At 33.6% G+C, this 72089-nt stretch overlaps 1 pseudogene; it reads right to left on the bottom strand.

Annotated features, from left to right (window-relative positions):
- Positions 1 to 41816: 41816 nt before the first annotated feature.
- On the bottom strand, positions 41817 to 41905 carry LOC124527465 (uncharacterized; annotated as a pseudogene).
- Between the last annotated feature and the right edge of the window lie 30184 nt (positions 41906 to 72089).

Raw genomic sequence — 72089 nt, 5'->3', positions numbered from 1 at the left:
ACTGATGGTCTGGAGACCATGCATTGAGAATTACTGTTCTAGAGTCATACTATAGGCATACTATGTCAGCACTATAAGAAAAATTATATATTTGGTATCATACCAAGCTGCATTTATTTATCTAGATCAATCATAATTTCATGGAAATGCTAAGAACTTCCTTGCATGTTTATTGTCCATATGATATATCTTTATTTTAGGATTGATTTTCTAGAACTTGCAGCAGCTACTCCTAATTTTCCAACTATCTGGCCTATTCACTATCCTTTCATTTTCCCAAATGCCTGTCTCCAATTTCCTTTTAGAAGAATTTTTTGGATCAGATCTTGGAACCAAAAATTAGGGACAGAATGAAAAAGAATATATGATTTGTGGAATATACTGTGTTGGGCCCCAGATGAGTGTATTTTCTCTAGTCAGTTAATTTTTTTTCTGTTTTATGATTTAAATTCTCTTGAAGTACATCAGGACGGAAATGTCCAATAATTTTTTCTACAATAGAGTACATAATACCCCTTGCCCCCTAGATTGGAGAATATTCATCTCTGTATGGATGTTTGTATTATTATGTAAAACTATAGGAAGGGAACATCAATAGATAAGATAGAAAGAGAAAAAGTAAACAGTCCTGAGAATGACACCAGTTTCAAGTGAGAAAACAATTTCAAACCAATCTGGTAAAATTATTTTCTCAAGCTTTTAGGTGGTTTCCAATTTTCCTAGCCACACATTATGAAGGATTGTGTCTTCTTCCGCACTGAAATCTAGGAAGCCAGAAGAATAAAATAATCTGACTAAATTAATTTTAGAAACCATCTAATGGAGAGCCAATAAATTATTAAGTTCTGTTATTTGTACTTCCTAATCATGTTTAGAATCTGTATCATTCTCTTCCTACACACCCCTGCTATCTTTATTATCTTTTCCTTGGACATTTGCCATGTCTTCCCTATGGCTTCCCTAAGTATTTCTTTCAGAAGTCCAACATTCATACTTTTCTCAATTTATTTCTCATAACTGAATATACTGTCAATTTATTGTTTAATTGGAATCTTAAGCAGCTCCTTAAAACATATCAGATAAAGTCCAAAGTCATCATGCAATGTGCTTGAAATCTGTCTACTTCTTCAGTTTCAGTCTTGTTTTTCTCTTCTTCAAACAAAAGTATTCAGTCTATCTGAACTAGTTCTGTATTCCTGAATATATCATACATACACTGTTTAATGCTTCAGGCCCTTTGTACAGTTATTACTCTCCCTAGAGCACTCTTCCTCTTTATGTCTTTATGGTAAACCCTTATCCATTCTTCAGTTGATAACTGGCACATGTGGAAATGTTTCTTGTGCCACATTCTGTAGGTCAAAGCTAGTCACAATGTCAACTAAGACTCCAGGGGCTGCAGAAATAGATCTCCATACTCCGGATGTAGGAAGCGTTGCGATCATGAAGGGGACTATGATTCTGTATTCTAAATGGAATACATTTTAATATTATAAGTGGTCACTAACTTTAATACAATTTCTTCGACACAAATACATGATTAATGGGGGTGGGGTTGGCAAAGAAACCACTGATGTTCAAAGATCATTTCAAAATAAATGTTATATATCTTCTTACACATTCAATCCATTTTTATAACAAGTAAAATTCTAATTATAAGTTGTCTCCTTTAAACTGTGCTATTTATGGAATCCTCAACAACTGTCTTTGATGTTAAAAAACCACAGAAGCATCTTGTATATAAAACCTCCTTTCACGTCAACTTCTTCCAGAATATATACTGTGATTTTATAGGTAGAATTACTCCTGATGAACTGAATTATGACACTGCATCTTCAGTATAGAAGATATTTTAGCTTCTTTGGCAATATCCATTTCATAGAAATAGAAAGATATATTATTAATTAAATTAATCTTTAATATTCTCTTCCTAATACAAAAAAAAATTCCATACTACCCATTCCCCCCATCTTTGAGGGCTAGGCTAAAGATTTCCATTTTGGTTGCAATAATTGAAATGTGCTGTCTCAATCTTTTAATTTGGTGTGTGAATTATTCATCTTCTAAAATGCACAGACATTCTTCTCTTCAGATTTTCATATCAATAATACAAGAGCTTCCCATGGGAGTATGTTTTGATCCAAACTGAATCAAGTAAGTTAAATGCCAGAGTGTATCTGTATGCTGTATACCCAATTTGCTTAGATAGATTTTGATTCTACTTCCAAAATCAAAGTCATAAATAGCTCTTAATGGAAAAATTCAGGTGATTAAGCCTTGTCAAATATTTAGCCAATAGGATGTTGATGAACTGCATGCTTCTAAAGAGTTGTTTAAACCAAAGATTAAAATTTGATTTTGCTGTGATAAGAAGAAATCTTACAAAATTCAATATTGAGACTACATCATCAATTTGAGCAATATTTAGTGGAAGTGATTTTGCATATCATTTTGAAAATAGATTAGAACAGAAATATGCAGTCTGTCTTTGCATTTGCTGCTACTCAGCATTTCCTAAGCACCCACTGTGGGCTAAGAGATGTGCCAAAGTGTATAATAAGATGAGCATCCACTGTTGTTGCTACATATGAATGGAGACTTCAGTGAGGTATATAAAGCTTAAAAAATATTATTTATGTTGGTTTTTACATATAATGCCATTGCACTGACATTTATTTTGTTTAAATATTTACCAACTGATAATTATTTTTTTGTGTGTTTTGTACCCTCTATTCAACTCATGAATATATGGGTCTGGAACTCAGGAAAAGATAATATATGAAACTAAAGATGAGAATAAAGATAAAAGATACGCATTTAGGTATAGACCAAGATATATAATTAAGAGCAGATATGAACAAAAATTTTGATGCATCAAATATTAATAATAGTTAAAGGCACAGGAGTAAATTTGATAAACATGAAACAGTATGTACAGTAAGAGAAGAAAACCAAAAAAATGTCTCTGGTGAACACCAACAACCAACACATAAGAGACCATGAAAAAGAGGACCATACAAAGAACACTACAATGCAGAACAGCCAGAGAAGAACAGAAATCAAGTAGACATGGTGTCAGCAAAGGAAGGGCAAGAGACAGCTTCAAGGTGGATGAAAGAGTCAACAGTGGACCACACTAGGTCAAGTAGAAAGTTGACATGGTTTCCGCGGAATCTTTGCCTATGGCATGTCGTTGGTCAGTGTGGGTGGAGTGGATGAAGCTTGGGGATGAGGAGTCAGAGAGAAATAAATTATGTCAGAAAAAAATACTTGGAGGGAGACTACACAGTGAAATTATACTGAGAAATTACTACTATTGGAATGCCATTGAGAGATTTTAAATATGTATGGGGTGGCATAATCAGAAGAGTATGATGGACTCTAGCAGGGAAGGGTGGAAGTCAAGATAAGAGGAAATTGGTAGTGGTGGTGCTGAGGAGTGGTTAGATTCAGTTATTATTTTGTAGGTGGAACAGACTTACTAATAGACTGTATGTAGAATATGACAGAAAGAGAAGAGAGTCACGAGGGACTCCAAGGTTTAAGGACAGGAAGGTGGGCAAATGAACATGAATGAAGAACCCGCAAAAGGAAGAGGTACGTGGGAATAGTTACGATTTTAATTTTGGACAGGGTTGAGTAAACCTCAGCCAGCTGAGTGGAGGTATTCAGTAGGTAGCTGGCTTATATGAGAGGAATGACATTTTGGAGCTCTTGGCATATAAGATGTTATAGCAAAATTGCTGGTTGCTTATGTGATACCCATTTCTAATTCTACCTTACTAATAGAGTCCCATTATTACCAGGAATAACAAGATGTTTTTCTCACCTCTTTTGCAGACTGGGATATTCATTGAGATGTTCCTGTAAATTGTTAAGTCAGGCTTCCAGGGAAACCCATCATGAGCACTAATTTAGGCAGGACACTTTTGTTTGGTGCTTTTCTCTTCCACGTATCTTCTCCTCAACTGAACATGAGGAGATCCAGCAGCTTAACTGTGACTGTGAGGATGGCTGATAGCACTGCTATTAGAGGCCAGATCACAGCTAAGTGTGAAACTTCCATGCTGCTCTAAACTGGCCACTTTGGGACTTTTTTTTTTTTTTTGGTAATTGGAGAGAAAAATATTAATCCTGCTTAAGCCATATTTTACGGTGATTTTTGTTTGTTTGTTTGTAAGAGGTCAAATCTAGTTTAAACCAGACACAATGAATTAAAGTCACATGACTGCATGAGATGACCAAGGGAGCAAATGCAAGTAAGAGCGAAAATAGAGGATGAGCCCTGAGGCAAACCAACATTAGAAGTGGTAACATTCTATCACTAGACACTGGGATGGAACAGGGAAGCACTAAACAAACAAACAAACAAACAAACAAATAAACCTGAGAATTGACCATTTGATTTAGAATTAGTGACACTGATCACTGGGCACTCAGTGGAGTGGCAGGGAAGCAGAATTGTTTAAAGATCAGGTACAACAGTATATATAGGAAAATATAAATTGATCTGTTTTAAGATCATTGTTTTAAAAACTGAACAGGTCTCATAAGTAGTAAAGTAGCCTGAATGGGAATTTATTCTGATGGGCTTATTGTCTCCCATACTATCCACTATGCTACTTTTATCCTGCTACATAACCTTGTTTACAATTTCTGAGTATTGTTTGGTTTTGTGTCTTTGTCACAGTCTCAAGAAACCTGTAAGTGTCCAAGAAGGAATATTCCAGTTAAAAAAAAAAGAAAAAAAAAACAGAAAAAGGTAAAGTGGAGATCCTAGTATATATACCAATATCACTCTTCATAAATATCAAAATTAGAGAGTAGACATTTTCTACGACATTAAATGTTTTATTAAACATACTTTTAATGGATACACAGATTTTCAAGATGTCATCATATAGATGTATAATAAATTACAATTACCTTAAAATTATAATATTTGCAAGAGAGGAAGTGAAGTGAAAGAGTAAAGATGAAAAATATTTGAAATATTGGCCATTCTAAGATCAATGTGTTGTATAATTCTCTGTCTAGAATTCCACATGTCCTATAACACAGTTTATTGAGTTCAGGAAAGCTCTGAAACTACAGAGTTTTGCTAAACAATTTCAGAAGTTAGAGTAATTTTCCCTAGGTTCACATATATATTTTCCCCCTAGTTTAGTGGAATTCGGTATAATGTAAAGGCTCTTAGAAAAGTCAAATTGCCTCTTGTTCTGCCAAGGACTTTCAATACAGCAGCTTTAGAATCCTATTCCTCATCTAATTCTTCTGAATTATCAGAGAAGGCAGATAATTCATCATTTAGAAACCAAAAACATTACGGGAGTCCTATTCAGGTGAGGAAATAATGTTATGTAGTCAATGTTTGAAAGTTATTTCCTATACACATAGGTCATCTCTGAAAATTAATCCTCATTGCTTTACCTTCCCCAAATCTGCTCTAACACAAACTCCAACTCTTTCCTTATATCTCTTTCGTTAACAAGTCAACATTTATCACTCTATTTTCTGACCTATTGTCATAGCACATAGTATCACAACTTTTGGTGTACATTTTATTTTTTCATACTTTATCTTTAGATTGTTACGCTTGTGTAAGTCATGGAACCACAATGAAGTTCCCTTAGTAAAGCATGGGAAGGCCTCATCATTATTCATGGACATGAAAATGGTATTTTATTTTTTTTTTCTGTTATTTTTCAAGTATTGACAGAAAAAATCTCATGAAATAATATTTCATTGAGAATCTATTCATTATTCCTTTCAAGTTAAAGAAAAAGAATTAGCAATTTCTCAAGGATTTTGTTTCTCAAACCTTTGATCACTATGTGGAAGAGAGAAACAGAGTCAGAGACAGAAGAGAGAGAAAAAGATGGCAGAGGTTGACTCCATGTTTTGCTAAATTTTTCTCCATGCAAAGTGTCTGATCATCATCATTATGTAATTTGTTTTTGCAAGCTACCCATATTTATGCCTAAACATGCTAGCGTATTATTGGGAATGCTAAACATTAAATCTCTTTGTCCCTTTTTCTTAACAGTTTGATAGCCAATAATATTGTTTGGAAGTACAAGAATATCTGTTCTCAATTTCTCTATCATCAATTATATTAACAGAATAATATTCACTATTGGTTCTTTTTGATGGTTTATATTATTTTTTCTAGGTTCCATCCTCTCTCTATTAAGAATAACCTACTAAAAATAGTGTTAAAATATCTATACTACCAAAAGTAACCTACACATTTAATGAAATTCCTTTCAAAATACCAAAAGCATTTTTCACAGAACTAGAAGAACAATCCTAAAATTTGTATGGAACCACAAAAGACCCCGAATAGCCAAGGCAATCTTGAGAAAGAAAAGCAAAGCTGAAGGTATCACAAGTCTGGGCTTAAAGTTAAATTACAAAGCTGCAGTAATCAAGACAATATGGTACTGGCACAAAAACAGACACATAGATCAATGGAACAGAAAACACAGAAATTGACCTACAACTAATCTTCGACAAATCAGGAGAGAATACCCAATGTAAAAAAGACAGTCTCTTCAACAAACAGTGCTGGGAAAAATGGACAGACCCATGCAAAAGAATGAAACTGGAACATGTTCGTACACCAGACACAAAAATAAATTCAAAATGGATTAAAGACCTAAATGTGAGACCTGAAACCATAAAAATCCTAGAAGAGACCACAGGCAGTAAGTTCTTTGACACTGGTCATAGCAACTTTATTCTAGATATGCCTCTGGAGGCAAGGGAAACAAAAGCAAAAATAAGCTATCAGAACTACATCAAAATAAAAAGCTTCTGCACGGCGAAAGGAATAATCAAAAAACTAAAAGGCAACCTATGGCATGGGAGAAGATATTTTCAAACAACATATCTGATAAAGGGTTAGTGTTCAAAATATATAAAGAACTTATACAACTCAACACCCAGAAAACAATTAATCTGAATAAAACTTGGCACAAGATACGAACAGACATTTTTCCAAAGAAGACATACGGATGGCCAACAGACACATGAAAATATGCTCATCATCACTTATCATCAGGGAAATGAAAATCAAAACTACAATGAGATATCACATCATACCAGTCAGAATGGCTAAAATCAACAAAACAAGAAATAACAGGTGTTGAAGAGGATGTGGAGAAAAAGAAACCTTCTTGCACTCTTGGTGGGAATGCAAACTGGTGAGGCCACTGTGGACAACAGTATGGAGGTGTCTCAAAAAGTGAAAAATAGAACTACCCAATGATCCAGTAATTGCACTACTATTTACCCCCCAAATATAAAAAACACTAAATCAAAGGTTTACATGCACCCCTATGTTTATGACAGCATTATTTACAGTAGCCAAGATACAGAAGCAGCCCAAGTGTCCCATTGATTTATAATGGATACAGAAGATGTGGCATATACATACAATGGAATATTATTCAGTCATAAAAAAGAATGAAGTCTTGCCATTTGCATTGACATGGACAGAGTATAATGTTAATGAATATAATGCTAAGAGAACCAAGAGAGAGACAAATACCATATTCTTTCACTCATATGTGTAATTTAACAAAACAAACAGGCAAAGGGAAAAGGGAAAAAAATAAAAGAGAGAGACAGACAACTCAATAAACAGACTCTTCACTATAGAGAACAGATAGTTACCAGGATGGAGGTGGGGCAGGGGGAATGGATTAAATAGGTTAAATAGGGATTAAGGAGTGCACTTGTAATGAAGACAGGGTGTGTAGAAAGTATTAAATTACTCTATTGTACACTTGAAACTAATATCATACGTTAATCAACTGGAATTAAAATAAAAACTAAACACACACACATACACCACCTTTTAACCCAATATATTGTTTCTTCTTAATTGTCTGATAAATAAGCAATAATATGCTTAAGCAATGTCAGAATTATGGTTGAGACTGTTGTGTGTGGTTTTCAAAATAGCTGAGAATTACATTTAATAGAAAAGAGATTATTTTTCTTAAGAAAAGGATAACAAAGTAGGATAACACCTTTTATTTTGGACAATTACTTTTCTTTTAAAATAAGGGAGCCTTTTTCCTTTGCTTTGCTTTGGGTAACAGAGGCTCGTTAACACAGGGTTTTGGTAAAATGCTATGAATAATAGATCCATGTGATAAAATTTTGAAATCTCTATGTACTTATTAAAAGCAAGTTTTAGTAAACCATTTAACATCATGGAGATGTATTATCCTTTTTTATGATATGATAAAAAGGGGGGGTACAAATGGTATACTAATAGATTCCAAATTTGTAAATAAAGTGTAGATTTAAAAATCTAGAAGGGAATAATGTTCACCTTTTTTTCAAAATTTTTAAAGTTTGCACATTATATAAGCACAACTTTTATATTTCAAGAAAATCTTATTTAAAAGACATATACTTAAAATAATTCAAAGGACTAACCACTTCTGGATCATTTGATTTTGGAAAGAACAGTTTTTATTATCTCTGAATCTGATTGTCTGTGTTTGATTTTTAAGCACAGAGCAGAATGTTGAATTATCAGAGATTGAAGTGGGAATGCATGTGCAGATGGCATAACCCCCTGAGACACTTGTTCCCTCAGGCACTACTGTGTCTACTGCCAAGATAGTGTTAACCCACAGTTTTGGAGTAAATTTTGGAGTAAATCCATACATCACTTTCAAATGATGATGTCACATGTACATTTGGTCTCACTAATACTGACTCTAATTGCAGCATGCTTCAGTGAACCACGGGAATGTTATACGTGTGTGCACATAGATGCACACACAGATGTGCATTGACTTAACATCAGCCATTGACAAATAAGGCCCCAGTCTCAAGGCACCACATAAAGTTGTGAAATGTTACTTGGGATTTAGTGAAGCAAAAGCTGCATTAGGCATTCCATGAAGCATGACTGATTCATCCACGTAGAGACTAATCTTATTTTGATCCTATATTTTACTTTTCCCTGAGTGTCTGAAAATCAGAGAGTGTGAAAAAATGCTCCTGAGAGTTGAAATTCAATGTAGAAAATGGTACAATAAATAAAATCCCATGTAAGCCATGGACAGTTTTGATCATCCAGAGCACTCTTGCTAATGGTTCCAAGATTTAAGACCTGAATCATGAAAAGCATTTTCTAGAAAGGGCCCTTGGCTTTGATATTTCCTTTCCATCCCAGGCTGACACAATCCTAATTTACTGATGGCCAGGGATTCATGATATATAGTTCCATTTCATGCATCAGTTTCTAATTGGCAGGGGGAATTTTCTAGGATAAAGTATCCCGTAAACCTAAAGGTTTTTTTTCTTCCTCTTCTTCTTCTAGACAGGAAGTCTAAGATATGTATTTATTGAGAGCTTTATGAAACAAATTAACATAATAAATATTTTGGAAAACCTGTTTTCAAGATAAGTTAATATCATTTTAAGAGATACAATAATGACTAGCTTTGTAAGTCTGTTCATTTTATTTTAAATTTAGTAAGATTTCTATCCTTAGATGAGGTTGTAAAACGTTATCATTCTTTATAAAGAACTTTTACAGAAATAAAATACCTGTACTCAAAAACCTGTCATGTTTAGCCTGCCAACCATCCTGCAAAAACACAGGCATTTACCTATGGGAACACCCGACTGGGGAATAAATAATCGCTTGTCCAAAAAGTTTACATCGCTGGTATATTCAGGATATTAAGAAAATTGACAAATAGACCAGATAGTGCCATCACATGGAGATGATCCATTCTGATTAGAATCTTCCATCTACATGTTACAAAATGTAAATCTCAGAATATTCCCCCAGACTGTGATTTTCTGAATGCCTAATAGTCCATACAGTGAGCAGGCACTTTATATATATAGGTGTTATTTCTGTTAATACAAATCTTCAAAGGGAGGTAGTTTTTTTGTGTTTATATTTTTGCTAGTATTAATTGAGCATTTAAGAGTTTTGTAACCATTAATAATTTCAAATTACAACAAAGTACTACTTTACAGATACGAAAATTATAAACCAGAGAAATTAAGCAGGTTTTCCAGGCACACAGTTAGTAAGAGGTAGAGACACAGTCAAGCCAAATTTCCTATGACTCTAATTCATGTTTTTTTTCTGCAATGGTGGCTTCCTTTTATAGATTTCCTTCTTCAATATTATTAACAGTATCCTAGAAGAGTGTATGGACATGTAAAGAGACCATGCTCCATTCATGTTTATGTTGACACAATACCAAGAAGAGTACCTTATACACAGGAAGCCTTCAGTGGAAGTTAATTAAATATAAATTAGAACTATGAATCAGGAGCTGAATATGATTAGTCATCACCAAACATACTGAGTATTAATCACTTAATAACCACCCATAGTTCATTTCATTGCTAAGAGTCATTTAGTTGGGCCAACACAGTCTCTGTGTGAGGGGCCCGTGCATGTGTATTCAACTGGAGTGAATTCTAAAGCAATGTCACACAAACACATGCAAACATTCTGGATTTCCAGTATTTCTTTGATAACACTCAGCCTCTCTCTCCTCATGACAAATATCTGCTACAGATAAGCAGCTGACGCATTTAGGGAGAACATGTACCCTCCAGTTGACCACAGTCCCCACTCCCTGCTGTGCCCTGGAGCCAGCTTCCATCAAATTGCAGAATTCAGGTTACCTTTCCTGTCCTGTGGGTGGCTGCATTAGAGATCTCCTGTTGTGTGATGGCAGAGAACAGGTACTTCCCAAACTGACAAAATTCAGCAGATATTTAAAAAGCAAAGGCCCACATTCACGCCACTTCAATATCATGCTTTGATATTTAATACTTATATCTAAGGGGCACAATTTCATTTTATACTTGACATTATCAAAGAACATTTAAAAATTAATATTAAAGCTGATATTTCTAACAGGATACTGTGTCCAGATTTCCAAAATAGCTAGGAGAAAAAAAATGCCAGTAACAAGTCACTTAAAAATATTAAATAAATTCAGACGCAGCTTCTACATGTGGTTATGATGAAGTAACAGATTAAAGGTGCTATAGGAGGGAATTTCTCACCATGAGTAGGGCACATGGGATGGCAAAGGGACATCACAAGGACACATATGGTCACTGAATGGCAGTAACTGCTCTCCCTTTCCCTAAACCACAGAGCAAACCAGATATTTTTGTAATATATTTTGATAATGATGGACCTCTGCATTCTCAGACTCCTGGTTAGTACCATGTCTTCGGCTTGAAGATTCCCTTTTGTTATCTAAGTAAAGACAAGTTGTTTTCTAAACCAGAAATTTAACATTGAATAACCTTGCTTCAACTTTCACTTTAAGAGATGACTAAAACACTGCTTTAGTTTTCGAATGAACTTTACCGTTTAAATATTCTAGACATAGAAGATTATTCAAATGTTAACTTAGATATATATAAAGTTTGAATGACACATTTTAATAACTGAAATGTTCCAAAATCTCAAATCTTGAGCAAAGATTAGAAGGATTAGCGAGGATTTTTTTTCCTCTGTTGCACCGTCATCACCCAGATAAAGCACTAAGATATTGTGCATGTAAAAACGCAAGAAAGCTTCATATGAAAGAGAAGGATGTTTTATGCGGCTCTGTAAAGCAGCTACGTAAGATAGTAATTACTTAGGCTTGTTAAACAACATACATTGCAGATTGCAAGTTCAGGTTTTATGTGAAGTTGTTTCTCAGTGTAGATCTACCTTCACTAGAGGCAGTGGGATGCTTAATCAATTGGAATTGATAAAGGTAGTGGTGATGATATGATGTAGGAATAATCTTTCTTTAAAAAAAACACTAGAACAAAACCCTCATGTTTGCTACTCAGGTAGCAAACAAGTTTAATCAAGTTTAGTATTGTTCTAAGAAAAGTTATCCTTTTAAGTACTGCACATTCTTTTTCTGTCCTTTGGAACCACTCTTACTGTGGTTGACAAAGCTATGTTAATGCACTAGCCAAGCTACTTCAGCTTTCTGGGTTTCATTTGCCTCATAAAGAAATGGTAATAAACACACATTCCTGGTCTAAAGCAGTGGGATGGATTCATAAAGCTGGCAAGATCCTTTAGAAGTATAGGCTTATCCAAAGCATATTTTCAGTAATCAACCCATGTAGCCAGTTTCAATAATATGTTTTTATGCTGAACCTAGTGATGGATTCACACACACTTAAGATCACAGTGTGAGCTGGTCTAAAAATTATAATTTGCTTTTTTTTTCAGTAACCCCTTTGCTTTTTTTCTACTAGTTCCCAGTCTTCTTGTACCCAGAAATCATAACTATACAGATCCCATATCTTCCCTGCAATGTTTATTCATTCTTTTTGTAGCAATTAGAAACCTACAGTAAATGCAATATGAAGAGAGAGAGAGAGAGAGAGAGAGAGAGAGATATGCAGAAACAAAGCAATATTCCTAACAGAGAACTAAAAGTAATAATAAATCAAACTACTTAAACTTTAAAATTCTGATTAACTTGAGAATATAGGATAGGCTAGACTGAACTATTATTCCTAAGAATCCCATACTCTACCATATTACATCTTATATCAATTTACAATATACTTTTAAAATACTTTTAATAGTCACTTAAGGGTATAATGTTTGATTTCCCCCTTATAAACTGCATAGCTCAAAATATGGTCAAAATAATTTGATTAAAGCAGATATTATCACAATAGAAAGGTTAAAACAATCCACTTAACAAAGAGAAATGTAATTTTCAAACCCACACTCATTCTTATAAAACAGAACAAGAAATGAGTATTTTATCTGACTAATCATTTTTCCAATCTAGTATTCACATGGGTTATCAACTTCATCTGTACAAAATACACATTATAATAATAAAAAACATGATTTTAAGTGCACAATATGTGCCAGACATCTTACTACATAATTTACATATCAATCTATTCTATCTTCATCACGAATATGTTTTATTATGGTAATTTGGAAGATGAGGAAACTGAAGCTCAAACAAGTTTCAGTAAATTTGCCAGTTATCCAGCTGTAAAATTGTACAAGTGAAATTCAAACCCAGTCATATCTGATTCCACAGTTTATGCTCTCTGCATCAATCTCAAAGGATAAATAAATATTTGTGAAAAGGAAGTTATCTCAAAAATAGTAATTTCAAAATAGTAGAATAGGTGGAAAAATGAGATATTGTAGTGCAATATATGTGTGCATGTATATTCATATGCATACTTTTATTAATACAAGCAATAGAATGATAATTTGAATTTTGCTATGCTTTCCAACTTTTTTACTAGTTGTATTTTAACCATGTAATTATTATGCTGCAGCTAGAATGAATTAGTTTCTTCAATTATGGAAAATATCCTAATGTGATGGTATATCTTTCCTAAAGGGAATTTGTCACTGATTCAACTCTTTGTGTTTTAGAAATAAACATGTTTATTTCAGAAAACAATAAAAATATTGCTTATTTCAAAATGCCACCAAGTATTCTCACATGACGATTGCTTTGTTGATTTTATTAAACAGTGTTTGTATCTAGTTTTGTTTAGCTTTCCCAATAAATGTGAAGGACAAACTTAGTTTTAGAGGGAAAAGTCAACATATTAAAAGGAAAACATGTCTAGAAATATAATAAAAGGAAACTTTTCTAGAAACCAATCCTCATTTTTGCTAGGCTGAATATGGAAATCAGTATGCTCAGTATCTTCTGTAGTTTGATCCTCTGATCTTCCAGAGCAACAGCTACTGAATGTATAAGGACGTAGTCCTTGTGAGCCTGGCTTGTGTGCAGCAGGTCAAAGGGGCCACTCCCTAATGTCCTGATGCACTGAGAGTAGAATTAGTGCCATTTCAGTGTTCGTGTACCCAGAGCCCTGCACCTCATAGGTGCTTGGTAAATATTGATAGAATGAATGAACACATAAAACCAAAACTTTTTTATTTCTCCAAAGATGGAACTACACCACAGAGTAGGTTTCATAGAATTAAAAACAACACACATCTAAGGGAAAATAAAGTGTGATTTTTGTCCACAAAAATATCACACAGAGAGATATTATGACTTAAATATTTGCAAACCTGAATAGTCCACCCAAAATGATCTACATAGAAAGTTTTGAAAAATAATTGTAAATAAAAATTACTTGGCGGTATATAATTTATTGCCAATGACTGAAATTTGCTGTGATATAAAAGCTCAGAAGTCTGCGTAATCAATTTAGGCTGGATTGACCATGGAAAGCTTTTATTTATTTATTTATTCATTCATTCATTCATTTGTTCATTCGTTCATTCACTTTTTACTTATTTAAGTTTTTATTAATTTATTTTGTGAGAGAGAGGGAGCAGAGGAAGGGCAGAGAGAGATGTGGGGCTTAACTTACAAACCGTGAGATCATGACCTGAGCCAAAACCAAGAGTCTGTTGCCCAATTAACAAAGCCATCCAAGCGCCCCGGCCATGGGAACCTTTTAAACAATCAGTAATCAACTAGTAGTTTTAAGGAATGGATATAGTGAGTCTAAAAGAAGAGAACAGAGGATGTCATTCTGGATGACAGAATGGTAATCAAAAATGCAATGTTAAAAAAAAAACAATAAAAATACCAGTTCTGTTTTGGAGAACCTCAATAAATCAGTTTTGGGAATAGAGCACTAGTTGATAAGGATAAAGACAAGAATATAAAAAAAAGTTATGTTGAACCCTAAATAAAAGATTATAAAAACAGGCATTTCTTATATTCAGTTTGGATTTGAAAACAAAATATATTGAAATGCTATTATAATAACCAGGCTTTGTGTTGCTCTGTTCCTTCCTCTTTTCTTTGCTGTTTTATAAAACAGTCTATGCTTAATTAAGGTTGACCCAGTAGGCTAGTATTAGTTTTTAGGAAAAATAAGAAGATTCCATTATGGAGAAGTGAGGTCTCTAAGAAGTACATGACATACATGTGAAAAATGGCACTTCCAACATATTCAGTAGAAGAAGCTCAACATATGTAAGACAACAGCATTAATACTGCTAAGGTCATGGGAAAAAATGAAAGGAAGGGAAAATAAGAAAATAAATCCCATTAAAATTGAAATTTGGAGAACAAAATGAACCTTTTGAAATCACATAACTATGAGCATATCAGTTTTATATTCATTGCTTTAACTGTCAGTAATAAACCTGAAAGAAAAGAAATAGAAAATTGATGACAGCATATCAACAAGGGACTGAATGTCTAGGGTGTTTCACTTGTAAATAACTAGCTAATATAATTCAGTCACCTTGGGCAAACTTATTAATATTCCCAGCTATCCCAAAAGGAAATGTCATGTACACCAATTTGTTCTCATGTCCTTTCCATTAAACAGTGGTAATAAAAAAGACTATCAGAATTTTATTCTGATTGCTCCTTCTTTGTGAGCATCATGTCTAAGATTCAATTGTATTTCAGGAAAGATTTAAACTATTTTCCAACATTTACACTCTTCTATTTCTATTAAAACGGGTCCAGAAAATTCTAGTACCTTTGAATATTTGTCATGGATCTTTCTAAAAATCCTAGCATAGCTGATTGTGAGTTAACATAAAGAATTTGTCCTTGTGTATATATTGCCATTGTAAAAATATAATACTTTAACTTTTTATATTTTTTGTTTAAATGGCTTTCCCATTTCTTAGATAAGCTCTATGAGGTCAGATCATGTTGCCTTTTCGCCTTTAAATCTTGTAAAGCACATCTGCATTATGGCACAGGACCTCATAAACTGTTGACTGAATTCAAATAAACAAATGTGAAAATCAGAGATAGACTCAAGTTTATGAGGGAGTGAGGGGGATTAATAAATAACCAGATGATTGTGGCAAGTGTCATAATAGAAGTTCCAGGGCCCACCACAGTACAATTTTTGGCACATAGTCCCATTCTTAATTATGTATGAGAAGGAAGTAAGAAAATAAGTAAAGAAGTAAAGGAGAAAAGGAGGGGGGCCTTTCCTTATCCTGGCATTCATAAACCACAGAAATTTAAATTTACTAACTGTGTCTTACTAAGTTACCAGTCACTCTTAGGTGTGACTCCCCCACCCCCCAAAATCTGATATATCTATATACACATAAAGTTTGCACAACACTTGAGGAATTATGGAATTCCTAGCATGGCTACCCCAAATCATAATATCCAAGTCAAGCAAAACTTTTTTAGTATTATTACAATTAACGTTTTCTCTTACTCAACAGATAGTAGCCTTTACTTAAAAATATTTCATGGTGAAAAAATAAAGAAAATATTTCAGGGTGATTTTCACCTCAAATTACCTTAAAAATATATATCCTTTGTTTTCATTTTTTTCTCTGTAAAATACACAGACAGATGAAAAACTGGCGAAGACAAGGTTTACATCAGTAATTCTTTTGTCACTCTGTCAAATTAGGTTAGTTTAACAAGAATATATTGTTCACCTACACTGTACTTGGCACTGCCCAAGTTTACAGAGATTCAAAGAAATGAAGGCAAGAAGGACAGTTCTCAAGGACTTCGGGGTCTACTTAGGTTGCTGTTACATGTAGTTGCAGATTTCTTTCATCTTCTTTATCACCCTTCCTTTTTTCCCTCCTCTCCTCCCTCTCCTCCTTTTCACCCACTATCTCCTCCTGCTTTCTTCTCTGTGTATGTTTGGGTAAAACTCATAGCTGGTAAAACTCTACCAAACATAACTAGTTTAAGTCTGATCGTTACATTTGCAGTGAAAAACCTGTAAAGTTATAGAAGACTGCAAATTACTCTACCCAAGAAATTAAAGCTTTATTTAGCTATCTAAAAGTTTTCAAGTGCTACATGTTCTAAAATATTAATGTATTTAAATTGTAAGTGACATAAGACAGGCCCTGGTTGCCATCATTTTAAAATGTGATAAGAGTAAATATATATATACATATACATATATAATATATGTATATATACACATATATAATATATGTATATATATATTTACATAGATAATATATATATTTACATAGATATATAAGTATATATACACACATACATACATAGAAAAATAAATATTACTATATATATCAGATTCATGCAAAGTTGTGATTAACATTAATGGAAGTTATATATGTACATAAACGTTCATTCTCTACTATTTACTTTGGGCCACATCCTTAGTGTTTTCAAGGCTTTCGATCATCACTAATGTTCAGTAGAGGCTTTTAAGCTGTGTCTCCACAACCAAAGGAATCCAAAAAGCTTACTAGCATTCAAATATGTTTGTCTATGCTTCAACTATCCAAGGCCATCTATATCACATTTTAATTTTCTCATTTGCTTCACAATTTTGTTGTCTGGGCTAGTTTTCTTCTTGTTTCCTTTCAATATGTATATCATTTGTTTTGATATATGAATTTAGATGTTAATGGCAGCTCAGCTTGTCATTTGTATATCCATGAAAAAACTATGAGTTTTCCATTCCCTATTCCTTGAGGTTTCATTGCTCTTCTTTTCCTATCCTTTGTAGTTAATACAAGGAAAGGTCCTGCTATGTATAGTCTGAATGTGTTCACCTAAAATGCATATGTTGAAATCTCAACTCCCAAAGATGTTAGTTTTAGGATATGGAGCTTTGTAAGGTGCTTAACTCATGGGGTAGAGAACCTGATGAATGGGTTAGTGCCATATAAAAGAGGCTCCAGGGCATTTTCTAGCCCTTTCTGTCATGTGAGGACACAGTGAGCAGTCTACCACCTGGAAGAGGGCCTTCAGCACAGTCCTACAAAGTTGGTACCCTGGTCTGGACTTCCAGTCTCCAGAGCTGTGAGAAATACATTTCTACTGTTTATACACCACTCAACCTGTGCTATTTTTTTATAGTGGCCCAAACATACTGAGGCAGGGTCTCCCATACCACCTGTAAGGTATAATCGCACTGCCTGAGGTATAGTATTTGGGGTTTTCTAACACTAAAAGTCAAAACCAGAGTGTAATGTAGGCAGCCACCCAGGCAACTGCACTGGTACCTCTCGTAAATACTGCCTACATGTTTCCATTGAGCCAAATGTGAAAAGGTACCATAAATAAATTAAAAAAATAGTATTCTCAAGTTGACATAGAATATAAATCTTATCATTTTTGAGTCCATGAAAGAGAGATGTTAACATGCTGACCAAAACTAAAAATATATAGTAAGTAGTTTTAACTAGAATAGATTTTTATTAAAGTCATTTAAATTGCTTCCCAAAGTGTTCTCTGAACTGCACTAAAGCAAATTGATTTACTTCATGTATTTTGAGTTCCTGTTTTACCTGCTGCCTCCTTTGCTTTGTGAATCCAGAGGAACTCTTCATTTATCCCTCTCTCATCAGTGTCACGTGAAGCAGAGAAGGTTTAAGTGCACTGACAGAGAAGTAGTAGACAAGTTGTAATTTTTCAGTGCTCTTTCCAATAGCTTTTCCTATAGCTTTATCCACTGTACCCATTATTTGAAGTTTCTGACATACATCAGTAATTAGAAAATCCACAATAGGTTGGAGAGACAAAATAAATACTCTAGTATTCCCTCTTGCTTTTATATACTTGTGTATACCATATTACCTTTCCATTACAACTTATCCTTATCCAAAGTCCTACAACATATGAATTCACTTTACCATAGTTTGTCAAATACATGTCCATTCTAAATTCTTATATAGGCAATTAATGTTTGATCTAATATTGAGACTAATAAATAATGTACCTTGCAATGTATATTATCAAAAGTAAAGAAAAAATATAACATTCCTAAACTGTGAGAAATGGCAATCATGAGATAGCAAATGGAAATAAAATTTTCAATAACCATTAACCAATCACTAATGTAATAGTATAAAATGATATTTGTAATCCATTAGTTTAGTATGCAATCTATATTTCTAATCTCTTTAAGCATATATGTAATTATATACCTAAAGAACCTTCATAGTTTTACTCTCTGTTCTCCAACAGTTCATTTTATATGATAATAGTAACATACAAGATAGAAGACCTTTAATGTGTTGGATACTATTTTAAATACATTAAAACATATTGAATTGTTTCATATTCACAAGGGTTTCATAATATAGACACTATTTTTATCTTGTTTTTTTTTTCCTGTTCTGGAAACTTAAGCACAAAGAATTGAGGATTTTCCCCAAATCACACGGCAAATAAGTGGCAGACTTACAATGAAGACAAGATGTACTAGCTCCAAAGTCGTTGCTCATAAAAGGTCAGCAAAACCAACTATTCATCTACCACAGAGAAGTTTTAGAAAAAGTACTAAAAAGAATGTGGTACAGCAATAGTAGGAAATGCTGAATTAGACACACACACACACACACACACACACACACACACACAAAACAAAAAGGGTTTAATAAATGTACGGTTATCGCTGTGAAAGCTAATTCAAAGAGACTTCATGTTATTTCAGAAGAAAATCTGCATTTCCTTCACATATACCTTGTTTTGACCACTAATATAATTACAAAATGGCAAACATTTTTGAAACCTCGGATGTAAGGAAGGCATGCTGGTAGACCGTCTATTTGATGTGCTTTGCTTTGTTGAAGCATCACCTCAATCTTCCAAGGTATTTATTAACAACCATATTTTATGGATAAATAAAGTAACATTTGCAGAGCTTATTCAAGAGTTTTTCCCAAAAGTCTGCTAGAACTGATACATGAATTCAGCAAAGTTGCAGGATACAAAATCAATGTACAGAAATCAGTTGCATTCTTATACACTAACAATGAAGCAACAGAAAGACAAATAAAGAAACTGATCCCATTCACAATTGCACCAAAAAGCATAAAATACCTAGGAATAAATCTAACCAAAGATGTAAAGGATCTGTATGCTGAAAATTATAGAAAGCTTATGAAGGTAATTGAAGAAGATTTAAAGAAATGGAAAGACATTCCCTGCTCATGGATTGGAAAAATAAATATTGTCAAAATGTCAATACTACCCAAAGCTATCTACACATTCAATGCAATCCCAATCAAAATTGCACCAGCATTCTTCTCGAAACTAGAACAAGCAATCCTAAAATTCATATGGAACCACAAAAGGCCCCGAATAGCCAAAGGAATTTTGAAGAAGAAGACCAAAGCAGGAGGCATCACAATCCCAGACTTCAGCCTCTACTACAAAGCTGTCATCATCAAGACAGCATGGTATTGGCACAAAAACAGACACACAGACCAATGGAATAGAATAGAAACCCCAGAACTAGACCCACAAACATATGGCCAACTCATCTTTGACAAAGCAGGAAAGAACATCCAATGGAAAAAAGACAGCCTCTTTAACAAATGGTGCTGGGAGAACTGGACAGCAACATGCAGAAGGTTGAAACTAGACCACTTTCTCACACCATTTACAAAAATAAACTCAAAATGGATAAAGGACCTAAATGTGAGACAGGAAACCATCAGAACCTTAGAGGAGAAAGCAGGAAAAGACCTCTCTGACCTCAGCCGTAGCAATCTCTTACTCGACACATCCCCAAAGGCAAGGGAATTAAAAGCAAAAGTGAATTACTGGGACCTTATGAAGATAAAAAGCTTCTGCACAGCAAAGGAAACAACCAACAAAACTAAAAGACAACCAACGGAATGGGAAAAGATATTTGCAAATGACATATCGGACAAAGGGCTAGTATCTAAAATCTATAAAGAGCTCACCAAACTCCACACCCGAAAAACAAATAACCCAGTGAAGAAATGGGCAGAAAACATGAATAGACACTTCTCTAAAGAAGACATCCAGATGGCCAACAGGCACATGAAAAGATGTTCAGCGTCGCTCCTTATCAGGGAAATACAAATCAAAACCACACTCAGGTATCACCTCACGCCAGTCAGAGTGGCCAAAATGAACAAATCAGGAGACTATAGATGCTGGAGAGGATGTGGAGAAACGGGAACCCTCTTGCACTGTTGGTGGGAATGCAAATTGGTGCAGCCGCTCTGGAAAACAGTGTGGAGGTTCCTCAGAAAATTAAAAATAGACCTACCCTATGACCCAGCAATAGCACTGCTAGGAATCTACCCAAGGGATACAGGAGTACTGATGCATAGGGGCACTTGTACCCCAATGTTCATAGCAGCACTCTCAACAATAGCCAAATTATGGAAAGAGCCTAAATGTCCATCAACTGATGAATGGATAAAGAAATTGTGGTTTATATACACAATGGAATACTACGTGGCAATGAGAAAAAATGAAATATGGCCTTTTGTAGCAACGTGGATGGAACTGGAGAGTGTGATGCTAAGTGAAATAAGCCATACAGAGAAAGACAGATACCATATGGTTTCACTCTTATGTGGATCCTGAGAAACTCAACAGGAACCCATGGGGGAGGGGAAGGGAGAAAAAAAAAAAAAAGACGTTAGAGTGGGAGAGAGCCAAAGCATAAGAGACTGTTAAAAACTGAGAACAAACTGAGGGTTGATGGGGGGTGGGAGGGAGGGGCGGGTGGGTGATGGGTATTGAGGAGGGCACCTTTTGGGATGAGCACTGGGTGTTGTATGGAAACCAATTTGTCAATAAACTTCATAAAAAAAAAAAAAAAAAAAAAAAAAAAAAAAAGAGTTTTTCATGATGCACTCAGTAAACTGTGGTATTGGGATCCAAATCTAGATGCTTCTAACTCCACAGACACCTAAGAACTGCTATAACATCAACGGATAGACTTGGAGGTCTTATAGTTCTCTCACTAACCCCACTTCTTATCACAGCAGCCAACTTAAGACAAAATGAGATTTCTGTCTTTTCCCTAATAAAATTTTATTTCTTTTTATGGAAATTATAACTATTTGATAGTATATTTTTATTGCCATTTTTCTCTATTACAATTCAAGCTGTGAAAAGGTGCAAAGTTTATTTTGTTCAAGGGAGATATACCTGAATAGGAACTCAAGGAAATTGTATTTAGGCAAGAAATACATCAGTGCTAATTATGCAGATAGAAGTGACTTAAAAAGGTTTAACACTTGGTTTCCATTTCAAAAATAACCTTAGTGCTGTGGCTGATGTCTGCTTGGGAAAGTACTGCTTTACCTATCAGATAATCAAAAGTTTTCTTAAAAATTATTTTGAATGTTTTACATTAAAATGATTGTGTTACAATTAATTAATTAAATGTCATTCAATAGAATAAGTGAAGACATTCTCAGTAAATACAAATACCAGATTCACAGGAAGATAATGATACACTTTGCTTTTCTTATCTTGCAAGTCATAGAAAATTATCAAAAAGAGCACATAATAGGACAATAATTTCCCAGCATTGCATATGTTAATTAAAAGCACAGGATTTGGAGATGGATGTTGCCAGTTTGGAGGTTTATACAAAGATGAGGGAGTTTTCAAGGAATACAGATGGAGAGAAATGAATAGGTTCATCATAGCCATATTAATTTTTAATGAATTCTTTCTTGGTCAACACAAGAAACAATCTATTTCCCTACTCTTTGAATCTGAGCTAATCTATGACTTGCAGCAAAAGTGATGGTATATGAGTAACGAACTGAGAACTTCAAGAGGCCTTCTGCACTTTCATTTACTCTTCTATAGTGTTGCTTCCACTAGGTGAACAAGCCTGGACAATCTTGCTGAAGAAGGAAATTACCTGAGTCAAAGTCACCCTGGATAGCCCATCCACACCCAAGAGATATAAGAGACCTCAGCCCAAATCATTAAAGCCTCAGCAAACTCACTGGTTAACCACAAGTGACTGAGCAAGCATAACTAAGAGCAGTCAAGCCAAGGTCCAAATAGAAAAAATGGCCCAGCTGACCTGCAGACTAATAAGCAAATCAATGTTATTATTTTAATTCACTGAGTTTTGGAGGATGGTTTGTTACAAAACATTATTATTGCAATTGATAACTTATTAACTAATGTAATAGCACTGCAAGTTGTATCTTAATGTTCTAGCTTTGTCATTAAAAGGGTAAATATACATAAATGAGTCAGCTTCTATTTCTTCATTTTCATAATGTCAAAAAATAAAAGAGAAAATTTATTCAGATGGTTTCTAAAACATCACTTTACATATTCTAGGGTTCTAGGAAATTGAGGAAATGGAATTCTATAATATAATTCATAAGTGTAGCTTTTTAAATAAAACCATACTTTTGTCTCTTAAAAATATTGATTAGAGAGACTTCAGTCCCAATATATCATGTATCATATATATTTATAGTGTTTACAAATAAAAGCAATGAAAAAATAGAACTTGTCACTGGAAGATATTTGTCAGCAAAAACATTAAAGACTCTAAAAGCAAATGAGCTGTTTGCTCAGCCATGGGGAAAACAAAATCAAACTAAAACATTGGAAGTACATTAATGCCTATGAATGAAAAAATAAGTATTATTCAAAGGTTATCAAAGCTCCCAAAAATAATATGAGTATATTTGGATCGCACAGACAGTAAACAAATACATAGAATCTTACATGCACACACACACACACACACACACACACACACACACACACACAGGAGATAACATCTTAACATAATGTCCTTCTGGCTCCTGGATGTAAGAGATCTGTATCTCTAAAAGTAAGTGAATTATACTGCATATTTACCTCAGTCATTTATATTTTCAAAACTAAATCCAAAATACTGCCTAAGAATTGACACTACATAAAAGGGATAGACTTAGAACAAATTGTGGCAAAAGCAATGTTTATTTCCTCTTGTGGCCTTTCATTAAAGCTAAATAGCTGACTAGACTATTTAATTGATAAAATTATTCAAGGTCAGAGATTACTGAATTCTATCTCTCTCTGATAATGATTTTACATGTTTACAAGACTTTTGAATATCTCAACAAAAAGAAATAAACACTCATGGTATAAATCAGTGAGAATAAAATTTGGGGGTAGTTGTGTTGCCTTCTCATACCACACCGTGATGAACCTCACTATGGAGAAACACCTCTACCTGTATGCAGAAAATAACATCAACAGAAACAAATGACATTGTTTGAAACAAATGAAAAAGCTTTTACACTTTAATTATTATATTGACTGATTAAATAACTTATGTGCCTTTTTTCTTTTTTTTCCTGATTATTTGTACTTTTTGAGGTCTTGAAGTAACTAAACCTTTAATAAGTCATTTGATTCTGTATGTTGTTTCCTGAAGCATACAAACATCACTAATCTACTTTATTCTTTCTTCCAAATTAAACTCTGTTCCTTTACCTCTTTTGCAGAAGAGTCAAACAGTCTCTTTATTCATGAGTGTGGATACATATATACACATATACATATATATACACACACATACACACACATTATATATATGTATATATTTATGCTATATATATACACATATAAATATAAATATATATGTGTATAAATATATATGTACATATACATATACATACATATATATATAATGTACATATACATATATATAAATATAAATATATATGTGTATAAATATATATGTACATATATATGGGGAAGAAAATTTCAAACTGCCTTAAACAGCAAGCACATCTAATTAGAGATAGAACAGACCTTTCAATCTTTAAGGCAGTCAGTGGTTCAACCATGTTATTATGGTCTTAGCTTCATTCTCTTGGGATCGTTAGCTGACAAGGCTGGTTCCTTTTCTGCTCATAAATTGTTGGAATGGCAAATGCCACGAGATGCTTTCTTATTGGTTTCTCTGTGATGGGACTTAGTTCAGGAGTTCAGACATGACTCAATAAGTTTGCCCAAGTGAGTGGCAAATGCTGACTGAATTAGGCATAAATTTCTGCACCTAACATTTTCAAAGGGACTGGAATTCCTATGATTATTTTAGTTATACCAAAATTCAGATCCAGTGGATGGTATGCACTTTCTTGATGAACATGGGCTGCATTACAAAATAAATAAATAAATATATATATATATAAATATATGTATTTTAAAATATATATTTTAATATATTTACAAATTATATAAAATATATATATATATATATATATATATATATATATATAATTGAACAAAATTGAAGTTCTATCATGAAAGAAGCAGGTGAGGATAAATGATGGGGCTGACAAACAACGGTAACTATGATAATATTTGTCTTCTAGAATCTGAGGGGAAATAATATTTTTTTTTCAAAAACTGAAGATCTGCACTCTGGAAATTGGTAACATATAAATAAATTTCTGTCATGTTTCTAGGCAAGTGAACATAACTATCATACAAAGAAAAACTATTGCCCTTAACTAAATGATTGTACTCTAACTCATCTACATTTTTAGATATAGATGTAAGCCAATTAAATTTCTCATGACTTTCTATAAGGATATTTAAGAAAATTACATTTTACATTATACTAAAATACTTAGATTAAATTTCTTAGACTTAGAATGAGGATAGAGTATCCAGAAAAAATAGGTATAAATTTATGTGAAATGATTGCTACATATATGCTTACATATCGTTATACTGCCCACTAATATTTGAATCATTACATATGGCTACTCTCAATTATTATCTTTGATTTGAGTTTAACGAAAAGAGAACTTGTTTACGCCACAACCAAGTGAAATTTTTTCCAGGTATACAGAGCTAGCTCAACATTCAAAAGTCAACTAATGAAATCCATTACACACCAACAGACTAAAAACGGGAGAAAATCACATGATATTATTGACAGATGCAAAGGAATCCAACACATTCATGACAAAAACTTTCAGTAAACTAGGAGTAGAAGAGAACTTCATCAACTTGATAAAGAAGATGTACAAAAAAGTCACATTTACAACACACTTCATGGTGAGAAACTTGAAGTTTTTCTACTAAGATCAAGAACAAGATAAGAATGTCCTCTCTTCACACTGCTTTTCAACACTGTACTGGAAGTCCCAGCTAAGACAGTAAGATAAGACAAGACAAGACAAAACAAGCATACAGATTGGGAAGAAAAAATAAAACTGTCTTGGTTCACAGATGCCATAATCATATATGTAGGAAATCTGAAAGAACAGACAAAAAAAATCCTGGCTCTAATAACGTATTATAGCAAGATTTTAGAGTTAATACATAAGTCAATCACTTTCCTAAATATCAGCAAGGGATAAGTGGAATTTGAAATTAAAACCATATCTCATTAATATTAGCACCCCAAAAATGAAATACTTAAGTAAAAATTTAATAATGTATGTACAAGATCTATACAAGAAAACTATAAAACTCTGATAAAATGAGGTAAAAAAATAACTAAATAAATGGAAGGATATTCCATGTCCATGGATAGGAAGACTCAGTATTATTATATTATCAGTTCTTCCAAATTTGACCTATAGATTCAAAACAATTTCAGTCAAAATCCCAGCAGGGTATTTTATGCATATCAACAAACTGATTCTTAAATTTAAATAGTGAAGCAAAAGATTCAGTATTACAACACAATATTGAAGAAGAACAGAGTTGGAGGGCTGATCTGACCTGATTTGAAGACCTGATATAAATTTACAGTAATCAAGACAACATGGTTTTGATGAAATAATATATCAGTAGAACAGAATAGAAATCATAAAAATAGGTTTACACAAATACAGACAATTCATTTTGACAAAGAATCAAAGGCAATGTAATGGAGAAAAGACAATCTTTTAAACAAATGATGCAAGATAACTGGACATCTACATGTGAAAAAAATGAATTTAGACACAGACTTTACAGCCTTCACAAAAAATTAACTTAAAATGGATAACAGACTTACATGCAAATCTCAAAAGTATAAAATCTTAGAAGATAACATATGAGAAAACTTGGATGACTTTGATGTGGCAATAGCTTTTAAGAATAACTCCAGTGGCACAATTCACAAAAGAAAGAATCAATAAGCTGGATCTCATTAAAATTAAAACCTTTGTGAAAGACAACATCAAGAGAATAGAAGTAAAAGCACAGTCTGGGAGAAAATATTTGTGAAAGACACATCAGAGGAAGGGCTGTTATCCAAGATATACAAAGACAATTTAAAACTCAGCAATAAGAACACAAACAAAAACCAAGCAAGCAAACAAACAACTCCACAATAAGAAGACAAACAACCCAATGAAAAACCAGGCCAAAGATCTTAACAGACACCTCAGCAAAGAAGATACATAGATGTTAAGTAAGCATGTGAAAAGATGTTCCACATCATATATCAGGGAAATGCAAACTGAAAACAATACAGGCCAAAATTAGAATGGCCAAAATCCAAAACACTGACAATACCTAATTCTGGTAGGATGCAGGGCAACAGTAATCTCCTCCATTTCTGGTGGTCACGCACAATGGTGTAGCCACCTTAAGGATAGTTTCTCATTTTCTTACAAATTTAAACATACTCTTACCCTATGATTCAGCATTTGTGTTCCTTGGTAGGTACCCAGAGGAAGTGAAAATGTATATCTACACCAAAACCTGCAAACAATATTTATAAGGGCTTTATTCATAATTGCTAAAACTTAGAAGCAATCAAGGTGTCCTTCGGTAGGTGAATAGATAAACAGTGGTGTATCCAGACAATGGAATATTACTCAGTACTAAGAAGTAGTGAGTTATTAAGCTATGGAAAGACATTAAGAAACCTTAATTGCCAAGTGGAAAAAAAATCTGAAAACTGTACATATAGTACTATATAGTTTCAACTATATGACATTCTGCAAATGCAAAATTATGGGGACAGCAAAAAGATAAATGGTTGCCACAGAATGGGAGGGAAGGGAGGAATAGATGGAGTACAGAGGATTTTTAGAATTTTATAGTGAAATTCTCTATGATACCATATTGATGGATACGTCACTAGACATTTGTCCAAACCTATAGAATGTACAATACCAAGAGAAATCCCTCATGTAAATTATCAGTGTCAATGTACATTTATCAGTTGTAACAAATATACCATTCTGGTGGGCAATATTGATCATGGTGATTCTGTACATGCTAGAGGGCAGAAGTATGGGAAGTCTCTGTATCTTCCTCTTAATTTTTCTGTGAGCCTAAAAATGATTTTTAAAATGTTGTTTTGTTTTTTAAAGAAAAAAAAACTTGCTCAGACATCATTTTTTTTCTTTTAAAGACTCACATATTTTATTACTGGCTCACTGTATGTATGTATGTATATATGTATGTACATATTTTAGACAAAATAGATCTTTAGTGCATTATTTCCCAAAGGCATGCCCTAGACAGTTACGTATTTTTTTCTTAAAATTTTATTTAAATTTTAGTTACTTAACATGCTAGAAAGAGATAACCTGAAATGTTTATTTTCAATAAAATTGTAACATTTTGGAGTTAGGAAAAAAATTACCTACCTATGAGTTCAACCATATTATAAGCTATTATACATGAAAAGTGAAGATTCTATTTAATCTATTCTGTAAAGTTTCCAGGTCCTAGAAATCTAAGCTAATATTTTAGGGACCCAGGAATAAAAACAAGAATAATGAAATATTTATATATAGATGCTCAGCTAAAAACAAAACAAAAACAATGCATTATATATGGTGAGAGGTTAAAGCTTTCAATATTACCATTAAAAATGAAGTTCAGGTTGATGGGGAGTGGGAGGGAGGGGAGGGTGGGTGATGGGTATTGAGGTGGGCACTTTTTGGGATGAGCACTGGGTGTTGTATGGAAACCAATTTGACAATAAATTTCATATATTGAGAAAAAAAAATGAAGTTCAATGGGGATGCCTGGGTGGCTCAGTCAGTTAAGTGACAGACTCTTAATTTTGTTTCAGGTCATGATCTGGCAGTTCAAGACCTTGTGAGTTCAAGCCCCACGTTGGGCTCTGCACTGACAGCATGGAGCCTGCTTGGGATTTTCTGTCTCCCTCTGTCTCTGCCTGTCCCCTGCTCACTCGCTTTCTATCTCTCTCGCTCTTTCAAAATAAATAAATAAACATTTTAAAAATGAAGTTCAATGAAAATGAGACTAGTGAAATGCTATCTTAACTATACATCAACTAGTAACACACTAATATTAAACCTTACCTTGGGAGCAAGTTTTGATGGGAAAGTAAAGGCTAAGAAGAGTAGCTGTCCAAAGGAGAAGTATCAGTAGAATATACTCTGAGAGGATATGGTTTTAGTGTCTTACTTTATTGTCAGTCATGCCTACACTTATTACAGGTCCTGGCAAACACTGGTGGCTTGTTATGTGTGAATCTGAAAAAATCAATTAGTAATTGCCAAAAATTTTTTTTCTTCAAAATTGGAGGGTCAGAAGATGTGGCAAAGCATCTAAAACAAATTTTATCTGGGTGACTGGAGGAGCTGTAGTGGAATTAGAGCATTTTGCTTACATCAGAAGAGAATTTGCCCAAAGTTTACAGCTTCTTAAACTGCTCCCATAAATGTCAGAAAATAAAACCTTTCAGAGTAAGAATTTTGATGGATTCTTAATCTGGACAATACAGTGTGGCTTCTTATCACTACTACTTACGGATTTATGAACTGTAGACAAATAATACTAAGAACATCAACAACAATGATAAATATCACTTAGAGATACAAAGAAGGCTTGCATGAAGTAGGACCATAGTTCAGCAGTCCAGTAAATCATGGGATCTTCCGAGGGATCAGAGTGATCCTTATGAACATATATTGCGGAGAATTAAAGAAAATCTGATTAATGTTACCAAATCTTGATGAAAATAGTTGTATAGTAAATCTGTTATCATGATATAATCCAAATATGAACTTGAAAAGTTAATATTTAGCTTTTGGGAAAAATACAAAACCAATTAAATGTCTAATTTATAGTACTAAATTACGTTATATGGCCCTGCCTTTTAAGATGCTTATGTTGTTATATATCTAATTTATAATAAGAATATTCCCCAAACTCAAAGTAATCACATTACATAAATATGGTAAGTACCATATGTTGGCTTTTAAAAGTAACTTTGATGTGACCATTCTACTACATACACTATACAATAATCATTTTTCACCTGGACTATTAAGTCTCCTAACTGGCTCCATTATTTTTCCATTATTCCTAATTTTCCAGACAGCAGCAAAAGTGAAACTTTTAAAATGTAACTCAGGGGGGCGCCTGGGTGGCGCAGTCGGTTAAGCGTCCGACTTCAGCCAGGTCACGATCTCGCGGTCCGTGAGTTCGAGCCCCGCGTCAGGCTCTGGGCTGATGGCTCAGAGCCTGGAGCCTGTTTCCGATTCTGTGTCTCCCTCTCTCTCTGCCCCTCCCCCGTTCATGCTCTGTCTCTCTCTGTCCCAAAAATAAATAAACGTTGAAAAAAAAAATTTAAAATGTAACTCAGGGACACCTGGGTGGCTCAACTGGTTAAGTAAGCATCACAGTCAATTATGGATCAGGTCAATGCCTCATGGTCATTATCTCATAGTTCAGGAGATTGAGCCCCACGTTCATCTCTGTGCTGACAATGAGAAGCTTGCTTGGGATTCTCTCCCTCCCATTCTCTCTCTACCCCTCTCCGGCTCATGCTCTCTCTCTCTCTCAAAATAAATAAATAAATGTTTAAATAAAAGATAGGGGCTCCTGGGTGGCTCAGTCGGTTAAGCATCCAACTTTGGCTCAGATCATGATCTCGCCGTTTGTGCGTTTGAGCTCCACGTCAGGCTCTGTGCTGACCCCTCAGAGCCTGGAGCCTGCTTTGGATTCTGGGTCTCCCTCTCTCTGCCCCTCCTCCAGTTGCGCTCTGTCTCTCTCTCTCTCTCAAAAATAAATAAACATTAAAACAATTACAAAATAAAATAAAATATAGCTCATATTCTGTCATTCCTATGCAAAAACAAAGAAAAAAACATTCAAATGGCTTTCTGTTTCATTTAGAATAGAAGTCAGAATATTTGCCATGACCAATATTGTCTCTAGGTTTTGTTATACAAGTTTTATAGCATGTGTTACTAATTAATGTCTTTTAGCAACTTGAGATATATTTTTCTGTATAGTATGGGATGGAGTTCCATTGCTTTCTATAGTGAGGTATTTGTTTCACACCACTTTAAAATCATTCTTTTCTACAATTAATCTAAAAGGCCCCTTGTCATGAATAAAATCCCTATATATATGACCTCTAGTGCTCCTAGACTTTCTTCCTTACTCTATTAATTGATCTATCTATCCCTGCACAATAACACTCTATTCAACTCTAAATCTCTAAAATAATCTTGATCTCTGATAGAGAAATTTTCCTAAACATGTTTTTCCTCAAAATTATCTAGATTTCCTTGGTTAATTATTTCTCCTATTGGCAATTTTCAAAGTAAGAATCGGGTTTTCCACTTAGCTTCCAATTGTGATCGGCGAAGGTTATAGTTTTTTGGAGGAGCATGACTTTTTTAAGTAATTAGTCATAAATGTATACATTTTATATGCAATGTTTCAAATAGCTGAACGGATTATCTTTCTTGCTTAAATTATTCCATTTTTGATCAATTATTACTTTCTTGATCTTCTTAATGTTGGCTCCTGATTTTTTTTTATCAGGGAATGAACTGTACATACAATGTATACTCAATATACAGTAAAATATTCATATAGTAAGTATCCTATTTAATCACTTTTGACAAATGTATATACTCATGGTATATATATATATATATATGTAACTCATAGTCCTATCAAGACACTGAACAATTCTATCACCCAGTAATATCTATTCTTCTACTTGCTAGTCAATTCCCTGAGAGAAGAAAAACTAGATTTAATTTCCAGCGAGGTTAGTTTGGCTAATCTAGAATATCATCTAAATGCAATCATACAATAGGTACTTTTGTTTGTTTAATTACTTTCATTCAGCATAAATTTTTGAGATTTTTCCCATGTTGTTGCAGTGAGGTAAGAGATGAGTTTTTCTTTCCTCCCCATAGAGATACTCAGTTGTTCTATCATGGTTTTCTGGAAACTTCAAAAATTACTGTATATATGTGACATATTTCTGTACTTCTCATATTGTTATATTGATACATCTGTCTATACTTTTGACCATACAATACTATCTTGATAATTTTATCCTTATAGTAAATCTTAACATCAAGGTAAGTTTCCAATTTTGTTTATACTTCTCAGGATTGTTTTGGCTACTCTTGGTCCTTTGCCTATTCTGGATAATTTTTAATCATCTTACCCATTTCTAGGGAAATAAAAGAGAACATCTACTGGAATTTTTAGTAAGTTTTTGTTAAATTTACAGGACACTTTGAAGGAAACTGGCATATTAATTATACTGTGTCTTTTCAAACTATAAACATAGTATATTCTTCCATTTAGATCCTCTATGATTTTACTTAGCAATGTTTATAACTTTTTATACATTAACTTTATCTAACTTAAAAAAAATCCCTTTTATTTCTAGTTTTTTAAGATTTTTGTCTTTTATAATAGTTGGAGACTCCAAGTAGGAGTAGGAGTGTGCGTGTTGCACACACATTTAGTTTGTGAATATTTTGCTTAGAATTTTTGTGTTTACATTCACAAGTGAGATTAGCTGGTATATATATTTAGTCATCAATCCAATACTGACATAGTAAAATCAGATGGTGGGAATGGCTTCTTTTTATTCAGTAATTTCATTGTGACTTCACTGGGCATTCCAATGTTTTGTGGAACTCACTTAAGTATCTGTAGCTCTGTTGTTTGTCTGTTTTTCTTTTTAAGGTTTTTCTTTATTTTTTTTTTCATGTTGATTTATTTGTGAGAGAGAGGGAGACAGAACGTGAGAAGGGGAGGGGCAGAGAGAGAGGGAGACACAGAATCCGAAGCAGGTTCCAGGCTCCTAACTGTCAGCACAGAGCCCAACATGGGGCTTGAATTAACGAATGGTGAGATCACGACCTGAGCCGAAGTCGGATACTTAACCTACTGAGCCACCCAGACACCCATGTTTGTCTGTTTTAAGATTTTGAAATATGGCTTGAATTACTTTAATGGTTGTAATCCAGCCAGGATTTTTACTTCTCTGTAACTTGTGACAAGTTATATTTTAATGAGTAATTTTGAGTGTTAAGATTTTAAATTTAATGGAATGGAACTGTCCAATAATTTATACATATTTTTTCATTTTGAATATTTCTGTAATTATTGTCACCTTTGATTACTAATTTCTTTACCTCTCTTTACCTCTCTGATATTTTTAAAGGTAATATTATAAGATTTTGCTATTTCATTAAACTTTTCAAGTAACGTTTGGTTTTGCAAATCTTCCCTATTTTTCTTTTGAAATGTCTTTTCTCATATTTATTGCTACTTTCATTTTGCCTACTCACACTCTAAGAGAGATTCTTAGTTCATTAATGGTCAGCGTTTCTTGTTGTCAAACATGGACATTTAAGGCTACAAATTCCAAACAAAATACTGCATCAGGTGCATTTTATAAGTTTGGTAAATTGCATTATCATTATTTCTTATTCTTCAATAATATGGATCTTAGTTATTCTTCTCTTTCAACTTCATGTTGGTTAGATTTATGTTTTTTTAATTTGAAAACATATTAATTAATACATATTTTTGGTATTTTATTTTAATATAATTAAACTGTGATTAGATAAATTAAACTGATATTGACTTACTGAAATTCATGAAAAAAATGTTGCCTCCACATAATTCCTTTTAAATACATAATTCTAAAAACTTCAGATAGATAGGTGATATCTATAGTGTTAGTGCAATGTTCTTTTCTTATCAATAAAAAGACAGATGTTTTTATACCTGTGACTATGATAATGGGCAATTTTTCTCATAATTCTGTCAACATTTTCTACATAGATATAAGTCTGAACATACTTAGAGTTAATGTCTTCGAAGTTAATTGTAAATTTATCATTATAACATCACTCTTTATTTCTAATAATGCTCTTTATGCATAAATTCTTTCACCATGTTTTCATAATATAATAATATACACAAATTATTTTCCTTTGATTTGGTTATCTCAGTTTATCTTTAGAAATCTTTAGGTTGTGTTTCTCTTTGAAACATCATACATTTCACCCTCTTTTTAAATCCGATTTGACAATCTTTGTTTTTTATTGGAAAAATATAGTTGTATTTATTATTATTACTTATATATTTAGATTTATCTGCACCAGCTACCAGCTTGTTTTGATATTTTAATATAGACTTGCTTCTGTATGTTTTTTCTTTCCCATATTGTAAAATTAAGGTTTATTTTAATTGTATTATTCTTAATATAGAATCAGTTATATATCTATCTTAGGTTTTCAACTGTCATACTATAAATTTTAATTTCTTTATATATATATATATGATCTTCTATGATTTAGACATATGTGTGTGTGTGTATATATATATATATATATATATATATATATATATATATGGAAAGTTGATTTATTTTGAGAGAGAATGTGCACATGAGTGCGAAAGGAAAGTGGCAGAGACAGAGGGAGGGAGACAATCCCAAGCAGGCTCCAATATGGGGCTCCATGCAGGGTTCCATCTCAGGAACTGGGAGATCCTGACCTGAGCCAAAAATCAAGAGCCCAGGCGATTAACCAACTGAGCCACCCACGTGCCCCAGTTCAATTTCCATCTTAAATTACATCTTTTAGCAGGGAACTGACACCTGAATTCTCAGTATGTCTCTTCCTCTGTCATCCCTTCACATCTGAAAATATCTTAATAGTGCTTCAAGAAACCTTATCCTGCCATACATTTCTAAACTGACACCAAATGTATTTTGTAATTAGAAAGCATGATTCTACTATTTTTTTTTATTTTATTGTTGCTGTTGACAAACCTGTTATTTTGATTGTTGCTCCTGTGTACTCATTTATCTCTCACTTCCTCTAGTTGCTTTTAGGTGAAGTTTGTTTAGAACTTGTACCCACCTTTTAACTGGGTCATTTTCCAAATATTAAGTTTTAAGAGTCCTTTGTATATTTTAGTGAACAGTCTTTTATGAGATGCATCTTTTGCTAACGTTTTCTCCAAGGCTGTTTTTCTCTTCATTCCCTCAATGGTACCTTTCACAGAGCAGACATTTTTAGTTTTAATGAAGTCCAACTTAATGACTTTTCTTTCAAAGATTGTTCTTCTGGTGCTGTTTCTAAAACATCATTGCTAAATCCAAGGTCATCTAGATTCTCCTATGTTATCCTCTAGGAGTGCTATAGTTTTGTATTTTACCTTTAGGTCTACGATACATTTTTGAATTATCTTTGGGGGTAAAGTCTGTATTTAAATGTTTTTTTGGTTTTTGTTTTGTTTTGTTTTGTTTTAAAAAGAATCACCACCATCATCATTTGTTATTTCTTTCTTTTTATCTCTGTCTCACACACACTTACCCATATACCCCTTACTGTAGGATTACATAATATCTCATTATAAGTACCTCTAGCAAACCTTTATCTTTGCATGCTATCTATGTTGATATTTATTTAGTTCTTATAAGCATACACATTCTTGCCTACTTCAGGTCCTTTTCCCCGTACTTTAAATATTTTCCCCATCTCTACCCCCGTGGATGTTTAAATCTCCTTCCTCAAGATAGCAGCAAAATTATTTCTTCTGGAAACTTTTCATCAGTTTTTTGTCTATGCCTCCCTAACTCATTCATATGGCACAAACACCCAACTACCTCTTATAGACAGATGTACAGAATGTCATGTTTATTCATGCAGTTTACTAATTTCTGTCCCCTCCACTAAAAGATAAAATACCTAAGTATAGAAACCTTCTTTTCATGTTAGTATTTTGATTGATTTGTCATTGTATCTCAAGCACTACTACAGTATATGACATATACTATTTTCTTAAAAATATTGCTTTTATAAAAAAATTAGTAACTATTAGGCCCTTTGGCTTTTCTTTTGCAGTTAGGATAAATGTCTTTCAGTCATGGAGATTTTCTGTGATTCATCAAACTAGATGTAATTTCTCATGTAAACTCTCTAAATGCCATTAGTTTACTTCACGACATCTATCACACTAAAACACACACATGTGTGCGCGCGCAGGGATCAGATATATGCAGTTTGCCAAAATAAACTCAATTGCCCAGACTAGTGCCTATTCCATAAAGGGAACTAGATAAATATACATTTTAGCCTGGAGAAATAGAGGAAAAATAGAAAAGAATGAAGGAAGAAAGAAGCATCAGGGAAAGAGCAGAAATTTTCAGTAAATCATCAGAACCAAATTTAATTTTCTCCTTATGACATTCTAGCTGTACATGCTTAGGCAATTTGCTTAATGTCTTTGATCTTATCTTAGAAATATTATTAAAGATTAAGTTATTTACTTAATGTCAGACAGATAGTGGGTGTTCAATTCTTTTTATCTTATTTTACTTCCAATACTTATTTCTGGAGGGCCTTTACACACCCACACTTATATTTTTATCTACAACTCTTTTCTTCCATTATACAGAAGGATAACTCCCAGAAATTTATCCTGCTATTGATTCACATTCTGAATTACTAACAACACCATAATCAATATTAACTCTTTTGGTTAAAAAAATTATCAGGTCATTAGTAGATGCATCGTATAACAGAATGGAATATAAAGATAGTACAATTTTGGTTGAAAGCAGGAAGGGAGAAAGAAACAGCCTTGGGAACGAAGTAACCTCCAAGGAAGAATGGTCTTGGGAAGGTATTTCATACTGGAATTACAGACAGATAACATAAAATAATAAAGGCATGGAAATTATTAAAAAAAGATGTGTGGAATGTATTATCTCACCATTTCAACTAGGATTTCTCAATAAAATCCAACTTTCAGCTATTTTCATTGTATTCTAATTTCCAAATATATATTTAATCTTATTTTTAACTCTGATACATTTTTGTTCCTTGAACATCCTCCCACCTCTTTGTATGAAACACACATATACACACAAACATATACACACAAACATACTCCCTTGCCATTTGGAATTTGATCATATAGATTGTCTTAACACTATGTAAATTTACTTAACAAATGAATGTACATAGTCTGTTACATGTGTTGGAAATGTTATGTTATTATTATTATTATTATTATTATTGTTATCTTTGCTCTTTTTGGTAGCCCATTATAGTAATTATAACATTTAGTGTTTATATGCCTATGAATATCTACTACTAGATATAATCTCTCTAACAGAATAGACTATGTATCATTCTCAATAGCTCTCATTTTAATATCATACACATAGAAAATATTTAATATATGGGATATAATTAAATTGTGTTATATTTGAATTTGTTTTGATAAGTGTCTCATGTACTTTCTGTAAAAATTTTTATTACCTAATATTTGAGGTTTATTTGAATTTACAGAAAAATTGAAAGAATGATAAAACCTAAGTTCAACAACAACAACAACAAAAAAAAACAGTTAAGATTTTGCACCCTATTAGGTTTTGATTGATAGGAAGATACACAAGATTTTGCTGAAGGACTACTGGATTCTGTGACACAAACACAAGACTCTTGTTATCAGTACCAAATTAGATTCCAACTGAATTAGCCACCAAATTTTAGACTTTGGAAACTCTGGACTTGTTGGCATGTCTGTGGAATTATGACTAATATTTAGCAAGACCTTTAGATTAACTTAACACTACTTTGCCAAGAAATGCATATCTTAAAGCTCTATTTCAGACAAAAATATCCCTTTCCAATAGCATGAATCCATTTTAGGTAATCCAAATTAAGAAAGGTTAAAGACTGTAGCTTAGAGAATTAAGAAAGGGTTAAGGTTAGCATAATGAATCTGTAAGTATGAAGGACAGACAAGAACTAAAACAAGCAGGGAGTTAGAATAGGAGGCAGTCTCAGACAGCTCTTGCACCTGCCTGATGATGTTAAAATAGTTCCATTTAGGTGAAGCTGTTAATTTCAGTCACCATTACCCCTTTTCTGAGTTGCTACATACAGCCATTTTTCATCTAGAAATGATCTCATCCTTTTGATTTTTCAAATACGTGAAAATCCACAACCCCCAACAAAACAGTATTGTCCATAGTTATGCGATTGTCTCCTATTCCATGATTGTATCCATATTCAGAATACCTGCATACATTCCAGTATATGCACATTACTTTAATAAAAACATTTATATATGGGTAAATCAGAAGCAGAGATACAGGAAATTTAAGTTACATTAGAAATATGGGTCATTACCTGTCACAAAAGGTGACATATTTAACAAGTTTGGCGTGACAGAAGAACATTACAACTTAGAATTAGCTTGACTCTTTTTTAAGTTTATTTATTTATTCTGAGAGGGAGAGAGAGAGAACGAGTGGGGAAAGGGCAGAAAGAGAGAGGGAGAGAGAGAATCCCATGCAGGCTCCATGTTGTCAGCACTGAGCCCCATGTAGGGCTTAAACTTACCACCCTGACATCAGAATCTGAGCAGAAATCAGGGGATGTTTAACCAACTGAGCCACCCAAGTGTCCCTGGCTTAACTCTTATGGAGAGAGTTCTGTAGGTAAAAGCTGATATATAGATGATTCCAGTAGTTAAGGAAAGAATGAGGAAAAAAAAAAAAGATTCACCATCACAATATACAAGATGATGCATAAAGATTGAATTATCTTAATTTTCAGTTGAATTAAGTCTTTTGGGTGACTTTGATGCCACATCATAAGTAAGTAACTTCTTCAGGACTTGGTTTCTTTAGAAGAACAAAGCTGAAAAGTGAGAAAGTTATCACCTAGTCTAGACACCAGCCTAAAATATTTCAGTAGTTACAACAAATTCGCTTCAAGGGGACCTATTTTTTAAAGTTTTTTTTAATTGTGCTTGCAAATTCTTCAATATATTTAAACACAACCTTGAATATATTTTATGAATATGAAAAAAATATTTAATGACTATTTTTTCCCATCAAGCTATAAAAGGCCTCACATGGAAGGTCAGGACACTTCTAAATCTTCTGGGTTATTCATTCAAATAAATATCATGCTCAAGTGAGCAGATATTGACTCATATAGAAGTAGAGGTTTCTACAGCACAGGAACCCCATGTTTCTGATAAGGAATTTGTATTCTCTTACCAATTATTGTAAGAGTTGTACAGATGCCATATCCCTCAAATCATAGCTCAGGTTTGAGATTATATAAATGAATATTGCTAAAAGATGTGCTAAACTGTGTGCAAAAAGAAGAGTAAAAAATCTTTTCTCATTTTAAAACATAGGATTTCAAGGGTTCATGTCACTTATTAAGGTGGAGAAGTAAACAACATGATTAACTGTGTTATAGTATTTCCAATCATAATGAAGGAATTAAAAATGAGTAAAGTGATACTGAGAAGCAATGTCCTTGCAAAGTCTTGCACTTATACCAAATAATAAATAGTGCAAGATTTTTAGGAGTAAACAGCAATAATTAAAAAGAACAGAGGTACATTAGGCACAATGAATTCCAAGGTACTAATCTCTACTTCAGCTTTGGAATAAAATTAAATTTGTGGATTAAATCTAAGCTTAAGGGTTTAAATGTTATATATTCTGTCAAAATATGTTTCATTTAATTTAAAGTACTACTAGGAGACTCCATAAAGATTCCTTTAGAGTGTTAGTTAAATAACTATCACAAAAATCACTTATTTGGTAAGCAAATATAAACACCTAAGGAAAGGGAAAGGTATTAAGTATTTTCCAAAATACACAGTGAGAGGATAAAGAGTTTAAGAAATCAGTTGAGTAATGTTTAGAATTCAAGTCTATTGAAAATAGTGGGATAACCACAGGTGAATTCGCTAAACGGACCAAATTAGGATATCAAATGTTGGATACGGATGCGAATGATCTGGGCCAGAATAGAACTATGCTAATATTGAACTTCTTACTGTCCACTGCAAAATGAGTGTAAGCTAGGATTGAATAGAAGGTGTTAGATCAGCCTGTACATTGTTTTTGTTCAAGGTCTCACATGAAACAACTTCCACCTTTTCTCCTGAGTCATAATGTATAATTTCAAACAGATCATGGTGCACACCATGTAAGAGGTCAACTTCAGATTCTATCTCTGAAATTCAATCTTAAAAAAAGCAGATTAATGCAATAATGGACTTAGAATTTTCTCTTGCCTTTATATTTATCATAAATTTATAAAATACAATTGATGTAAAATTAAAAAAAATAGACATCATAATAACTACTAACTATAATTGTATGATCATTATGTGCCAGTCACCATGCCAAATTATTTATGTACATTATCTAATTTAATAATCAATCATGTCTCTGTGTTGTGTTATACTTTGAGATATGTACTTTCATTATCACTATTTTTCATAGTGATACAGGAATCTGTGACTTATGAGTAAATTATCTAAGGTCCACAAGATTTGAACCTAAATAATCTTGACTCCAGAGGCATTCCGTATCTTTCTATTAATTTATCAAATAGCACATGCTGTTTACATAAAAACTATAAAGAGTAAAGAAATGTTTACTAGAGGATCTGCCATCTTTAAATTCCGTTTTTCAGGAATGATTAAAATAACATTTTGTTTTACACTCCAGTAATTTAATATACCTATCTATCTGCCCCCATACACAAAATTAGCATCCTGTTTTATGTATCAGTGCATCAAAATGTTCTATTATATTGCTATTTTTGTAGACTGTATATTTATAAGATAAAAAACTTAGTATTTTAAAATATGAAGTCCGAGAAATATTACCAAAAACATTTTTAAATATTTATTTTTTACTCTCCATTGGCTTTCCATTTTCTTTGTTCCAAATTTTTAATTAATAGTTACAGTTACTTAAAAGGATTTTGTGCCTGTTTAGTTGAATTTTGTCGTTTGGTAATATTGTTTTACCTCCCGTTTCCTCAGAGAACAAGCTCCTGTATAATTGAAATATCTTCATAATAATCCATAAACACTCAAGCCAACTTCCCTTCTTCCCTTCCCCTACTCAATTCTGTATTTTCTCTACAAAGACTTCTGGAAATGAGTATTAGTATAGAAAAGGCTAAGTTCAGAATGATATTTTACTTCCTGGTGGTTGCCTTGCACTTTTTATCTGGGTACTTTTTTAAAGTTTATTTATTTATTTTGAGGGAGGGAGAGAGAGAGAGAGAGAGAGAGAGAGAGAGATGGGGGGTAGGGGCAGAAAGAGAGGGAGAGAGAATCTCAATCAGGCTCCTCAGCGCAGAGCCCTACGCAGAGTTCAAACTCACAAACCGTGAGATATGACTGAGCTGAAATCAAGAGTCTGACACTTAGCTAACTGAGCCACCCAGGGACCTTGTCTGGGTGCTTTTTAGTTGAACTTAGTTCAGTAACTTTATTAAGATATAGATCAGTATAATTCCCTCAAGTTGTTAATTTGATAACTTCATTCAATGTCTTTCAGTTGTTTTTTCTCTTTATTTTCCATTTCAGGATCACCTATTACGTGTGTATTGAATTTCTTTGACCATCTCTATGCTGCCTCATGAGATGTAGCTGGCCCTAGGGTTAAGAATGTGCATTCTAATGAAAGCCTGATTAGGTTTCAGTGGCACCTCCATAATTTAGTTGCTGTGTGACCACAGAATAATTTAATCTCTCTGAGCCTCAGTTAATCCACTGAGTTTATCCACTGTAATATGAAAATAATAACATAATTTTCCTCAGAGGCTTTTCATGATGATTAAATAAGTTAATATATAAGGTGCTTAGAACAAGGAAGAAAATATGCAAGTTTTAGCTATTATTACCTCTTCTCTCTACTTCATTTATATTCTCTGTAATGACTTTTATTCTCTTATCTTTCTGTATTCAACTTATTTCTCCAAATATCTTAATACTAATAACTGATTTTAGTAGTCTGTATCCTAATACCAACACTTTCAAATTTATGTAATGATTTTATACTACACTTGATCTTAGCCAAAAGGCCGAGAAGCGATTGTAATGATTTTATTACTATTTTGTTGTTGTTCATAACTACGAGGGCAATGTGCATTTTTTCTATCTTCTTGTAATTTTAACCTCTTGTTGCTTGTTCTGTTTAAATTATTTATAAAAAGAGGGGCGCCTGGGTGGCTCAGTCGGTTAAGCATCCGACTTCAGCTCAGGTCATGATCTCGTGGTCCATGAGTTCAAGCCCCACGTCAGGCTCTGTACTGACAGCTCAGAGCCTGGAGCCTGTTTGGGATTCTGTGTCTCCCTCTCTCTCTGACCCTCCCCCGTTCATGCTCTGTCTCTGTCTCAAAAATAAATAAACGTTAAAAAAATAAATTATTTATAAAGCGAGCTTTTTTTTCAGTAATTCATTTTAGATTGTTGAAAAAATTTGACTAAAATATATACATTTGACTTTTATGTATATTTAACTTGTATCTGTGGAGCCTGAAATTCACAAATCATCTGTAATTTTAAATGTTTCTCTTTTAATGTGTGCGTCTACTCACAGCTACATATGTATTCAGATTTGATTTGGGGCATTTCAATTTCTTTTAGTTTCAACTGTTTTTGTTTGTGTGTTTGTTCAATAATTGATGACAGATGAACATAGGTCACTGAGCCATTACCTGAAGGTGGAAAAACAAGAAGTGGAAAAACACCTTACCAGAAGGTGTAACTCTTCTGATTCAGATTTGGTTTGCTGTTGAAAGGAAAAAGATAACCTGGACAAAAGTTTGAGGTGGTTCATTGTTATGCCTCTCAACTCACAGGGTTTTTGTATGCTACTTAGGAATTAATTTTTTTTTTTAGAGAGAGAGAGAGGGATACTGTGTGTGAGGGAGATGGACACAGGGAGAATCTTAAGAGAGAGAGAGAAATCTGAAGCAAGTTCCACACACTGCACAGAGCCCAATGGGGGGCTCGATCCCACCACATTGGGATCACGACTGACCTGAAATCAAGTGTTGACCACTCAAACAACTGAGCTATCCAGGCACCCAGTAATTAGGAATTTTTAAAATCAAATCCAGGTGACCCTGGGTAGCAGCCTTCAAATAAGGCCATTTTTAGACTTGTGTTCTTCTTAATGACTCACTTCCAGTAAAGCTTTCTTTAAGGAGCTTTAGGTCTTGGGATGAATATAGCTCTTGGATTATGTCTTCAATATCACTCTGTGGTAAGGAACAAGGACACTACAGAAACAAACAAACAAACAAAAAACTAAGTCACAACCCCACAAATCTTACTTATTCTATTTTTAAAATAATTCTCTTACATTACTATTTAAAAAAATGAAGAATTCTCTTAGATTACTATTAAAAAAAGACTTTACTCAAGAGAATCCTCCATTCAGGAAATACAGATGGGATGTTTTCCCTTTTTGCATTTTTTTGATCATTTTGAAGGGTTTCAAGTTAAGAGTTGACTAAGCATGTCTTGAATCTATCATATTTTACTGGAAGTTGCTTAAGATATTTTATTGTCGTTTTAAAAACATACCAAAAGCAATATTTTTAAATGTAAACAGCACAGTAATAAAAGCTTTGATTATTTCTTTTGGATGTTGCACCACAATGATCTCTTTTGTAGATGAAAATAAATGATTGAATTCAGAACTACACTGTTGCCCTGAATTAAGATATAAAGCTATAGCAGGGCACCTGGGTGGCTCAGTCGTTTAAGTGTCCAACCTCAGCTCAAGTCATGATTTCATGGTCTGTGGGTTCGAGCCCCACATTGGGCTCTGTGCTGACAGCTCAGAGCCTGGAGCCTGCTTTAGATTGTCTGTCTGTCTGTCTGTCTGTCCCTCTCTCTTTCTGCCCCTCCCCAACTCTTGCTCTGTCTCTCTCTCTCAAGAAAAAATAGATATTTTAAAAAAGATATATATCTATAGGTATTTATATAACAATTAGATTGGGGTTTATTCTATGATGACTCTGAGTGAATACATCTATATATAATATTATAATAATATGTGTGTGTGTGTGTGTGTGTGTGTGTGTGTGTGTGTAAATGTCAATGTACTTGTATCTCTGGCCCCTGGGAGCAAGATGTGAAATGTTTATTGGTCTTAGCAGAATGGTTTTGAGTACATATTATTTTTACAGTAATTTCATTATCCAGGATTCTTCAGAGAAATAGAACCAATAGGGTGTGTTTGTGTGTGTGTGTGTGTGTGTGTGTGTGTGTGTGTGTATGTGAACATACACAGAGAAAGAAAGAAAGAAAGAAAGAAAGAAAGAAAGAAAGAAAGAAAGAAAGAAAAAAAATGGTCAGAAGGAGTTAACTCATGATTCTAGAGGGTGGCAAGTCCAAAATCTGCAGAGTTGATACCCAGGAGAGCTGACACTTCAGTTTTGGTACAAAGGCCAGTAGACTGGTGACCTAGGACAGCCAGTGTTCCAGTTTGAATCTGAAGGTCATCTGCTGTAGAATCAGATGAAGTCCAAAGGCAGTGTGCTCCAGGAATTCTTTCTTGCTTGGAAGAGTTTTGTTCTATTCAGGCACTTAACTGATTGGATGAGCCCTAGCTATATTATGGAAGGAAATCTACTTTACTTAAGTCCATCCATTTAAATGTTAATTTCATCTAAAATTACTCTCACAGAAACACTCCAAATAATATTTTAGGTGGACAAAATATCTCTGGGCACCCACGGCAAGCCAAATGGACACACAAAATTAACCATCACAATTATGTTAGATATTGGAATGAACTGCCAGTTGATGAGAACCTTAATAATATTTACTGGTTGTGTTCTATCATAAATCAATGAGAGAACATAAGAAATAATAAAATTCTTTTTTTTCCAAAACGGTGTTTATAAAAAATAAAAGCCTAATTGAGGGAATAGAAAAAGTAAAGTCTGTATATAGACATCAGCCAATTTACAAATAGTCCTACTCAAAATTGGCAGTTGAAGTCTGCTCATGTGGGAGTAAAATCTATTCTATAAAGAGATTTATATATACATATCTTCAAATAGACATTCATTTAAAACAATTAAACATTGCATTTATTGTTCAAGACCAATATATTCTTTATCAAATTCACTGTGTTTGAACTTAACTATTTTCCAATTTTAAAAACATGTCTAAAAAATAAAATTATGTTTTTTTAAAGGCTTGGAGGAAGTTTTTCCTTTATTTTAGAAAACCTCAGCTGCTAACTTTTTTTTTCAGCTAACTTTTGGACAATCTATTTATCTATTCAATTTACAAATGAAATAGTTTCTTTTTTTCTTTTTCTTTCTTTTCTTTCTTTCTTTCTTTCTTTCTTTCTTCTTTCTTTCTTTTAAATGAACTAGTTTCTAAATATGGCTTTTAACATCAAGAGATACTGGCAAGGAACAGAGGACAATATTAACACACCATGACTGTTATTTCTCTTTACCAAATTAATGGTTGATTAATATATAATTGATTATATAAACTGAGTTGATGTTAAATTGGCATCTAAGCCATCTGAAAAAATGGCAATTTATTTCTAGGCTTTGGTAACAGAAGTATTTGGAGAAGGTCACACAAAGTATCTTTTATTTAGCTCTTCTAAGGTTGATTTTTTTAAGGTTGATTTATTTCATTGAGATATTCAGAGAATGAGGTGTTAATGAAACACTGTGTTTCTTGTCAACTTCATATAGTGCTTATATGTGCTGAACACTTGTCTCAGTAATTTTTTAAAGCATGTTTAGCTCAGTACTTTTTCTACGTTTATTTATTTTTGGGACAGAGAGAGACAGAGCGTGAACGGGGGAGGGGCAGAGAGAGAGGGAGACACAGAATCGGAAACAGGCTCCAGGCTCCGAGCCATCAGCCCAGAGCCCGATGCGGGGCTCGAACTCACAGACCGCGAGATCGTGACCTGGCTGAAGTCGGACGCTTAACCGACTGCGCCACCCAGGCGCCCCAGTACTTTTTCTATAATAACAATTTTTAATCCTTACAGTAAATCTATGATCTGTAGTAGGTAAATGAGTCATAGAAAGTTAATTACTTCCCCAAGTTCATTGTGGTAGTAGGTGATGGAGGCATGATTCAGTAGTTTGACTGCTGAGTCTGTGTTCTTAACCACTCCACTTTACTACTTCTACATCACAAGGCACCCATGAAACATTATTGCTAACAGTTCATATTATATATGAAAGAGTTTGTTTAGTATGGTATAAGATAAAAAGATACAAAAATAAAGATGCCTATATACCAAAAAAGATAAATGCTTATGCATATATAGCAGGGAAATATAAAATAGTACCCCAGAGAGAAACTATTGCATACCATCATGAGATTAGTAAAATCTTAAAATAGTAAAATAACATCAAGTGATAGCAAGGGTGGGATAAAATCATATCATTTATTCACCTTTAACAGGGATTTAAGATAATGCAAATCCCGTGAAAAAACAACTTGGCCTTTCTATTAAAATTAGATATGCATATAACTTCCATATATTCCTTTGACTTCTGACCGAGCCCATGGTATACAACCCAGAGAAATTCTTGCATTTGCCGGAATTATTTTCAATTTTTTCCATCAAATTTCCAATGTAATACATTTCAGGAGGAAGAATTTTTGTCTTCAGGGAGGCTGCCAGAAATACTTCCTGGTGTAATTTCAGGAAGACAGGTCATGGTTTGCCTCCATAGCAGGTACAGGAAAACTGCTAACAGCTTTGTTATTTCCTGATGTTGTATTTGGACATTTGACTTGCTTGGTGGCAGAGAAGCTTCTGGACCCTTTATCAGGAGATTTTCTCTAGTTCTAGCATATTTTACTTAACACTGGCGAAAATGCTGGCTTTCTAAACTCTGCTCACGTTCTTTTAAAATTGTCTTCTTTTAACTTTACGTATGAGACAGACTGTCTACAGCAGCAAAAAAACAGCATGTTCTGAGGAAAAAGGGTGATTTAAAAAAATGCTTGACAGAGAATACCTGATAATGCCAAGCAATATGCTCATTAATGAAACCACTTTATAGACTACTTAAAAAGCAACTTTTGTATAGGAAGTTTAAAGCACTTTGCGGTAACCCTACAGATGTTTGTAGTATTAGTGTGAACTCAGTGACAAAATTTAAATAAGGAATGAAAGGGACGGGTATAATACACACGACAAAGTGGGAAATAAATGTTGCACGTACTGAATTCTAATTTTAATTTACAACAGAAAAACTGTGGTGACACTGGAGCAGAATGGCAGAGCACAGAACTTGGAATCAGAAGATAAGCTTTCAGCTTCTGCTTTTATGGCTTGGGCATTTGTGCGCCAAAGCCATAAAATGATGGCAAACACTTGGTGCAATCACTTATAGTGCATATATAAGCCCAAGTTATTTGAAAATTAGAAGTACTATATGGTTACAAAAGAATTATTGGTCAACTGAGATCATGATTTATATTACAGAGGAGTGTTTGCTTTTGATTCAATTTTTCATATCTTTTCTTTTTCTAGGTATAGATCAGTAGTGGGTCAGATATATGTATTCTCTAATTCATGAACATTTAAAACTTTGATTAAATGTGTGGACACAGCATAGAATTCACTTAATTATGGCATGTGGTATACATAATTCTCATAAGTTCAATCTTTCATAACTTATTTTGAAAAATAAAAAAAAATTACAAGATGGATTCATGGATAGTAGAAAGAAGGACAGGTGTGTGATAGAGTAAGCATGTCGATATGTAGGTAGTGAATATGCAGGTGATTATTATACCATTATCTCAACTTTGCTGTATGCTTGAAATTTTTATAATAAAAAGTTGGGGAAAAAGGAATATGTGGCTCTTGTGAAAGTTAAAATTGCCTTTGTTTTGACTGAAATCCCAAAAGATAGCTTGCTAACAGAATGGATAAAAGAACAGGTTGCTGATGTGGAGTGAATTTCCTTTCAGGGAGCAGGAGAAAATAATACAAATTAATGTATGTCTTTAATTTTGCTGATTGCTTGGAAAAGCTTGCAGACATTCTAAACCCTCCTTAGATGTGTACTTGAGTACAAAAATTTTAAACAGGGTAAGTCTAGAGGAAGGCCTTATAAACTTAACGTAATGTGGAGGAATTATTTGATGTAGAATTTCTGACTCCATTTAAAGTCTGCAATTAATTAATCAATCAACCCACATGCTATCTATTTTAAATATTCTATGCCTACTTAAAAGATGCTCACATTTTATGTTGTCATTTACTGCCTTCTAAATCATTCTTGCAATAGGCACTTTGATTGTACCATAAAATTACTAGAAGGCTCAACTTACATTTTGCTTAAAATCATAAGTACAATTACTTATCTCAAAAACAATAAACAAATAAATAATCAAAATAAACCTTAAACAAAAAAATCTAAATAAGAAAGGAGATGAAAAGGAAGGGGAAAAAAGCAAAAAGGGAGGGAAAGAAAGAAGATGGTAGGAAGAGAAATATGGGATTCTCCTTAGAATAAAAATGAAATAGCAAACCAGTAATGTTTAGATGGCTGGACAATTTAACACTTTTATTTTGGGTTCATTTCACTTGAACTTACATTCCAATTTAAGGCTCAAATTCTGTATTGAGGATCTTTATATTTTCTTAACTCTCTCCCCCCATTTCCCCTCAAGATATTTTTATAAGTTGGGGTGCCTGGGTGTCATTCAGTTAAGCATCTGACTTCTGCTCAGATCATGATCTCGCAGTTTGTGAGTTCAAGCCCCATATGGGGCTCTGTGCTGACAGCTCAGAGTCTGGAGCCTGCTTCAGATTCTGTCTCCCTCTCTCTCTGCCCCAACCCTGCTAGCACTTTGTCTGTCTGTCTCTCTCTCTCTCTAAATTAAATAAACATTAAATTAAAAAAATTTTAGGGGCACCTTGGTGGCTCAGTCAGTTGAGCGTCCAACTTCAGCTCAGGTCATGATCTTGGAGTTGATGAGTTTGAGCCCCGCATGGGGTTCCTTGCTGACAGCTCAGAGCCTGGGCCTGCTTCGGATTCTGTGTCTCACTAGCTCTCTGCCCCTCCCCCTGCTCATGCTCTGTGTCTCAAAAATAAATAAAAAACATCAATTTTTTTTAATTTAATAAAAAAATAAAATACTTTTTTAAGTTGATTTTTGGATATCACACAAAATGTACGTATTCTACTGCAGTGGGTCAAGGCACCTGGCTTTATCTTTTCTAAGTGATTCTTTTATATCTCAGGTCATTCTCAAACATTGACTTATGACACTTGATCTCATTTTGTTAACTTGTATCCTGACTTTTGAAGTATTCATGATTGTTGTTTCTGTCCTCTTGGCTCACTCAGGCTTGGTCCTTCATCCTGTCCTTCCAGTTCAGCCTTGTTAAGGTTGCCTAGGCCCACCTCCTTTATAATAGTGCAGATTCTCTGAAACCCATGAGGCAAGTGCCTCATCCCATCCATGGCTTCAGCAGTTGACTCCATAATTATTGTTACAGAATCACCTCACTTCACACCAAAGCAACACTATGGCAGGTGCACACTTTTTCAATTGTCACCTTTTACATATGACTATGATACCATTCTCATGTTACAAAAGGACTCCATTCTGTATGAAACACTCTGTGATATTGTTTCTTCCAGAATCCAAAATGAGAAGGCCACATGCCCATCTGCTTTTAGCTTTCCTCTCTTCCTGAGGTGTCCATCTTTTCAGTAATTCCCACTTTCTTTTTGGGCCAAAGTGCAGAAATGGAAAACGATGAAAGTCTGGTTTTCTGATACAGTTTTGTTTTTAATCATCCAAAGCCCTCTCTACATCCCTCACCAGCATGAATCCTTTTTTTTTCTTTTGTTTCTAAGCAGAATCCACACACCTCTGTGGAGTAATGGGGTATCAAGGTCTTGTTTTAAGGGTGAGGAGATTGTAATGGATGAAAAATCAATGAGGGAAATAATATCAGGAATTTCACAAAAATATTAACACTACAACTAAATTATTTATCCTGTATGTCATGATTTATAAAAATAAAAGCAATTTATAGAGGACAAAACTATTACGTGCCAATCTTATCATCTTTTTTCTTCATATTTATATCAAAATAATGTAGAATACATTAATGTACAATAATGTAGAATAAGTCAATTTTATCAATAAATATATTAAAAAACCAAAACTATTAATTCAAAATTCAAGAACTCAACATATTACTTATACTGTGCTGACAAACTCTAAAGTAAAATCTGTGAATTCCAGAAAATGGTCATTGCTTTCTTATCAATGAATATGTTGTCCTTTCCATTGGAAATATCAATTTACCTAAGTTGCTTGTGCACCTGCTCTCTGATTCAATGATTCCATTGCTAGAGATATACCCAAGGAAAATGGGTACATGAGTTGATTAAAAAAAAAAAAAGATGACACCATATGATTTCACATATATGTGTAATTTAAGAAAGCAAACAAATGAGCAAAGAAATAGAGAGAGAGAGAGAGAGAATGGCAAACCAAAAAATAGACTCTTAACTATAGAGAACTGATGGTTACCAGAGGGCAGGTGGCTGGGGGATATGGATGAAATAGGTGATAGGGATTAAAGAGTACACTTATCATGATAAGCACTGAGTAATGTATAGAACTGTTGAATCACTATATTGTATACCTGAAACTAATATCACATCGCATATTAACTATGAATGTTAGAATTAAAATAAAACTTAAGAAAATCATTTTAAAAAGATATGTACACAAATTTTCCTATTAGCTTCATTCCCAATGGCCACAAACTGGAAGTAAACCAAATGCAAATGAGTGATAAGAATGTGGCATATGCCACATTGATTAATCTCACAAATATTATGTTTAGAGAAAGAAAAAATGTACATGCTGTGTAATTCCATTTGTATGAAGTTCAAAACATGGATAAAGCTAGTAAGTGGTCATAGGAGACAGAAAATGTGTTATTTCTGATATGTCAAGGAAGGTCACTAACAAGCCTTTCAGGGGTGCTAGGCATGTTCCATAGTTTGATAGTTCTATAGTTTGGTAGTTACATGAGTATCTACATACTTCAAAGTAAATACTTACAGATTACTTAATTTTGTACTTTGAACACTTCACCATGTTGTTATACACCTCCCCTCCAAAAAAGAAAAACATATTTATATATGAAATAGGCTGTAAACTTATGTGTTCTTGTTTGTTTTCTGGAGGAAAGGTAAGTTATATTCCATACCAAAAAATATTAACTTTTTTCCCTAAAATCTTAGTTATTCGCAGCATAATCATATTAGTATTTGAATTTATTGCTGCCTTCCCTTTCTCTTTAGATGTTATTCATGCCAAGAAGACTGGCATGTGAAACTAAGTGAAACTCATAGTGTTTAGATAAATACTTAACCTTACAACCCACAATAGGAGAGCGTATGGAAATTTCAGGGTCGTTTGGGCTAGTGGATGTATTTTCATGAATGTTGCTCTTTTCATGTTCTAGTTGTGTGAACTGGAGCACCTCTTTTAACCTTGATAGAGTATCCTTTAGTTTTCTCCTCTGTAAAACTAAATACTTTTAATACCTATTGTACAGGGCTGTTTGAGTTAAAAGGAATAATAGATTAAATGATTAAATAATAGATTAAATGCTTAAAGAGCAAATGATAAAATGCATCACCTAACATGTAGTCAGTTTGTATCTGTTAAATATCACCCCTGCATAATTTCAGACATAAGTGGAGTGATGTGGATAAAGGTGAAAGTGGAAAGATAAATAAGACTCAGCCTCTGTTCTTTGTCCATTTATAATCAGTCACAGTGAAACTAGGACACACAAGCCTAAAGATATATCAAAATAGTTATACAAGGAGTGATACAAAGCAGTAGGGGGATTAAGCGTAGAAGAGTTTCTTTCCTTTGGGGCTCAGGAAAGATCATCTGAGGGACAAATACATTTGAGGCAGGCTTAAATATAATCAATGTTTACAGAGGTACATTATGTAAATGCTATATGTGTAGGAATGCAGAACATGTCTAGGAACCATAGATTTAGCTCAAATTTAGCATAAGTAGTTAATGCATATAGCAAATTGTAGATACAACAATAGAAAGTAAGGTGGAATATATAGGTCACAGGTGTATTGTAAAATAACAGAAGTTCCATATTATGTCAGTGGAAGAAAATAGGTCCATATGTATTTTGTATATGAAATAACACAAGTGTTATCATTTTCTGTCCTTCACTACAGAATGTATACTGAGGATGTTACTTACAAATACAGTAAAATACTAATAGCAGTACTGACAGTGCATTTAAAAGGATGCAAAACAATTCTTATTTTTTTTTTAATTCTTAAGAATATAAGCAATTGGCCCTCTTAGAAATACAAGAAAACACTTGTCTTTCTAAGACAGATTTATTTGTTTCTTTATGAGGAATAAACAGTCTCTGGAAAGAATCTGGTGAGAATAAGAGTTGACTGTTCTTCTATAGCCTGAATATTTGTGTCTTCCCAAAATTCCTATGTTAAAACCTAACCACTAGTGAGATGGTATCTGGAAGTGGTACCTTTGGAAATTCATTTGGTCACAAAAGTAGATCCCTCATAAATGGCATTAGTACACTTATGAAAAAAAAAAACAAAACAAAACACAGAGAGCTCCCTTGTCCCTTCTGCCATGTGATGCATGCCATGAGGACACAGCAGAAGAGAGCTGTCTATGAATCAAGAAATGGACTCTCATCAGACACCAGTTCTGCTAGAGTCTTGATCATGGACCTTCCAGCCTCCAGAACTGTGGGAAATAAATGTCTGTTGCTTAAGCCATCCAATCTGTGGTATTTTTGTTATAGTAGCCCAAAGGAAGTAAAACAACTGATAAAATGGGGAGAGACTTACTACCTGGATTTTCTTTTAGACCCAGGTGAATAGGATTCTCCAATTTCTAGGGAGATCCTATTTAGCAAGGAGACTGTGGAGCCAAAGACTTTAAGACTCATATATTGACATAGATAGGACTACACTTCCTCTGGAGTCCCTAAGATAATAACAGCCTAGCTCTGAAGCTAAGATCTCTCTGTGTTCTGTGATTGGCCTTGTTCCCCCTTGCCTTAGGTTCTACCCTAGTATCATTCCCTCTTTTCTTCCACTCACCCTTCCCACCCTCTCCACGCGCACACTCACACACAAACACATGCATACATATTTTGGCATTTTTATGCTAAAACTGTCATTTGCTATTTGCTCAATATATCTAAAAATATAGTTTAGAATCAAAAGTTAAATTTAACTTATTTCTTTAAAGTCAACATTCTGCCTATTGGAAGACTGCAATTGCTTTCCTCCAAGTTAGAAATATTCTTTTAAAACAATGGTTTATTGAAGAATTACTATAAATGCTCAACATTAGAAATATGAAGAGTGCTGCTGCAATTCAACTGTTTTTGAACAATCCTGATGAGCATTTATCAGTCTGATCTAAAAGCTATTCCAGCAATTCATTCCTTTTCTTACACAGATACTGAAAAGATATTACAGACATCTTGAAAACTAGTGATTTGAAATGCCTTACTAACATGGAAACAGTTAATGCTAAGAAAAAGAATCATGAATATTTGACAATAATGATGACTATGTTTTTGATTTTTCTTTATGTTACCTTTATCTAGACTAAATCTCCATAAGTGGATCTAAGTTTTGTGAGCACTGAAGCCTATTAAATCATGGAACCCTCCACAAGAATATAAAATTATAAACACAAATTTAGGTACAGGGCTTTGGAATGACCAGTACAAGTGAAAGATTTTGAATCCTAGGTTTTGTTAGATTCAGGGCAAAATCATCCCAACGCATCATCTAAAATAGGAGCAACCCATTTCCAAGTACACACAAAATTGTGCTAATGTTTTCTTAGATTTCCTCTGATAAAAAATTTATGAGGAACTGTAAAATAATAATACACCCTCTTTTTTTTTGATAGAGGTCACCTGATCACAAGGAATTTGAATCAAATATTTTTAAGGTGAAACAGTGTTTATTCAATGGGTATCTAGCCTTACACACATCAGTGTTCTTATCTTAAATTCCTTTTTAAGAGATGCCTATTCTACATATTTCAATAAACAGTACATTTCATTTTTATTTATTATTCTTAGTTGTATGTGACCTCTACTTGTTATCATTTTTGTTTTGTTCTCTTTTAATAAACATTAAAATTTATATTATATATTTCGTTTTATATTTTGTTTCTCTCTTAACACATAGCATATTCTGTTTATTTGACCAATTTCCTGAACATATGAACTCTTGAACTCATATAAAAACAAGACCCCTAGGGGGCGCCTGGGTGGCGCAGTCGGTTAAACGTCCGACTTCAGCCAGGTCGCGATCTCGCGGTCCGTGAGTTCGAGCCCCGTGTCGGGCTCTGGGCTGATGGCTCAGAGCCTGGAGCCTGCTTCCGATTCTGTGTCTCCCTCTCTCTCTGCGCCTCCCCCGTTCATGCTCTGTCTCTCTCTGTCCCAAAAATAAATAAACGTTGAAAAAAAAATTAAAAAAAAAACAAAAACAAAAACAAGACCCCTAGGACTACTATCTGGCTTCACTACATGAGTCTGAGACAAAACAAAACAAAAACAAAAACAAACGAACAAACAAAAAACACCACCACCACCACCAACAACAACAAAAACCAACTTACTCACTTCTAGTTGGTTTTTAAATTTTGTCCATTTCTTCTACACCAGAAATGTCTTCATTCTTTGTCTGATCATTACATCAAATCAACCCTAGGCAAAAGCTTTTTCTGAATTGAAACTGAATTGAGTTCTTCTACTTCTCTGTATTTCAATGCTTTATTCAAAATTGTACTGAAGAGAGGATTTAGGCAGCTTCCTTAGCTTGTATCTTCTTATCGACAGTTTTTCATTTTCCTCTCAGTTAACCCAACCATTATTCAAAAGATATTAAAAACACAGATAGTTCCTCACTGACAAGCCACCAAGGAACCATACTGAGCTCATTCATGAATACTATTGAATTCTCACTGAAATAAAAATAACTATTGCAACAAAAATAATCAACAGAGTTCATAAATAAGTGTCTTGAGACTGAACTGATAGTCCACATGATCTGCATTATTTAAAATTTACATATATTTATAAATACATAAAAGTAGAGGTATGAAAATCTTGGTAAGAACTGAGACCTTGGTATATATTGGCCAAATCTCCTGCTAGTATAAAATATTTGGCAAAGTTGGGTCCATTTACTCTAAATAATGTAAAATGACATTTAAAAATTATTTTAAAATGGATGTGGTATTTTGTATTTAAAAAATCCCGAACAATATCACTACCTGTGCAAAAAGAGCAACATTTAATAAAGGTTAAACAGCTTTCTTTGGCAAATGGCAAATTACATTGATCTCATTTCAATTTAATTTAATGTAATTCAATGAGTATAATTAAGCATTATTTATTTCACTGAACTGCATGATGGAAAATTTGTATAATGCAGATTCTCTATCATCAAGAAGACTGTATATTTTGAGGACATAGCTTATATAAATCAAAAATAAAACAGAATTTTAAATAATATTTAACAGATGCTTGAGAAGTACACATTTTTTTAATCATTTGCTACATAATGTGTAAGAACACTGCAAGCTAAAAATGAGAATCATCGCTCAAAATCACCAATGTGACAAGATTTCTTTTTTTTTGTGTGACAAGATTTCTAAATATCTGTGTTAAACACTAAAATCATATCTAATACTGAAACAGATTTTGGATTCATACACATAGCTCACTAACTTTATTATTTCATTTTAATTGAGACACAATTGACATATATAACATTGCATGAGTTTAAGGTATACAACATGTTGATTTGATACATGTTCGTATTACAATACGATTACCATGGTAGCTTTAGCTAAAACTTCCATCCTGTCATTTAATTATTTCTTTGTTGTGATGAGGTTCAGATGTAGTCTCAAAAACTTTGAAGTATATAATATAGCATTGTTAACTATAATCGCAATGCTGTGCATTAGATCCCCAGAACTTTTTCATATTTTAATTGGGAATTTGTACCCATTGATCAACTTCCCCACAATTCTTCTATTCTCAAGCCCCCAGTAACTACCATTCTACTGTTTCTACAAGTGCATTTTTTTTAGACTCCACACACAAATGATATCATATACTGTTTGCCTTTCTCTCACAGAATTATCTCATTTAGCATAATGCCTTTAAGGTCCATCCATATTGTCAAATAGGCAAGATTTCCTTCTTGCTCCCGGTAATCCATGCAACTACTTTACACTTTTGATTAGAGAAATCGAACAATTTATAATTATGATATGTGAGAATTTACCACTGTCATTTTGTTCATTGCTTTCTGACTGTTTTGTAGTTCCACCGTTCTTCTTTTCCTCTTTTGTTGCCTATCTTTGTAGGCTGATTTTCATTGCTGCTACATTATGATTCCTTTCTCTTCATTATTTGTGAATTTATAAAGGTTCTTTCTTTGCAGTTATATAAGGTTTACACAAACAATGTTGTAGATTTAACAGTCCATTTTATGCTGAAAGCAATTTAACTTCAAGCTTATACAGAAATTACCCTCCCTCTTCCCATTTATGTTTTTAACGTCACAAGTTACCTCTTTTTTATATTTTGTATTCATTGACAAATTATAGCAGATATAGTTATTTTTAATAGTATTTTCTTTTAATCTTTATAGTTTGTTAGAGGTTAACCCACCATCATATTACAGAATAGTTTCATGAATCTCAGAATGTATCTTTACTTTCATCAGTATGTTTTATTGTTTCATATATTTTCAGGTTACTCATTAGTGTCTTTTCATCAAGCTTGAAAAACTCCTTTCAGCATTTCCTCTAAGGCAGGTGTAGTGATGACAGACTCTTTTAGTTTTTGCTTATCTGGGAAAGCCTTTATTTTTCCTTTATTTCTGAAGGGTAAGTTTGCCATATAGAGTATTCTTGGCTGGCAATGTTTTTAATTCAGTACTTTGAATGTATCATCACCCCACTCTTTCCTGGCCTCAAATCTCAAAGATTTCCTGAGAAATCTGCTGATAGTTTAATGAGGGTTCTTTTGTAGGTTAAAATATTTTTTTCCTCTTTCTGCTTTTAGGATTCTTTCTTTGTCTTTGAGTTGTGACAGTTTCATTATAATTTGTCTTAGAGAAGACCATTTTGGATTGAAATAATAAGATGATGTATTAGCTTCATGAACTTAGATGTCCACATCTGTCCCCAGGTTTGAGAAATTCTGTCATTTCAGGACACAGCAGGAAAGCAACCACATCCAAGCCAGGAGCAGAGCCCTCACCATAAACCAAACCCTCCAGAACTTCCTTTTAGATTTCTAGCCTCAAGAACTATGAGGAAAAAAAAATCTCCTAAGTCACTTGTTCATGATATTTTGTTATGGTAGCTTAAGCTAATAAACACAGAGCACAACAAATAATTTCACTTCTATATGCATTATGTTCAAATGTAAAGAAATCCATGTTGATCACACTGTATAAAACCTATTTGTGTGATAGAAAAATCCTTCACTGGTAATATTTATCAATGAATTACAAAATAACCATCATTATGCCATAATTGCATTAACTATTATATATGATAAATATTATACTTTATATTAAATATAAATTCATTTAGATATCATTTTTAACTATTTAAGTTTATTTTTACTGTACACTCTTATTTGTCATTCTTTTTTTTTAATAGGTAATTTCGCACACTAAAGAGAATATATGGGATATTGAAAAGTACAAATTGGTCGTGTTGGTACACAAGATTAGGAGCTAGAAAATGATCCAGTGTAATGTCAGACTTTTACGACCTCATTCATTGAAAATATAGAACTGATTATTAGTTTGTGTATAGGAAAAACAATAGACTTAATTTTAGAATTTGGGCTGTGATAGCATTATAATAGATTTTCTAAGGCCTAAAGATAAGAAAATTGCCTCAAGAAACAATAAAAACTTATATTAAAATTTTCTCAAATCAGAATTATAATCATATGCCCTTCAGATATTCTAAAAATAAATATTAACTCAAACCACTCTTCTCATGCTTTCATATATAATTTCAGCTTTACATTTTATACCAATATTTTTAAAATCAGTAAAATAAAAAAATAAAAAGCTATCAAATTTAACTATGAATTTTGGAAATTACCTATTGTATTATTTAGGGTATTTGGTACCTCTGAAGATTACATTTTTTGGACTAAGTTGAGAAATGTGCATATAAAACATGAATTTTGATCAATTTAAATATTGCTGATTTATTCTTGTCCCCAGTTATATGTGTGCAAAAGGACAAACAGAAGTCTGACTAACGAGAGAAATGTCTTTTGCAGCTGAGACAAATTCACAGAGCAATACTTCTTCCCAACTCATGTTTTACCAGTCCAGAGAAGCTGTGCCAATACCAGTCATATTCTATCATCCAGTACAGGGATTGCAATAAAACTAGAAGCCTCACCCAGGATTAGATAATGTTTGGGGTAAACTTTATTATCCACTGACCCTGCAAGGAATGGCATAGAATGCAGAGCAAGAATCCTGGCAAGCTGTGTGGTGGTTTGTGAAAACAATCTGTTAGCTCAGAGAAAAATAGATGCCTCTGGGCCAAACTCTTTGTGCTTTTTTGCTCTTCTCTTCATATCCACCATCTCACAAGATAGGTCAAATTCCAGTGCAAGGCATATGAAGCAAGTTTTAGGTATTCTGTTGGTTTGATTTTTAAAATCCCACAGAGAATATCAAATTAATAATTAAATTTACTTTGCCTTTCTCTAAAGAAAACTGTATATTTTTTTCTTTCACAAATATTATATAACCAAAGATATCCAAAAGCACAAAGCAAAATATAAACTCTAGCTTTGTTCCAACAAGGTAAGCAGTTATCAGCTTCTAAAAAAATTTTTTTGGAGAATTTTTCTTAAAAATACACATCCTCATTGTAAATGAGATGGGACCAGGAATGCCATATGTTAAGGGTATCTGAGGAGTCTGAATATTGGGTTTGTACACAATGGCAATGACCAAATACCTACTTTACTTCTAGGAAGGCAGTAAAAGTGCATGTTATTAGAAATAATGACCAACAAAAAGAGACTCAATTAAGTGAAAGTATTACTGTAAAAAAAATGGTGGTCTTCCTTCTTTTTGGTGTTCATTCATTTTATTCCTATCTGGTATTCAACATAAGTATATTAATATATCATATATACTTATATAAATATATATAAACATATTAAAATGGATATCTAATAAGCTAGTAAAGAAATACATTGGTTAGCATAAGAGTACTTACATTTTATGTAGAAGACAGCACAATGTTTGACAGAATGGCAATAAAAATAATAATGGTATTACAGAATTTATGAACAGTGATAGATTTGGATGGCAGATTTTCAGGCTCATGTCATGTCTTTTCATGCAACTTCTGTGTATGTTGCCCCAGCTTATGAGCATCTCATGATTCAGTGAAGAAACATGGCATGAGTTTTCTAACAAATTAGCCAGTAGCATTTGACCCCATTTACTTGTGTACACCACACAGTGTGTTTTGTGATATTTGATTACTGAGAATAACTACAATGTGGTCAAGACTAAGAAGAAATCACTTGCAATAGTAGATTCCTCCCTAGTTATCTTGGTCATTTTTTTTCTCATGGGAAAATGTATTTATAATGCAGTCAACCAGGCTCTAGCACAACTGAATGTTAGGTGGAGCTTGCCCCTTCCTGCCTGCCTGCCTGCCTGCCTTCCTTCCTTCCTTCCTCTCTTCTTTCTTTCTCTTTTTCTTTTTCTTTCTTTCTTTCTTTCTTTCTTTCTTTCTTTCTTTCTTTCTTTCTTCTTTTCTTTTCCTTTCCTTTCCTTTCCTTTCTTTTTTAATGTTTATTTTTGAGAGAAAGAGAGGGAGAGAGCAGGGCAAGGGCAGAGAAAACGGGGGACAGAGGATTCAAAGTGGGCTCTGTGCTGACAGCAGAGAGCCCAATGCTGGGCTCAAACTCACTAACCATGAGATCATGACCTGAGCCAAAGTCAGATGCTTAACCCACTGAACCACCCAGATATCCCTCTTGGCCCCTTTGTTTAGCATGAGCTGTGTCATATACAATTGTGTAAATTCAAGAATTGCCTACTATGCCCTCCTGCTTTCATAATCACATTTGTTATCTCCTCTTCACCCTACACTACTTGTAACCCAACTTGCCACCCTAAAGAAACTGTCAGATAATTAATCAATTAATTAATTAGTAATTAATAAACTAATTCAAGTCGAGGTGTCAGTGTTTCAAATGGTTAATCATATATTTTGGATACTGGTCCATAATCAAAAGAAAGAAAGACATCTTACATGTGTCATTGCATGTTTTTTTCTCAAAGTATTTTTAAGCAAGATGAACTTCATATCACTTTGATCAGTGTTTTCCAACTCCAATGTGCATTAGGGCGTTATCACTTAGAGGACCTTTTAAAATCTGACCATGAGACTCATCCAGAGACTCTAGTTTGACACATATGGGGTACGGTCTGGGAATCTGTGTTCATGAAGCATAGCCAGGATTGGAAACTACTGATTAAATCATAGTTTTGAACAATAGCAACTACAACAAGTTTACATATTGATTATTATTCTAATCAATGCGCCTCTTGCCCCCAAAAAGAGAAAAGTCACACTCCAAGTAACAGATGGCATCCTGAGTCTAGGCAAATGCAGTTGTTTAGGAAATGTTTTATTTAACATTCAGTGTACCTGCTCCTAAAAACTCCAAGCAATTTTTGTTTGTTTGTTTTAATTTTGCTTCACAGCTGAGTATCATTGTATTATTCTTTAAGGGTTCACTTTGTTCTCACTGCTCATCTGTATCATGCTCAACTATTTTCTGTAACTAGAGAAATCTCAAAACAGGTGTTTAAAAACACTGCTATTTTCCATTTGGCTCACAAAAGGAGAACAATACAAACAGCCGTTTCCCTAAGCTTTGGATTTGCACCAGTTAGAAAGTGCTATAACAGAAGCAATCACTCAGAGCAAGTAACATGTATTCCCTCTTCTGGGAAAGGTACAGGACACTTGAAAAATCGATGGTTTGTGGAACTAGCATTTATGAAAAGGGAATAATCAGAATGCTGCTGTGATGAGAATAGAGAATAAGGAACATAAATATGAACATATTTGTGTGTACATATATATGTGTATATGTGATATTAAATTATATACATATGCATTATATATCATATAGCCACATTAATATACATAATACAATAATATTAAATATTAAAATATATATGTTTTAGATGACCCCAATTATGAGATTATTATGACTTTTACCCTCTTTTTATATCAGTCAACAGAAGATGGCCCAAACTATTAGGTCATCCTTAACCCCTGCACCTAATCTCTGTGTAAGTCTTCAAATACCTATTCTGTCTCCTTATGTCACCCCTTCTCAACTCCTAAAATGTTTCCTCTTTGCTTTATGATATTCATCCTCAAACTGATTTCTTTTTTTTTTTATTTTTTTTAATTTTTTTTAAATTTTTTTTTCAACGTTTTTATTTATTTTTGGGACAGAGAGAGACAGAGCATGAACGGGGAGGGGCAGAGAGAGAGGGAGACACAGAATCGGAAACAGGCTCCAGGCTCTGAGCCATCCGCCCAGAGCCTGACGCGGGGCTCGAACTCACAGACCGCGAGATCGTGACCTGGCTGAAGTCGGACGCTTAAACGGCTGCGCCACCCAGGCGCCCCTCAAACTGATTTCTGATCATACCCATAACTTTGTTACTCTAACAGAAATTTGCCCTTCCTTGAAGACACTGGTGCTCCCTGCAGCTCTCTCAAATTCTGATAGTTTCTATTTTATTTTATTTTATTTTATTTTATTTTATTTTATTTTATTTATTTTTATTTTATTTTATTTTGCAACTTTCATACAACTGAATCTAGATGTAAGTTACTTTACTCCTTTAGTCCTCATCAGTATGTTAAAATTGTTCTTGTCAAGTATATCTATGCTTCTATGTTTTTAAATCCAACTATTATTCCTCATGTTTATGACTAGTCTTCATCTTTACTGATTTAAAGGTGATTTGACCCAATTGATGATTCTCTTCTTTGATGCACTTTCTTCACATTGCATCCAGAATACCACCATTGGCTTTCCTGCTACATCACTGATTAAGCCTTATCAGTTTCTTCTGATGATCTCTTCTTTTCTTAATGGCATCTGTTGGCATCCCATGGGACCTTAGAGTTCTCCCTGGCTTCTTCCTCCAATCCTACATTTAACTCATCAGGAAATCCTGTTAGTTCTACATTAACTTTCTCCTAAATATGACCTTCCATGACACTTTCCTATTACCAATTTCTCCCACCTGGATTACTACAAGTGGCACACAACTAATCTCTTTGCTCCCAATTGTGTCTCAAATCATTTAGGGACTGGTTTAAGATAAAAATAGTCAATTAATTGCTTACAAAATCTTAGAAGACAAAAGTCTATGTGACTGCCTTAGTTTTCAATTTTACTATCATAGAAAGACAGAACTGTTGCTGTCCAGGGTCAGAAGAGAGGAAGAAACAACAGATCACTTTAAAACTTCTCTACAACCCTAAAAATAGGTAAAATGCCAGGGAATCTCAGAATGTTAAACTTTGCATCTGGGAAGGCCATGCATATGCTCATAATTGTCAACAGAGGAAGAAGAAGAAGAAAATATCTCTACCTCTTCACTTTCTGACAATAAATTACAAGGTCACTCTACTTACAGGGTAAATTTCCAGCCATCATACTTCTTCACTTTCTCTATTGGCTTTTAGTCTCCAGTTCCAATATTTAATAGGAGAGACTACTTGAAAATATAGGAAGTTGCTATCCTTATAATGTATGACATGTCTGGTATTTGGAAACAGAAAATAATAAAATTTTATCTTGGCTAAAATATAATTCCACTAAAATATTACAGTCATAAAAATTATGTTTAATTTCATAATCTAACCAGTATTAATAGATATTTATTGTTTTGGTACTGTAAGGTAACATGATATACTGTAAGCCACTTAAATTTGGAGACAGCATACTTAGCTTAAAAATCTTTGTAATTAAGCAGTATTTGTTTTTATAGTAACTACAAATACTTACATTGGCCAAAATATATTGATTTCCCCCCTATTTCACTGAATTTTACAAAATAATTTTTAAAATAATACTAATTATAATAAATCAAACTATGAAATTTATAAAAAAGAAATTGGTAATATATTTTTATACATTCAAATTTTAACTCCCTGAAATTCAAAGTAGTCATTAGTTTGGTATATTTTCACGTATATAATTGTCTAGCCTTAAAAAAAAGAATTAAAATACATAAGAATATGCACACCATGATTTCTTGAAAAATAAAACTTAAAGCATATTAAACACTCTACTATAAATATTCTTTTAATTTAATAATAAATCATAGGAATGTCTCTGATACATCTATAAACATCACTTTTAAAAACCTCCTATATTGTTTTCTATTATGAATGCATCATGTATTATTTAATCATTCCTCCATTACAGAGCATTCATGTTTTTCCAGATATTTGCACCTTTGAAATATTGTTATAAACTTACATAAATAGATGGATAAGTGAGTAGACAGATACATAGATAAAATAGGCAGATATTGATATAGATAATTTCTTAGCTTCTTACCCATAAGAACTTATGTGAAATATTTCATAGTTCTTAACATTCTGTTTCCATTGAAATTATTTAGGTATAATTAACATTTTCCCATTCTTATAATATTTTTGCTTATTATGAGACCATCCACAGTATTTTTACCCAAACTTTATTTATAATAAGGAAAATACATTAAGGAAATCATCCTTACAAGAAAAAAGTTAGTCAAAAAAAGCTAATTTATAATCCCTCTCCCCTGAAAATGTAAGGCATTTTAATGAACTGAAATGCCTAGTTTCATTACAGACATCAGCACATGTAACCAAATATAAGTGGATACTCAGCTAGCAGAGTCCCTAAGTAATGTAGTTTCAAAAAAGCAAACATCAGCAAAGAAAACTTAGTTAAAACTCATTTTAATCTTTAAACCATTTTTTGAGGACAGGAAATCAGGGTGAAAACAATTTTAATGCATGAAAAGTATCTTCAAAAAACTTTTCTCAAAATCCCACCCACTCTTAATTTTCTCTCCATGGAGAAGTCTCCCCTTGGGTTTTAACAGCCTTATAAACAACCTGTTATCCAGTTCATATGATCTTTTTCACCCCACATCACTTTTCCTGGACTGCCTAAGTAATCTCCACCCTATTCTAAAGCAAATGCCTGTTCTCATTTCTTTTCGTTATTGTTCTTTTTCAGCTGCACACAACACCTAATAATGAGTTGAGGAGAAAAGCAAATGCTAAGAAACACATATTAATTTTTTTGTCCCAATCATGCTGATTATGAGATATTACACCTTAAAGTAGTTTTACTTCTGCAGATCTTCCCATGGTGGTTAATTTATTAGGAAAGTGATTGGAAGTGATTTGGTTACTCTCTTTTATTCAAATATTTTATATGTAGCACTGTTTGGTTGCATAAAAGCACTGAATCTTTTTTTACAAGTTGAAGAAACATAATACAAATATTTCTATAACCTAATATTATAGCATAATACAATATGGCATAATATAAATATTTCTATAACTAATGCTATATAGCATAAGCTATTAGGGCAGAATGTTCATCAGATATTTATAAATACAAGAACAATTAGCACAACAACTAATTAGTACTTCTACTTTATGTTTCTCTTGTAAAAGATAATTTTTTAAATAAGTTTTACTTATTTATTGATATATATATGAAAATGTTGCTCTAGACAGAAGGCCTGTTAACAAGGTTGAATGTTTTCTCTCACATACAGAGAGACAAAAATGACTAATCAATCTGGAGTCATTTGTTCCAATAAATAGACTAATTATTGACATTAGTTGGAACTCATTAATAATAATAGACTAATAAATGAACAGTTTGAAAATAATTACTATAAACACAGTCTTATGGGGCACCTGGGTGGCTCAGTTGGTTAAGTGTCTGACTCTTATTTTGGCTCATGTCATCATTTCATGGTTTGTGAGTTCAAGCCCCATGTTGGACTCTGTGCTGTCAGCTTGCTTGGGATTCTCTCTCTCATCTCTCTCTCTCTGCCCCTCCCTGTTTGCATGTGCCGGTACATGTGCCCACTCTCTCTCAAAATAAATAAATAAACATTAAAAAAAAACATAGTCTTATACAATCATGACATAGCCTTTCTTGTCATTATTAGGTATAAGAGTTTTACCTGATAATTATCTTACCATATTCTGCATTTCATATATACCACTAATGCTCTGTAAAAAACAGTAATAGTAATCATAATCTAAAAAAACATGAGTGGTTGGGCCTTTCTTACATATGGTCTCAGAATGTTTCAAACTGAGACAACTGAACCTAACAGAACTGATATCATATATTCCTAAGAGTGTATGTTCAAAAATAATTATATAATAAGATAAGACCAGGTTTTATTCATTTCATTAGTTCCAAATAATTTAATTGGTAAATTAATTGTTCAATTAATTAATATTGATTCTGAACTTGTTTGATAAATGAGACAATCTTACAAAAGTACGAATAGTGGATGAAATAAAAGATCATTATAAGTCAGGATTGATGAAGGTAATCCTGGGAAATCCAATAGCTTTCTACTCTTAAGTAATTCACTTTATTCTAAATGGAACTCTGTTTTTTATGAGTTAATTGCTACAGGAGAATGTAATCAATAATCCAAAGTCTTAGAGAATACAATTCTACGATTACCTATTGAGCATCTGTCTTCAAGGCTCTCTGCTAGGCACATCACAATCTTTTGACAGAGTTCTGGCTGGATAAAGGGAATCCTAACCTGACAACCTGTTTAAATTGTTACTATCAAGTCCAGAAAGTCCATATATCATAACCCACACACATCAAACATGCACACATGGACACATCCAAACTTGTTCATACAAATGATAAGGAATCAAATCTCTAGATACTAAAGACAATGTTTTTATGTCTGTGGTGTATTTTCTTAATTTCTGTTGTTCTAGTTTTTCTAGGGTAGGTAGGGGAGAAAAATATCTTCCTCAAACCTCTTAGGGTTCTTGGCAAGGCCTGAAAATTAAACTGGCAAAGATAGATTAACAAGAGAAAAAGATACAAATATATTTGACATAAATTTTGTGACACAGCAGCTTTCACAAGGAAATAAAGACCCACTTAAACCTGAGTATTTTTATACTAGGTTTGATGAAGCGTGGGCAGTCATGGAGGAATATAAGGCAAAATATGATGTAGGTATATAGTAAACTGTGGGAAACTTAGCAAGACCTGTTTGGATTTTTCTCAGAGTCCTCTCTTCTGAGACAAAAATGGTCCTCTCCTCTGGGTCTAGGGGGGATACCTCTCACATGAGGTGTCTTATGACCTGTTCAAGGAAGGAAGCATTAGGGGAAAATTAGGGTGACCTTCCTGCTTCTGCTATTTTCTCAAACTTCTTCAGCTTAAAATATTCAATATGCTAAGGTGCTATATTTTGGGACAGCATGTCCTAAATTCCACTACTAAGGTACTGAATGTGATTCCCCCAAGGTAACCTAATTTATCTTGTGGCATTTGGTTGCTTTCCACAAGAGATTCAACTATAAGCCATTTATTCCATAATATAATTTAGAAAAACATTGGAGGTGATGTGTGGTTGATGTGGTCATTGTGGTTAAGTGGTATTAAGAAGCAGCGTGAATAAAATGCAACCACTAAACCTTCATTGTGGAGTTTGGGAGGATAGTTCATCTTTGGATTTTATGCCACCTGCCAGCATTGACTTTATTCATTGTAGCTTTTGCTATCCATTAAAGCATCATTAAAATAAATTCTATGAAAAAGCACTCTCATCTTTGCCTCTGATTACAAAGACTGAAGACTGTATATCAATGCAGATTTTAAATATTTGTATCATAATTGGACACAAGCTGCTCTGAACATCTGCTTGTTATCAAGAACAAGAATGACGTATCTCTTGCTCTAGATCTGTTTAATGGACAAAATCAGAAATTATGCCCACAATATGCTAAGACATTGAGCCGGCCTCTCCTTTTTTTTTTTTTTTTTTTTTTTTTACAAGAAGTTGTAGGAACTTGATCTGTGAAAAAAATATGCTGCTTCCAGCAAATATACACAGTTTCATTCTACAAAGTTATCATTTAGGACAAAATTTTGACTTTGAATGTTAGTGCAAGTTATAACGTAGTCATAAAAACCATGTTGGCATCAATGCCAAGGTGCATAATCACTCATTATTATCCCCTGCACCAATTAAAGTTGTCATTAATAATTACATATTATTATTTTTTATCAGGTTTTCCAATGTCTCAAGTATTTTTTTCATTGCTTTAACAATTTATCACTTGTTACTTAAGATGCATGTTATTCAAAATGCACCTTTAAAGATCACAACTATATATTACAAATAGATTTACCCTACTACCAGTGCTTTTTGAAAATGTACTATGCATAGTCTTCCAAATTATAAGTGCATTTTTTTATTCAACAAATATTCACACAACAAAAATTTGCGTGTGTGTGTGTGAAAGACATGTTAAGCATGGAATAATCAGAGATGAACAAAGAGCTATAACCCTGATTCTATAGTGGAAAGAGAGAAATAAATCAAGTAATTACTAAGTGATGCATAAATACAAACTGCTCTGTGTTATGATGGAAAGGGCTCAGACTGATGGGAAAAGGTAATACAGATTACTGACTTAGACTTGGAGGTCAGGAAAGGCATCCCCATATGATTGAAAACTAAGCTAAGTTCTTATGGATCTTGGCAAAATGGAAAAGAAAGGAGCAGAGATGGAATAAGAGCTTTCCAGATGTAGGACAACATGTACAATAATCATGTGGTAGATAGAGCTTGATACACTATAGAAATGAAAACAGGCCCAATGTGTCTGGAGTATGTGGTGCCAAGAGGGACATCCTGTAAGAAGAGAGCAGAGAAGCAAACAAAGACTATAACTATGTCCATGTTAAAGATTTAAGTCTCTATCCTTGGAGCAATAGGGATTATTTGTTTTAAACAGGATTTAATTTTGTCATATTTAAACTTTGACAGGAGTGGAGGTGGGCAGATAAGGCTTAGAGAATAAAGAGAATAGATACCTGGTGAGCAGTTAGAGGAAATATTTAATGTGTGCCACAAAGTGTGATGATGAATGAGAAAAATGAAAATGAAGCCCCATACTTGACTTTAAAATGAGTTACCAGGCCCCTTATCTCTGCTACTCCATTGCCTCATCTTGCCCTTCACCATTCACATTAGATCCTCAGCTTTCAGAATCACTATATACTAAAGATAGGAGAGCATGAGGTGACAGGAAGAAAAGTAGTTTCAGACCTGCTTCTTAAAAAGATGTTCTTAAGATGATCATAGAGGTTCTCCCTATCCTACTGTTTCTTCATACATTATCCTTTCCATGCAAATGATTTGTTATCTTAATCTAACATCAACATGATTTTGTTCTTGCAACACTATGATAGATTAGTAAATTTTTGTACTTTTTAGGGACTCACACACCATGGATAATTAGAATGCATGTTATTATATTCAACGAGATATTTAAGAGATAAAGTGTCCCTTTAAAAAATTCATCCCTGACAGCCTATTAAAGTGCTTGTATTTTTTTTTTCTGTAAGGATCTCTTGCTGTGAATTTGGACCATAGAATATTTGTAAAGTATGTACTCTGTAGTGTCAGAACTTTGAGTTCCTAGTGGTAACTATGCTACAGGATGCCTTGTATCTGGTAAGTCATACAGATAAAATTTTATAAAGGAAAAAGTCTCAAGATAGACAAATATGATTACAGTCAACAAAGCCTGCGCCTGGCATATGTTCATGTGAAGGGGCAAAAAAAATGCCAACAGTCTCTGTTGGACAATCATAAAGAGAAATCTATAAAAATAAAGAGGAAAGAATTCAGGTGACAATAAACTTGTGTTTGCTTATAATCTCTTATATTTTCAAACCAACTCCAAAGGTTTAATTTACCAATTTTTTTCCTATCTTTTGTCAAGAATCAGAAGAACAAAAGGCTATTACCTTTGGGGTGTTTGGGTGACTCAGTCAGTTAAGCCATCTGACTCTTGATTTTGGTTCAAGTCGTGATCTCATGGTTCAGGAGTTTCAACCTTGCATCAGCATGGAGACTGTCTGGGATTCTTTCTTTCACTCTCTCTCTCTCTCTCTCTCCCCCCTCCTCAATAAATAAATAAACTTAAAAAAAAAGACTATTACCATATTGAAGTCTGACTGTGGGAGTAAGTATCACTCCATCATCCAACAGATTTGCCAACAGTCTTTTTTCATTCTTTTTCAAGATAGCCATTGCAGTGAGCTTTTATCAATAGAGCATCTAGATTTGATACAGAGGAACAGCTCCTTTAACAGCTAGTTAACACATCAAAGATCTCATGCTACATGAAATTCTGTGCACGAGCAGACAACTATGCTCAAGTAAAAGGGGTCTTAGTTTTTGTTAGTTAAGATCAGCCCATTCTGCTGATACACCCTTCAAGCATCCCATTGTGCTCTATGGGGGCAAGGTTAAGTCAGGAGTATTATGTGAGGTACTATATCTGGTAAGTTCTGAATCTTAAGGTTGCTGAGTCAGCCCAAAATTCAATTAACAATGTGGGAGGTCAGCCTATCAAAAAAAATATTATTTGTTCATAAGACTTCCTCCCTTTACTGAGAATAGCTATTGAAATAGCAGTACAAGAAAATATTGCCTCATGTATCTCTCTGTGACATTTCGTATGGCAGATGTGAGCACCCCAATCCTTTGTTGGCTTTTATACCTTTCCCAGCCAAGAACTCCTATATCCCATGTATTAGTCAGGTAGGGCTACCATGACCAAATATCATAGACTGAGTTGCTTAAACAATAGGAATTTAATTTCTCAGAGTTCTGGATTCTGGGATTCCAAGTAAGCAGTGCCAGCAGAAGTAGTTACTGGTGAGACCTTTCTCCTTGGCTAAAATTTTTCCTTGGCTTCTTGTCTTCTTGACTATCCTCCCCTGGCCACTTATCAGTGCATGCATACTCCTAATATCTCTTCAACTTGTTATAAGAACAGTCTTACTGGATTAGGACCTCACCATTATAATTTCACTAAACTTTAATTAAATGTAATTATCTTCAAATGCAGTCACTTGGGAGTTAGGGCTTCATCTATGAATTTTGGAGAGATAGAATTAAGTTTAAAACATTCCCCAACCCCACCTCAGCTTTTTGATCTAAGCAGAAGTCATTCCTGAACATAACCCATAGTGGCAGCAGAAGGAATGTTATCTCAGTGTTTGAAAATGAAACTATAAAACCTATACCATGAATTTCATTGTATGCTTTCTGTTTTACCCTTTCAAAGAACATAAGTATCAACTGAATATCCCTGCTTTATTAAGAAGTATAACTGCTTCTACACTTACATATTTTTCACAAAATGATAAAACCAAGTAATAGACTTCAATCCTATGCATCTCCATATAAGATTCCTAACTGTACCATAATTTGGCCAAGCTTGAAGTTGGAGTTTTTGTTGTTGCTATTTGTTTGGTTTATATCTAAGAGCATCACACAGATTTCAGTGAAGACACCCACCATCCATGGCCACAGAGATAAGATGTGACAACTCAACCAAAACTGTGCAACTTTTTGATATTAATAATAGATCACCATACTCAGGTGCAATCTGCAAAAAAAAAAATTCAAAAAAAGACTGTTTCAATGAAATAAATGAAAAGCAATGTATATTTCATAGCTCATAAGTAAAGAAAATAAGGAAAAAATAAGTTATTTGAATTATTACAACTCCCAAGTCCATCTATCCACAAGAAATATTTGCCATTATCACATAGATTCTTTTATGCTCCTTTAAAAATTCTTTTCATTATAGGGGTTTTCTTGTCTTAAACACACACACACAAGTTTAGAGTATTATACACTGACAGATTTTTCTATAATAGGAATACCTATATTGAGTGTATACTGGTTAAGAAATCTTCTTAAGTTTTGGCCAGAGAAGGAAGAGAGACAGAAGCACTGAATGCACAGCTCACTCAAATTTTAATATCTGGTTTACTTTTTAAAAAATTGAAAGAAATATTTGGTAATCTCTTTCACAAAAGGATAAGTCACATTTGAACAGGACCTAAATAATACTTCAGTTGTGACCCAAAAAACTCACTTTGGGTGCTTCAGGCAGTATTAAGTCCTACAGCCCTATCAGTGGCAAAGGTAAGCACATTACTTTGATGATGTTGTGCCTTCAGCTTGAATACATCTATTGGACTTGACTGTGGGCTCCTTGAGTTCTAATAAGGGAGGGGAAAGATCAAAGATCATAATCCTTGCTCCAGGTAAGCTTTATTGCATGGACATCATTCTAGGCCACACATTTTCTTTCCTTTGAAGATAAATGTTTAAAGTACTATTATTTGTGACTGTCATACACTTAAATATACCTTGCAAAATAATGTTACTATTACAGTAATTTTAGATTCCCTCAATTTAAAGAGCAGTTTTCAAGAATGACCAGTTTAGGTTTTAATGAAACCTCTAACTTCAAAATGTCCATACTTATTTCAATTATGTAAGTTACACTTTTTGAGTAACCACTAAAATAATTAATAATTTTAAGCAATCAATATTTATTTTTTTTAATTTTTTTAACGTTTATTTATTTTTGAGAGAGAGAGAGAGACAGAGCATGAACAGGGGAGGGGCAGAGAGAAAGGGAGACACAGAATCTGAACAGGCTCCAGGCTCTGAGCTGTCAGCACAGAGCCCGACGTGGGGCTCGAACTCACGGACCGTGAGATCATGACCTGAGCCGAAGTCGGACGCTTAACCGACCAAGCCACCCAGGCTCCCCTAAGTAATCAATATTGAAATAATATTCTCAGAGTTCCAGGATTTAACAGCATTAAAATGATTTGTTTAAATTAGCCATAGTGAGAAAGTATTATTAATATAAAGAGCATTTAAAGGCATGAATGGAACCTTAGTGATCATAATTAAAAATTCCTTCATGTATAGTTGAAGTCTAAGCCAT

This window comes from Lynx rufus, unplaced genomic scaffold, assembly GCF_022079265.1.
Source record: "Lynx rufus isolate CCGP_SWC_20201006 ecotype Redwood Valley unplaced genomic scaffold, mLynRuf1.p SCAF_5, whole genome shotgun sequence".
Lineage (NCBI taxonomy): Eukaryota > Metazoa > Chordata > Mammalia > Carnivora > Felidae > Lynx > Lynx rufus.
Note: the sequence above shows the minus strand (reverse complement) of the source record. Positions and strands in the feature narration are given on the sequence as shown.